Below are 72,089 nucleotides of genomic sequence, written 5' to 3'. Positions count from 1 at the left end.
GTCGTGTCGAAACATTACCAATGAGGGCCTGCATCTGTATCCTCACAAACTTACTGTTTTGCCTGCGTTAGAGAGTCCAGAAGACCTGCCGGTGGTTTCACAGTGAAGTGGAATCAAGACTTTTGGTTCCTCAGGCTTTCATTTCTTCAGATACATCCATGCAACTCACACACCACACGTAACACTATCCACCACCACAATAACACGCAGTTACCTACACATAGCAGATGCTGCCCACCTTCATAGTAGGGTCTACCTTACAAGGGCTGCATCCGGCTAGAAATAGCCACACGAAATTATTATTATTATTATTATTATTATTATTATTATTATTATTATTATTATTATTATTATTATTATTATTATTTTAGATGAGGCAATTTCCAGCATATTCTGTGATGTTCAATAACAAAGATCAATCCCGCGTCAGTCCTATTAAAATATTTTTCCGACTAGTTTCATTTTGCCATCCCGGTAATATTTCGTTATCCGACTTCACTCACTAAGCTTAAGAGGAACGTTTTACTTTTCCTAAGCATCAGCTGCAAAAGGGTTGAGCTCGGACATTACTGCTTTTTAATATTATGTAACTATTTACAATGTGTTACTAATATTATTACTTCTATTACTATTTTATTCTAGCAGACAATGATTATTTGGCCTAATATTGTTTTCAAATGCACAAATGTGTGAAGTGCGCATTCTAGAGATGTTGTGTGTTGTGAATGTGTTGTATTGGTGATTGGGGACAACGCAGTTACCCAGTTCCCGAGTCAAGGAATTTAACCACTGCGTTCGTAATGTACAGGTCGTAGTGTAGCTCGGATGATAACGTGCAAATAGGCGAACAGTTTCCTCCGTCCGACCCGCGTATTGCATGCACTCGATAAGACTGTGTATTATTGTTAAGAAATATTCTCAAGCATTGTATTAATATAACAGGTTAGATCATTAACACCTGTTCTTTCTTGATATCTCTTAAGTTAGGTCTATCGGCACTAGGAGAAGTAGACTTCAGATGTGATCAAAATGGTCAATGCATAACGATTGATGTAGGCCAATTCGTCAATGTACCCAACAAATCATAATAAAGTGAGCATTAATAAAAATGTGTACAAAATGAAGTACTCAATTAATAATAATATGGCTGTGTCACCATACTTCTAGATGAGCATACACAGTACAGAGCAGCTCTCGTTGGTTTCTCTTCACGGAACTCTTGGCACTGTCCTAGACGGAATTAAGTTGTATTGTTTGTAATACCGAAATATTGTTTACTAGTATTAGTTTAATTTAAATTGTTGAAAGTGTATGTATAACAATGCCAAAATAATTTTTGAAAATTTTTCTCTATTTGTTCGGGGTGTCGACCCGTGTGGATCTTTTGCTCCTACTGGCACCATATTTTATGAACCTGCGTGTAATTGGAATGGCGGCAGTGTATAATGTTGTGTGTGACGAAAGGAAGATTATGGACGTCATAAATACCCAGTCCCCAGATCAGGGATATTAATCATTACAATTAAAAACGCCTGAACCGGCCGGGAATCAAACACGGGGCTGCCGGGTGACAGGCGGACGCGTTGCCCCCTACACCGTGTGGCCGGACATCCCAAAATAATGTAATAAAAAGGTTGGGTTTTATAAACTGCATTTAGTTCTGTATTTTGAACTTCATACCGCCTTTATTGCACGTTCTCAATATTACCTAACCCAGGAAATAACATAATTATGATGATGATGATGATGATGATGATGATGATGATTGTTGTTGTTTAAAGGGGCCTAACATTTAAGGTCATCGGCTCAAACAAAAATGTAGGCTCACTTGGTTACTGATTATCTATGTACTTTACCAACACTAAAACGCACTGACATAAATCTACATAACAAAAAGTACGTCAAAAGCAGAACTCACCCTCAAGCTCGGGAAGCTCTCCTACCCTGATTCGATAGAAATGATAATATTGTTGTATATTCACTTGTATAGTAGTCCGGCTCCATGGCTAAATGGTTAGCGTGCTGGCCTTTGGCCACAGGGGCCCCGGGTTCGATTTCCGGCAGGGTCGGGAATTTTAACCATAACTGGTTAATTTCGCTGACATGGGGGCTGGGTGTATGTGTCGTCTTCATCATCATTTCATCCTCATCACGACGTGCAGGTCGCCTACGGGAGTCAAATCAAAAGACCTGCACCTGGCGAGCCGAACTTGTCCTTGGACACTCCCGTCACTAAAAGCCATACGCCATTTCCTACTTGTATAGTTGGATGTTCGTCGTGATGTGCACAACTTTCTGGCAATGTAGCAGTTTATTTAAATTATTAACATAAAATTTCCATAAAATATGCGATGCGGTAACAATTCAACGAAAAAATTTCACGAGAGCAGTTTATGTAAATCCTGATGTGATAAATTTAGAGTGCAGGCATGCATTGTACTTAAAACTAAATGTCTCTCTTTCTATAATCACAATTATCCAAATAATGCTCTCAATTATTATGTTTTATTATTCACAAGCAGGCCTACCATTCACAACATTCATGTAGGCCACCCTAATCGATCAGTTGATCGGCTTGGCACGCTTCCTACAGTACGGCCTGTACATCACTAAGGCAGTAGATTTAACCGTTTAAGATTAAACATTGGCTTGTTTTGTACACGTTGAAGTTATACTTTGATTTAGTTTATGATAGCTATGACAACGGCAGAGTACACGTATACAGCTATACGGCTGTTTATAACGCACTCCATGTACCACTTCTTACCAAGCAGGTCCTCCGAAAAAGATGACTGTTTTAAATTATAAATTTCATGTGGCTACTGCTTGCCTGGTGTAGCTCTTTGTCAGGCAGACCATCCGACGAGATTGAGTGCCATCTGCTTTGTATGGAAAACAGCGTGTTGTTCCGTGTTCTGAATATGTTGCAGGGAAGTTGAGATAGCAAAAATACCCATTCTCTGAGCCAAGGGATTCAACCATTTTATAAAATCCCAGAACCATCGAGGAATCGAACCAGGGGCCCTCTGAAACCAAAGCCACTACCCTGATCATTCATCCAAGAAGTCGGTCTCTTATACGGTAAAATTTAAAAAACTAAGTAAGAAAAAAGGAAAGGAAAGACGAAAATGATGTACCCAGTACATGCAAGTGAAAAAAAAGTACCAGACTAGCTTCGTTTGCCACTCCACGATCCCAATTCAGTTTTTACCGTAATCCGTTTCACTGTTGAATAAAATGGTCTGTATATAATAAATATGATATTCATAGGTCATATATTATAACAGCTTGGAGTGTAATTACAGAATTAAGTGAAATTTGAAGGGACGGGAAATCAAACATAACGGGACAAAGTTAAATATCATGACTCTCTAATTTTATAGTCGATATTTCCTTGGTTGGACAGAGTTTGGTTTCCAGAAGTTGTTTTTTCTATGGTAGAACTTTGAGTGCAGTGGAGAGAGTCTGAAATTTGCAGACATCAATTTCCGCCACTCAGCTATACACTTCACACCTTAAATAATTGAATTGGCCTATACATATACATTCTGCCAATACGAAGTTAGCGTAACGTCCAGTCTACATTGCTGTTCGACCAACCATTGTCCAACTATGAATTTTATTAATCTCGAGAGAATAGATTGGAATCCATTCGTTATCTGTGATTGTATTTTCCGTCTAAGGTATTATTGTGATTGATTAAACACAGCCATCAACATTTTAAGTCTAAAAGTCAGGTTGTGAGTTTCACAAATGGGAAAAGTCGTCTGAGTTTTAATTACTGCGTTCATGGGGTGAAAGTTCCCTTTCAGGATCATTGTAAATACGTAGGTATTAATATAAGGAAAGATCTTCATTGCGGTAATCACATAAATATGATTGTAAATAAAGGTTACAGATAAGGGTGTTTAGGGGTTGTAGTAAGAATATAAAGGAGAGGGCATATACGTCTCTGGTAAGACCCCAACTAGAGTATGGTTCCAGTGTATGGGACCCTAACCAGGATTATTTGATTCAAGAATCGGGAAAAATAATCCAAAGAAAAGCAGCTCGATTTGTTATAGGCGATTTCCAACAAAAGAGTAGCGTTACAAAAATGTTGCAAAGTTTGGGCTGGGAAGACTCGGGAGAAAGGAGACGAGCTGCTCGACTAAGTGGTATGTTCCGAGCTGTCAGTGGAGAGATGGCGTGGGAGGACATCGGTAGAAGAATAAGTTTGAGTGGTGTCTTTAAAAGTAGGAAAGACTGAGCTCGATAGCTGTAGTCGCTTAAGTGCGGCCAGTATCCAGTATTCGGGAGATAGTAGGTTCGAATCCCACTGCCGGCAGCCCTGAAGATGGTTTACGGTGATTTCCCATTTTCACACCAGGCAAATGCTGGGGCTGTACCTTAATAAGGCCACGGACTCTTCCTTCCCACTCCTAGCTCTTTCCTGTCCATCGTCGCCGTAAGACCTATCTGTATTGGTGCGACGTAAAGCAACTTGCAATAAAAAAGTAGGAAAGATCACAATATGAAGATAAAGTTAGAATTCAAGAGGACAAATTTGGGCAAATATTCGTTTATAGGAAGATGAGTTAGGGATTGGAATAACTTACCAAGTGAGATGTTCAATAAATTTCCAATTTCTTTGCAATCATGAAAAAGTCGTCGTTGGAACTCACAAATCCCTGCAGACTAGAGTCGAGTGAGGAAAGCCGGAGGGGCCGGACCATGGGAATCCATGATATTCCATGAGAGGCCAACCCATATTCATGCTATTTACTCTCACGTACTTCGATGTTTGAGCTTATAGCTTCCTATGCTTTTGTATGTGACCCAACTCCACCCTCACTCCTATTTAAGCTCCCATTTAGGGGAGTGATCCACACTGACTCATACTATCTAGCTCCCGTTTGTGGGGTGGGTTAACCGTTGGCTGATATATCACCATTGCGGCACAGCAGCAACTAAACGAACTCTCAAACTGCAATAAGTACTAACATTTTGCAAAAGAAGTAATTAATGTTAATTTTCATGATATTTTTTGGGGAACAATTTGTTAGTTTTATGAGCAATGAGCTATGGAGTTTGAATAAATGGAATTTGATTAGTTTTTAATGTGGGTATTACCGTAATATTGATTTACCATGTCCTATATCTGGAAGTTACACTAAACAAGCAATATTGAAGCAAAGGAGGCCACATGTATTTCAGCAATCATGCAAGATTTACTTGAATTCCTTTTGTCAACTAAAAGCTACGCGATACTTTATTACATAATATAACGAAATAATGTATGTGACCGTCCTTCAAAAACGAAATGAATCTCTTTATATTCATAAATTAAACTGAAAATCTCCTACAGTCCTATTGAAATATCTTTACAGAAAAGAAAATCTTCCTCTTAGCGTAAAAGTGAGAAAGAACTCAAAACATTCACTTCCCTTGCAGGCATGGTAATAGTAGCGCGACCTCATAAAGAAGAAAAATAACAGCAAAAATAAACTTCAAAGTTGCAGCTACAGAGCCAAGTGTGAGGCAAAGAGGACATCATCATACAAGGAGAATCCTCATCTCGTCTGTACCACAAAGGAATATATTTGTCACGACCAAATTCAATATCAACTGATGAAATATGTATTAAGTTTTTAAACCCAACTCGGTGAGTGAATATTACATAAGTATCTCCAGTATATTTGACTCAAACCGCAAGATAAAATACAGATGTTTCTTGCACTGAGATTACATCTCCGTGCTCTGGACACTTGAGATAGAAATATATCTCAGGAATAGAACGTTCTACCTAATACTTCCCAAAAAATGTTGACCTTAACGTAGAAAATAGCCAATTCATAGTTTTTTTCTTTACTTCAGATCATAAAACTGATTAGAAATGACCTCGACATAAACAGGCATTGGAAAACTCCCTGTATAAAGTGATTTAGAGGATAGATAACATTAAGCCCAACCTACTAAGATAAAAATGTATTTCCGTGACGTCTGCTGTTAGTATGAATAAGAATGTCTGCCTTGATCCGATTCTGTGAACTCATTATCATTGACATCACAGGCATTCACTCGCTGGTGAGTACACAATTTTTACTCCAAGTATACCAATGCTGCCAATTGTGAATTCTTGGACTATTAAAGAAACCAATGAAGTGATGGAGGGCTTACCTTGGAAGAACACAGGATTTTAACCATGCAAGACCTGAGGCTGTTGTGTATAGAGAGAACTTGGACCTGACGGTTTGAATTTTGAATACATTTCTTGTATATTGATGTGTTCTTTTGATCCATACGCTAAACGATTATGGCAGTGAATTAAATGTAATATGTTTGCTACCGCACAGACAGGCTAAACATTTTCATTATTGTTCACTTTACCGTATTTAACCTCACATTTCAACTGAAAATGTAACGAGCCTGAAAACAGACCGAGATTATTTTTTTTAAACAGGACATTTGTCATATTTTTCCCAAAATGTATATTTTGGAATGTAATATATCCATGTTACAATATCCTACATTAAGGAAAGTAATATGAGATTCTGTAGAGATGCAAATATTTGTTTATTAACACATCAGCCTTGTTCGTCGCATTGTTCTTATTATAAGGGACTTTGGTCTACAGACAATTTTTCCGCAGCTCTCTATCCCTCATTATCCTGTTCTGACCATCTTATCGGGCTATGGAAACTTTCATCTTCACGCCCTTTGTAGCCCTTGTCCTTTCTGGTCGATATATTCATTTTTCGAAGTGTCAGGCCCCTTCCATTTTTTCTTTCTGAATAGGTGTTATATAGAGAAGGGTTGCCTAGTTTTACCCCTGCTTAAAACAATAATCACCACCTCCAACACCTAACAATCTCATCTCCACGGAACTTTCTATAATTTCTTATATTAATGTTTTGAACGCCTTCTAACATTCCTGCGTCCTAAACATCCTTGGGCGATGTAAAGTAGAAGACATGTATTCATACTAGCTTCTGTCTGGCTCCATGGCCAAATGGATAGCGTGCTGGCTTTTGGTCACAGGGATCCCGGGTTCGACTCCCAGCAGGGTCGGGAATTTTAACCATCATCGGTTAATTTGTCTGGCACGGGGACTGGGTGTATGTGTCGTCTTCATCATCATTTCGTCCTCATCATGACGTACAGGTCGCCTACAGGTGTCAAATCGAAAGACATGCACCTGGCGAGCCGAACATGTCCTCGAACACTCACGGCACTAAAAGCCATACGCCATTTCATTTCATACTAGCTCCTGTGTATCCATCGTTTACGTGTAAGAATTTAGCAACAGTAATACCCTTCTCCCTACCGTAATATTAACGAGCAGACAAAAGTAGCAGCCTCGCCTAACTGAGAATAATAGCCAGTCGGTTTGGTTATATTTTTGACAACCCTTCTCTTTTATCCATGAAATTACGTGGCTCCATTAAAAAATTTAATACGGCACGTTAATTGATATTTTTTCTCCGGAAGCAGGTGGCATTAATGTAAAGTTCAATGAAGTTGAACAAAATTTCCAAATGTGTTTTAAGGTACAATTTCTTGCCTAAAATTGTGCGAAATTGTCCCTGTTTCTCAGTTAAATACTTTTCATTGTCTGACTGCTGGCGTGGCACTACTACTGAAGACTCATGAAATGCATCATTGATGATACCTTCTTTATTATCCGCTCTATCGAAAAATGTAATGTGACGGTGTCCTTAATTTTGTTGTAGTACTTTCGGAAAAACAATTCCAGTCGGTTCCGACTTCGGAACTACTGACGTTACTACACAGATGCTATTGCCTCCTAGCCAAACAAACAGGAGCGAGCCAGGCGCGCTAGGCTAATCCCTCTGCCCCACCATTCTGTCATCTCGCTGAAGGCCGTCCGATGGTGCGAGAAAAAATTGGAAGGTGAACCCAGACCATTCCGAATCCAGAGGAATTTAGGGGCTTACTTTTCGGTAAGTAACTCCCGGGGCCGGCTTCCATATTTAAGGCGGGCCAGACGATCTCAAGCAGTTAAATCAAATTTTCAGGCAGAGATGAGTTTCAGTTGAGCGGTGCAGTGCTTCGTGCGCGTGTACTGGATAGAGTACTGTGTGTGAAATTACTGCCGTCGAGTTCACAGTTTACTGCCACATTCGAGTCGGGCCCACGGTCAAAATATTCCTCTACAGATTAATGCCGATCCTCGAAGGGTCGAAGTCTAGTTGCGCCCCTGTTCATTGGGATAGGTTTCTCCAGTTGTTAATGTCCAGCCGTTCGTTTTTTTTCTGAATGTCCTTCTTATTATTAACAAATATCAAAACTGCATTTAATATCAATTAAATACAGTTATTAAAATTACTATAACACCATTTAATGATTACCACAATAATGTCCCAATTTATTTATTTATTTATTTGGCGTATGATGAATAATGACAACCCATAAACTATTTACACAACCAGTGAAAGATGAGTACAAAGTAAATACAAATTATCATATCTATACAGTCAAAGAAAGCAATTTACAAAGTTTGAAAGTACAAGAAGAAAACACAATATATTTACATCGCTATCCACCTATCAACTCTGACAGTTCATATATACACACTGAGTGCGAGTGATGTACATGTCACTAAATGTGAATGTCCAAACCCGCCACCCACTTCACTGCTTCGGGTGTTGCTGTGTTGAGGTCTTCCATGGTGCCAGTGAAAGCACGGAGTGGACATTCCTGCACTACATGTTTCATTGTTTGTCGAACCTCCCCACAATCACAGTATGGAGAAACTGACCAGCCCCAGGTGTGTAAAGTAGATGCTGTTCTACCTACTCCACATCTCATGCGGTTTAGTCTACTCCAGGTGCAACGTGGCAGATCAAAGCCTGCCAGCTTTGTGGATGGGTTATTAATATCCACTATTGCCCGAGCTGGGGATAAAGACCACTCACTCTGTTAACCATTTAGAGGTGGGGTTGAATTCACTAGATGTTATCTTCACGGCTGTCTTCCAAGCAGGCTGGCGAGACTTCAGGCGTGTGCATTTCTGTCTGATATCCTCATGAACAGGTAGACGTTCATTCTTTAGCATTCTGGTCCATAGCTGAAAAAGGGCCTTCTGTCTCCTGATATGTGGAGGTAGTATATTGCTGAGAACCGGTAACCATTGGGTCGGTGTAGCACGAAGTGTACCAGTTATGATTCGCATGGTTTGACGAAGTTGTGAATCTACTAGCTGTGTGTGAGCACTGTTAAGCCAAACACCAGAGCAGTATTCTGCTGAAGAATAGACTAAGGCCAGAGATGTTGTCCTTAATGTGTTTCCATCCGCTCCCCAGGAAGTTCCAGCCAATCGTTGGAGAATGTTATTACGACTTTTTAGTTTGTTGGCGGTTTTCTGCAGATGATTTTTGTACGTAAGAGACCTGTCCAATGTTACTCCTAAGTAACTGGGATTGGCACAATATTGTAGTTCATGTCCTTTGAAGAATACCCTTGGATGGTGGTTTGCTTCTGCGTTGTTCAGATGGAATGTAGATGTCACTGTTTTCTGTGGATTGGGATGAAGGTACCATCTTTGAAAGTAGTCATCCAACAGTTCAAGGTCTCGGTTAAGAACTATTTCAGCTTCTGCGAAGTTGGGTCGTTGAATTGTAAGGCAAATATCGTCCGCATATATGAACTTTCGGGACACTGTTTCAGGCAGGTCGTGGATGTATAAGTTGAAGAGAGTAGGAGATAGAACCGACCCTTGAGGCAGACCATTGTTGACTTTGTGGAATTTGCTTCTGTTGTGTTCTGAATGAACTTGAAATAGTCGGTTGCTTAACATTCTGTCAATTAGTTTAGTAATTTTTAAGCAAGGAACAGCTTTAATCAGTTTAAGCATAAGACCTTCCCTCCAGACTGTGTCATATGCAGCTGTAAGATCTAAGAAGACAGAGACGCTTTTCAATTTCTTCTCAAAACCAACCTCCAGATATGTGGTCAAGGACAGTACTTGGTCACTGCAGTCACGGCTGGGTCGAAATCCTGCTTGTTCAACTGGAAGGAATGCTTCGATGGCAGGTGCTATTCGGTTTAGTATCAGTCTTTCTAATAACTTGTAGGTGACGCAGAGTAGAGCTATAGGTCGATAGCTTTGTGGGAGAGTTGGATCCTTTCCTGGTTTCAGAAGGGCAATAATTTTTGACTTCTTGAAGATTGGGGGAAGTCTTCCTGACTGAAGTATGGAGCTGAAGAATGCAGCAAGCCATCTTCTTGTAGCTGGACCACAGTTTTTTAGTAGTTTTGGGTAGATTCCATCTAGTCCTGCAGCTTTGCCATTTCGGAGTGATTTTAATCCCTCATCGACCTCTTGTGATGTGAAAGGTTGTGAATAGGTTGCGTTCGGTTGTGTTTCTCGTTTTGCCCGTTTAAGCTCAGTTTTAACCCATTTCGTGGTCAGTTTATTCCTTGTTGTTTTAGAGGTGGAAACGAGGTGATTTGCTATTGCTTCTACCTTGATTGGGGAATGTTGCTTTGGTGGTATGGATGTGAAATCTAATTTCCGAATAAGTGACCATGCTTTTCTGCTGGAATGGGTGAAATTCATGTCTTTTACAGTCTTCACCCACTTCTCTTTTCTAGCAAGATCAAGTGATTGTAGTAAATCTGTTGCTTTCTCGTGACTGCTATTTTCTTCGAATTCCTTACTCAGTCTGCTGGACTCTTCACTCCATCCCGGTATATAGTCTTTACGGAATCCTCTAGGAATATAGGTTTTTGCTGCTGATTTTATTAAGCCAACAAACCTCATGTAGTTCTCTGGGATAGGTTTAATCCATCTGATGTTGGCATCAGTAGACTTGGCATAAGCAACCCAGTCTGCTTTCTGAAAGTTCCAGCGAGGTCTGGGTGTAGATTGTATAACTGGGATCTGAATTCCTATTTGGTAGATTATGGGTCTGTGCTGGCTGTGCGGGAAGTTATTGAGCACTTGTCTCCTAACACGGCAAGATGGTAACATAAAACTGTGCGAGACAAAGAAAAGGTCTGGTGTGTAGTCACATTTCCAACGGCCAGAGTGAAACGTTCCCTTATCTTTGGGGTCATATATCAGTGCAAGGTTGTTTACTTCTGCCCATTATGAGACCTTAGTTCCATTTTCATCATCTCGCTTATAGCCCCAAGATGTATGGTGGCTGTTGAAATCTCCAAGGATGATGTTATTATGAGAGGGTATTATGGGAATGGGATCAGGCCATATTTCATTGGGTGGCTTGTAAATATTCGTTACCATGATGTCTTCTATTTGTACTGAGGTGGAGAAATAGGTTGGATGATCGCTTACTGGTAGGGTACTGTAGTTGCAAATGTTATTTCTAATGTAAGTAGCAATTCCGTACTTAGCATGGTCGTGAGCTGCTATCATTTTAAATCCTGGTATCTTTCCCCTTGCCAATAACTGTTCAGTGTTCTCTGTATGTGTTTCCTGTAGTACAACAATGTCAACTGAGTGCTTCTGTAAAATGCTTGATAAATACTCACTCTTGGCTCTACTAATGCCTTCGATGTTAAACTGGCAGATGTTGATCTGTGGGCCGATCTTCCGTGTTTGAAATTCATAGTCCTTAGAAGGACTGTTCGACGAATATAGGTTATCATGACCGAGAGGTCGTTTATGACAGTTCGGTCTCATCTTGATCGTAGTTGCTCGCTTAGCACCACCCGGGGGACACGTGCAGGGTAATGGTAGGTAATACCTGCGGACGTGAGCAACAGTGGACCCCCATGTCCCAATTAAAGCGTCTTTCTAACAAACATTAAAGAGGTCTAACATTAGGAACAATTTCATTTATAATTGAATCATTTTTTAATCACTAAACCTAACCTAACCTAGTTTTGAGTACGGACTCCACACCATATTCAAACTTACAGTATTTTATCTGTATATTTTAACTGATACCCCAAACTTATTTCAACGGTCTAATTTAACTGATTTCCGAAAGTTATGACTACAAGGGCCAGTTCCATGGAGTTAATTAGACCCTCACTCCGAGATGACCATCTCAACATCTCCCACAGTTCACAGATTTTGGAGAGTTGAGATTCAGTCAGTGCACAAAGTCACTAGAGTGCGAGGGTGAAGTCAGAGTTCCCTTCTTGAAATTGTATCTCTGTTCTGTCTGTCGTCGAAGAGTTGAGTAACTCTTGTGTCCAGCTACTGTGAGTAAATGTAATGTCTCTCTGGTGCAGCGTGGGAGAGTTCGACATGGAAACGGCAAGGGACAGTGAACGGAGATTTTTGTTAATGTACGGACAGCGTACAACTTAGAGAACTGTGATATGGTGGTGGTGATTACTGTTTTCAGTGGAAGTACAACTAGGCAACCATCCTCTATATAACACTAATCAGAGAGGAAAAAATGGAAGGGATCCACACTTCAAAAAATGAAGGTATCAGCAAAAGAAAGACAAGAGCGACGAAAGGCGTAAAAATGGAATAATACTTGGCCATTGGAATATGATAGCGTCGTGGTGGGAAAAGACAAGTGTTAGGAAAGGGAGGTTGGATAGTATAGATGAAAGTGAGGAGATCGGCACAAGTAAATGGAACCAATGCCAGGACTAAGCTAAATGGCACCGTGGGTGCCAACCCACGCTCCCAAGTTGAGATCTCCTGAAGCCCCTTTTAGTCGCCTTTTACGACAGTCTGGGATACCGTAGATCTTATTCTACCGCCACCACCCACAGGGGGACACAGAATTGTGAGACTTTGTTGTGCGCAAGCTGTGTACTGCGTGGCAATATTAATGTTCAGCGACTATAATTATTGTGAAACTCTATCAGGGTATAAGTTACAATAGTGGAATAATGCTGAAAGTGTACTATGTAGCTAGTGCGATTGTGTTGTTCTGAAGGCCTAACTGATAGAGTTAAAGGCCGGCGTGACTGAGTTAGCGCGAGTAGGAAGAGCACAAACTGGTGTAAATTAATTGTGTACCTGTGTAGTGTGTAAGAATTAACAGTAATTAATAACACATAGCCGCAGAAATAAAACGTACCAGTTGTTTGCTCATTTCTTACCCGCCATCATGTTACAGTAAAATTACTGGTTTTTTATTCCTGTGAATCTACCTTAAAGTGACCCTGAACTTAAACGTACTGATTATCCCAGATGAGTCCGACTCGTTGGCTGAACGGTCAGCGTACTGGCCTTCGGTTCAGAGAGTCCCGGGTTCGATTCCCGGTCCGGCCGGGGATTTTAACCTTAATTGGTTGATTCCAATGGCCCGAAAGCTGGGTGTATGTGTTGTCTTCATCATCATTTTATCTTCATCACGAGCGCAGGTCGCCTACAGGAGTCAAATAGAAAGACCTGCACCTGGCGAGCCGAACCCGTCCTGGGATATCCCGGCACTAATAGCCATACGACATTTCATCTTTTCATCCCAGGAGACATCGACTGAATTCAAATCTTCGCAAATATATCAGTTACTATCCTCCACACGATAGACATGTGAGTTAATAGTACAGTAGAATTTCGTTTTCTACAAAGTCCAATAAATATAATTTTTCGGCTAGACGGGAAATTCAGAAACAAATATTTTGATATTTATTATAAACCCTTACTCGATGGGATGACCTTAACGTCATTGATTACACAATCCCGAATGAGGAGACACCAGATACTGAGTTTGGTTGAAATATGTCCAATCATTTTCCAGTTAAAGGAACACAGACAGACGAACACCAAAGATAAAAATTTCAGCTAATCAGGATTGTCACAAAATGTTGCTGAAATAATAAATTACAGATACGTGACCATTAAAGGGATTGTAGGCCTATTGTAATAACAAAATCTACAGATATGTTCCGAAACATCCAAGCCTTGATGATCGTGTTCTTGTTTGGCTTGCCCATACAGCAGTTCGATTCTGTTATAATAATAAATATTAATGTTATTTGTTTTACATCCCACTAACTACTTATACGGTTTTCGGAGACGTTAAGGTGTCGGAAATTTGTCCCGCAGGAGTTCTTTTACGTGCCAGTAAATCTACCGACACGAGGGTGACTATTCCAGAACGGAATTCATGAAATGAGGCTGATGATCTGGAATTAACAGCAAGTTTCGCACTTGAAGGTGTATTTCCACCAACTGAATTGTATGTACCTCGTATGTAACTTCCACTCGAGGAAGTATCTCTGTAGAAAAGTGCAGGTTTATGAGGTTTACTCGCTAATGCAAGGAAAATGAAGAAATGGGTCTTCACATTCGAATTAGTGTCAGGTTGGTTTTCTTTCGCCCTGAGCAGTGGATGTATCTGACAGCTGGGTTGAAAAACACATTTCCAAGTACCTGACATCGCAAGGATTTCAAAGTTAGTTGATTATTTTGTGGAGAGATTCATGGAAAACAATGATGTCCCAGTCCAGCCTTAGAGCTATTACAAGCGGAGCCATAGAACTACTAACGCTGTTCAGTCTTTGCTGAGCTGAGCTAGTGAACAGACGTGCGTGGTAACGGTGCGGAAGTGCAGGAAAAGCAATATGGGCGTAACAGTGCAGCAGTATAGGAGTGTGATAGGGCGATGGTACAACCGGGTCAAGTGGATCAAGACGGAGTGTATATTAGGATTTAGTAAAGAAATAGGACTGACAGAACTGTTGATGGCGGCAGCTATAGTGGCTACTCTATTAGTCATCGGAGGCGTCGAGATGAACCCAGGCCCATTGACATGGGAGGACATTGAGAAAATCAAGGAAGTTCTCCGCGATGCTTCTCAGACTGACCAGACCAAAGAAATGCTCGAAGTACAGTTCCAACAAATCAACGATATGAAGGACAGCATAACCAAAGATCTAACAGAATAAAGGCGAAGATAAGAGAAGGCAAGGAAGAAAGAGCTATAATAAATCAGAGGATACAGGCGCTAGAAGAACAAGTACAGGTACTTCAATGGCGAGATAGCAGAAGAACGGAGGAGGAGAAGAGAAGAAATATTATTATGTACGGTCTGGATGAAACGGAAGGAGAATCTAAGATGGAATTGATGAGCTCAGTCTTTAAGCTAATGAGAGAGAAATTAGGCATTGATTGTACCGAAAGGGAGATAGGTGATGTGTATAGGATGGGAAAGAATAGGGGAAGAAGACCTGTTAGAATTAAGTTTGTTTCCTCATTAATGGCAAGCCGAATTTTGAATAGTGCGAGGAACTTGAAGGACAGCAGAATTTGGATAAAAAGGGATATGGACAGAAAAAGCCTCCAAGAGCAAAGAGTTCTACACTTCCATTTACGAAACAATCGAATCTACTGGCTATTATAAGAGGAAACCGCGTGCATGTGATGGGAGATACCTGGACGAGAACGTGGATGGTCAGTGATCTGGGTGATATGTTTAAGGAACGAAGTAAACAGTTTGGGTCATCAGCGGAAGTGCATGGTGAAGGAGTGATGACACAAGAGATTCCAGAGTATACGTGCGGTGCTGGGGTTGTTAACCCCGGACAGGTGATTCAACAGTCTACGCCAGATCTTCCAGCGGAGTTAACAGTGGGAGGAACGACGAGGCGAGCCGGATGTCAACAGCGGCGCCGCGTGGAGGAGCTGAGGATACTTCCAGGCGTAGGTCAGTGAGTCTAAAAGACTTTTTTCAGAAGAAGGGGATGGGCTCAGGTAGTAGATTAAAAATCACAGAAGAACTATCTGAGAAGGACGTTATTTGCTCTCCGGAGGGAAGTATAATGGAAGTGGAAAGATCTAGGATGACTAGAAGTATGTCAGGGAGTTTAGAACATACAAGTAAAAAATAACTAGAGTTAAAGGTATCATGTGTTAACATTGAAGGAGTATGGAGCAAAATAGGTAACGAAGACTTTAAATAGCTACTGGAAGAAATAGACATCCTTGGGCTTGTAGAAACTTGGGCTGATTACAAGAAAGACTTAAAGATAGAAGGGTGTATCGTATGGAGTCAATATGGATCAAGGAGATCCAATAGAGGAAGGATATCGGGCGGAATTTCAGTGGTTATCAAAAACAACTTAAAAGATAGAATACACCTCTTAGAATCTGAGTTTAAGGAATTAATCTGGATAAGAATATTAGATAGGGTCAATTGGAGGAATAAAATATGTATAGCTTTTATATAATCCACCTTTGAGCTCCCCATTTGCGCAGAATGATTTTTTTGAGAATTTAGCGACAGAAATTAGACGAACGAGAAGTACGTATGATCAGGCAAGCATTATTATTATGGGCGATCTTAACGCGAGGATAGGGGACAAGAAACCAGTTTACAGTCAACTTGAGGACGGGGTATTACTAATTAATAGAAATAGCCAGGATAAAGAATGTAACAGAAATGGAGAAAAAATACTAGAATTATGCGCGGTAGAGGAGCTTTATATATTGAATGGGTGGTGGTTTGGAGATGAGAGTGGAAAACTAACCTATATACTAGAAAATGGGGACAGTACAATTGACCTAGTTGTATGCTGTAGGGATAGTTTGCAAATTATCAAAGAGATAAGCATTAAGGATTGGGCAGAGGCAAATCATATGCCAGTATCTATAAAATTAATGATTCAATAGATAAGAGCGCAAGAGATCGTTTACGATAGCGTACAGGAGAGGAAAATACCTAGGTATCGTTGGAGAGAAGAATTAGGAAATGAATTCAGAGAGTACTTCAATGGAGAAAATTCTGAGATTTGGAAAATAGGTATTGTAAAATTGATAGAAGAGAATAGAGTGGAGGAAGCCCTAACCAGGATAGAAAATTCAATAGGAATGGCAGGAAAAGGTATGAGGCAAAATCTAAGTAAAACGCAGATAAAAGGTGCATGGTATAATACATAATGTGCAAAGAAAAAGTCACAAGTTATGAAGGCACTTAGAAGATACAGGGTGGATGGTGGGCAAGTAGCTAGAAACGAATTTTGTAAAAAAAAAAAAAAAAAAGAAAGAATACAGAGAATTGTTAAGAAAGACGAAGTCGGAACGGCAACAAAAGATGGCTGCAGACATAAATAAAAAGTGCAAGGACAATGACAGTAATAAAGTATGGGATAAAATAAATCAAATAACGAAGAAGAAGTCGGGCTCCAGTAAGAAAGTATGGGATAAAATAAATCAAATAACGAAGAAGAAGTCGGGCTCTGTGGGGGACCAATATAAGTCATAGTACATGGGTCCAGTATTTCGAGAAATTATTGAATAAAGAAGACAAATGGAGAGCTCAGCATGAGGGGATTACTGTTTCGAGGGGTTTCAGTGTCACTCTGCCTGAATTAGATGAGGCTATTTCGACTCATGAAATAAGGAACCTGTTACAACGAGCCAGAAAGGGAAAATCAGGAGGTATTTCAGGTATCACATATGAATTTTGGAAAGAGATGGGAGAACGAAGCGGCATGTTGGAAATTTTGACAAAGATATTCAATAAAATCTTCGAGAAAGAGATATTTCCAGAAGCTTGGAAAGAGGGGATAATATGCCCTATATACAAAAATAAAGGGGATAGATTAAATCCAGGAAACTATACGGGAATTGCCTTATTAGATACATTGGGGAAAGTATATACGGGTATACTAGCAAATAGACTAAGGAACTGGGCAGAGAGACATTCAATCCTGTCGAAATTTCAAAGTGGTTTCAGAAGAGGGAGAACAACACCAGATAATGTTTTTATTGTGAGAACTCTTATTGACAAATATGTAAAGAAAAAAAGTGGAAAGCTCTATATTACACCAATAGATTTAGAAAAAGCATTCGATACTGTGAACGGGGGGGCAGTGGTTACTAGATTGAGACAAGTAGGAGTGTCATGTAAAATGATAAGGGCTATAGAAGAGATATATGCTGAAGTAAAATGTACTGTGAGAGTCAAAGAAGGAGTAGTAGTAGGAGAGATTATTTCTAAAACGGGTTTGAAACAGGGATATGAATTGTCACCGATTTTATTTCTATTGTTCATTAACGATATACTAGATTTTGAAGTCGAGGAAAGATTAGAACTGCCATGTTTAGAAAATCAGGCTATTCCTGGTCTTGTCTTTGCTGACGACATACTCCTGTTCACACTAACGCCAGTTGCAATGCAAAAAAGTATTGATGGTATCGAGAAGTACTGTAAAGAGTGGAATATGAAAATTAATGCACAGAAAACTAGAGTAATGGTGTGCAAAAACGGGAAAAATTAGCAAAAAAGGAAAAATGGTATCTTGAAGGAGTAAATCTGGAAGTAGTTAACAAGTTAGAATATTTAGGAATTATCATATCAGGAAATGGAAATTGGTCTGAACACGTCAAGAGGGCAAAACTGATTGGTGCAGCAGCCCTAGCTAGTATAAGAATATTAGATAACAGGATGCCTAATATTGATTTTAGGGTACAAAGAAATGTATTCAACGCTGTGATTAAATCTATAATGATATACAGTTCAGAAGTATGGGGCACAGAAAAGGAAATAGTAATGCTCGATTCAGTCACTAGTAGATTTATTAAAATAATTACAGGCTTACCAATATGTACAGCGAATAGTGGAGCAAGATTAATGTGTAATGACATTAATATAAAAGTGGATATAATTAAGAGATTAATAAAATATTGGTTTAGGTTAAAAAGGGGAGGAGGGGGAGAAATTCTAGGTATAGCTTACCGACACCAAATGAAGTATCAGGATGGGTACTGGGCGGGCAACTTAAAGAAAATACTAGAAGGAATTGGGATGGGGAACTATTGGGACAACGATTTAGAAGAAAGAAAAGTCTGTGGGAGAGTGGCACAGAGGGTAGCAGATATAGAAATACAAAGGCTAAGAGCTGAGGGTAATAATAGGAGAACCCTGGAGGAATTCATGAATATATACCCAGGTATGAAAATAATACATGATAAATTAACCAAAAGAGAATACAGGTTCATGATATGGTGGTTGATGGGAGTTTATAAAAATAAGGCATTTACAGAAGTTGCAAATACATGTTTATTGTGTGAAAAGGAGTTAGGAAATGCACATTTCTTGAGACAGTGTGAAAGTACAAGAGCATTACGAGTTAAATACTTGGAAGCGGAAGAGATAAATAAAATGGAAAGAGAGTCTGAGTATTATACTCTTGTCAAATGAATAAACAGGGAACGGAGAAGGCCAGGGAAACTATCAAAATTATTCACAATTATAAAAAGGTTCTGGGAGAAAAAAATGAAATTGGTGAATGAGGGAAGGGGCACATGCTGCTGAAAAAAAAATGAAACAGCGAAATCAGCACGAGTACACATGGTTAAAAGGATGTTATGGGACACTTAAACTACACATACAGGAATGCATGCTGGTATTTCAGGATGAACCAAGTCTCGGCTCTCCTACCTCGGACGACCGAAGTTGTAAGAGGGAGACTCCAAATCGATCAGTTACCCATACACTGAATAAGAAGTTTAAAATTGATTATAGTCAGTAGAAGAAAACATACGGAAAGTAGTTATCTCTGAAGTATCATCTCTGTATCCTCCTGAGACCCGGGACTTGGATTTTTGCAAGATTTGACTTAAACTAGGTTCTGGGGTTAAGGAAAGATTTAAAGCATATTCTGATTTTTTCTGCACTGATAGTTCTCACTAGTTCCCACAGATGTCACCATGTGCTAGAAATGCAGCAAGTGACAATACAAGAGGCCACATCATGCCTCAAACCTAAGGTATAGTATATTATACCGGGGATCTCAGGAGAGTGTGGGTTAATAATAACGAAGTTTTGTAACCATGTATGTACATAAAACAACTTTGATTCACAAATATGGAACATTATAGAGTTTAACTCACTAATAAGTAAGGGCGACAAAAATTATAAGTTTAGTATTATTTTCGTTTTTGTATCTGTTCAATTTTGTTCCCTTGTTCCTTAGATTTTGTATGTTTCTAATTAGTAGATTCAGTTCATTGATATGTGAGCCGTACTGTATTACTTTTAATGAGGTTGTTTGTCTGCCTGTTTTATTTTACTTTGGTTTTGTTAGTTAGTTTGTTTTGGCTGCTGACGCACAGTAGAGCTCGAAGAGGTGGAGATAGGCCTGACCTATCTCAAGCTAAAGTGTTGATTCTGTACGTCTGCACGTGTAGAGTAGAGTAAGGTAGTGAATAGTCTTAGGTTAGAGGAAGTAAGTTGTCAATGAGACAGTGAAAGATGAGCCGAGTTATGGATTCCGTCTTGGCAGTGGAATACAGGCGTGACAGCCTACATGTAGAGCTAGGCAATCCGCACACATGTGCGCTGTTACATGAAGGAGTGGTGAGGAAATAACATTGACAGCTTAAGGGGTCTATGAGGTATCGGTTTCCGAGCCTCATGAGACATGTCTGGTCGTGACATCCCAGGGAAGGGTGGTAGGAGTTCCTCACCAGGGGTGATGTCGCGGCCAGACAGATTTAGGATAGAGTTAGTATATATTTAATGTAGTAAAGTAGTTAGTTTAGTTATAAGTAGAGGTGGTGTGTTGCATGTGGAGCTGGCGATCCGCCCATGTGCAAGATGCTACATAGTAGGGCATAGCCCTAGTGTAGGCACTCCACTCACTCCGCTTGCTGTACACGGAAGCTCCGCGGCCGGTGATGCTCTTTTATTTTTAGTTCACAGGATTGCCGATAGAAACGTCCTGTACGATCTGTCAGCGATCTCCGAATTGTTGCCAACTGTTAAGGAAATGTCCAGCGGACTGTTGCAAAATTCGTTTTAGGTTACAACCACTAAATTATTTTTTTTCTTGCCGTGCGGGCAGTATGAGCCGCGGCGATAGTTAAGAGCCTCTCGAAGGGAGTGTGGCCCCCGAAGGGGGCCACTGTTCTCATGACAGAGCTTGGCCTGGATTTGGAAAGATAGGTTACAGCTGCTAAATTACATTTTTTTCTTGGTGTGTTTCTTGCTGCGTTTTTATTCTGCACGGGTTGGTAACGGAACCAGCGTGTTACGAATTATGGGATGACGTCATATCGGCCAATGGCCGTGCTCGTAGCTGGCCGGCTAATGGTGCATAGCGCGTGAAAACTTTCGTTCTGTTATAAAAGTAAACATACATTTTGGGGAGGGTTGGTGGGTCCCTGGCACTGGTAATGAACACATCTCTCCTCTAAAAGGATTTTAAAGTACAATTCATATATATTTCTTCGCGAAGCTGTGTGTTATATACTGGAGTGCCTAGGGTAGGGCGCTACCCATAGTAGATTGAGAGGTAGTTAAGTAGTAAGTAGTTAGTGCTTAGCTATAAATAGTCTGTAAGTGTTTATTTTGAATTGCATATTGGAACACTGTAACTTGGCGAAAGCCTGTTATGTTCAGTTCAATAAATACAATACAATACTAACGCTGTTGAAGCAAAGTGCATCAAAACTAACAAAGTCCTTGGAAAGTCGAACCTAAAATTGAGGACCTCGTCGAATCTACGAATACTGAAAAACATGCAGCGTGTGCACTTATGAGGGCAGAATAGAATATAGAAGGGAAACGAAGGAAAACAGACTAAATGAAATTGAAAGACTGAAAAAAAAAAGCATGAGAGGCTGCTTGAAAACCATCTCCTACTATCAAAAGGTTGAATAATTAAAGCAAGGAGTAGTTGATGATTTGAGGCTAAGCGGGCTAACGGAACAAAATGTCCTAGACAGACGCATATTCAAAGAAAACGAATCCATAAATAGAATGAAAAATCTGGTTCTATACACGTGATTTTAGATCTCCGGCCGTGAAAGTCATATTGAACAAAAAATCCAGGATTGGAGGGTACCTGAATATGAGGTCAAACCAGCGAAATAACTTCCCTGGTTGGAGGACAGAAGAAACGACCATATCCTCCTCTGTGGTGTAGTGGTTAGTGTGATCAGCTGTCACCACCGGAGGCCCTGGTTCGATTTCCGGCTCTGCCAAGAAATTTGAAAAATGTGGTGCGAGGGCTGGAACGGGGTCCATTCAGCCTCAAGGGGTCAAATGAGTAGAGGATAGTTCGATTCACACCTCAGCCATCCTGGAAGTGGTTTTCCGTGCTTTCCCACTTCTCCTCCAGGCAAAATGACGGGATGCTACCAAACTTAAGGCCACGGCCAATTCCTTCCTCTTCCTTGCCTTTCCTTTCAAATCTTCCATTCCCCACAAGGCCCCTGTTCAGCATAGCAGGTGAGGCCGCCTGGGTGAGGTACTGATCATCCTCCCCAGTTGTACCCACGACCCAGAGTCTTAAGCTCCAGCACACTGCCCTTGAGGCGGTAGAGGTGGGATTCCTCACTGAGTCCGAGAGAAAAACCAACCCTGGAAGGTAAGCAGATAAAGAAGAAACAAACGACCATGTTAAATGAATGATAGACATGTGGGCAGGATAAGTAAACATGGTTGGAAACCTAAATAAACGTGGCCCAAAGACGGTGTAAAGATGTTAAGAAAAATAAAACAAATGTAAAGAAAGTCGTCCGCCTCTGTGGTGTAGTGGTTAATGTGATTAGTTGCCACAACCGGAGGCCCACGTTCGATTCCCGAATCTGCCACGAAGTTTGAAAAGTGGTACGATGGCTGGAACTGGTCCACGTAACCTCGCGAGGTTAACTGAGTAGATGGGATTCAACTCATACCTCAGCCATTCTCGAAGTGGTTTTCCGCTGTTGCCCACTTCTGCTCCTAGCAAATACTGGGATGGTACATAACATAATGCCATGGACTCTTCATTCCTCTTCCTAGTCTATACCTTCAAATCTTCCCATCCCCCTACGAGGTTCCTGATCAGCGTAAAAGATGAGGCTGTCTGGGCGAGGTGCTGGTGACATTTCAAAGTTGTATCCCCCGATCCAATGTCACACGCTCCAGCACACTGCCCCTGAGGCGGTAAAGGTGGGATCCCTCGCTGAGTCCGAGGGATAAACCTACCCTGGAGGGTAAAAATTAAGAAGAAAAAAGAAGAAATAAAGAAGTCAAGAAAGTTAAAATTTAATATTAATGCAAACAGAAATATATAATAATGTAAATAGCAGCTCTTAAGAATTCCTCAAAGCTCGAAAATTGGTGACGATGCTTAAACGTTGATTTTAAACACTTCCAAGTGATAAAGTGTGTTGGGAATCAGATTCAAACATTTTGAAATTTGAAACATACACAGGAATGCGTTAGACTGACAGATGTGTGGTAGGTATACTGAGCCTAATGGACGCCGTTCACTGCACATCCATCCCCTTAGGACAAGTATTGTCTTATGATTTAACGTGTTGCTTGCGAGATTATCAAGAGAATAAACCTGCACTCGAACTTGGACCGCGTCCGCCTCTGTGGTGTAGTGGTTCGTGTGATTAGCTGCCACCCCCGGAGGCCCGGGTGCGATTTCCGGCTCTACCAGGGAATTTGAAAAGTGGTACGACGGCTGGAACGGGGTCCACTCAGCCTCTGGTGGTCAACTGAGTAGAGGTGGATTCGATTCGCACCTCAGCCATCCTGGAAGTGGTTTTCTGTGGTTTTTCCTTCAGGCAAATGCCCGGATGGTACCTAACTTAAGGCCGCTTCCTTTCCTCTTCCTTGTATGTCCCTTCCACTCTTCCCTTCCCCCCGCAAAGCCACAGTTCATCTTAGCAGATGAGGCTGCCAGGGCGAGGAGCTGATGAGATTTCAAAGTTGTATCCCCCGATCCAATGTCACACGTTCCAGCACACTGCCCCTGAGGCGGTAGAGGTGGGTTCCCTCGCGGAGTCCGAGGGAAAAACCGACTCTGGAAGGTATTCAGATAAAGAAAGAGGAAGAAGAACTTGGACCTCCCCACCCAGTTTTTTCTTAACTGGAGCAAATTCCTTGTGACCTTGTTTCTCATTCGCTATCCTCACGGTTGGAGAGATACAAGTCACTGCATACTGCTGAATTGTCCTTTCTGTAGACGAGAGAGCTACGGTCTGATGGTGCAACGGTTAGCAATCTACACTTTGAATACAACGATCCGAGTTCGAATCTCGGTGGGATCTGGTGGCAGGTGTTAATCTCTTACGTTAAAGTATGAGATGAATACGATTATGGTGTTGATCACATTCTTTAAGGCCTGATTGCTCCTTTTACGCCACGAAGCCATATTTATGTCCGTTAATCGGTATTTTCTTATTCAACAGGAATACATGATTGTTTCCAGAATAAAGATCAACCTACCGTGCGCTACAACACCCCTTTGAATGGTTTCAAAGCATTTCAACGAACTATTTAGTACATACAAATTCATGTCACCCTCGAACCAGCAAGCGTCAATGTTTCGACGGTCGGTAGTAGTTTTGGACATCTGGGACGTTACCACCGACCTGCCTACCATTCCGATAGCACGATTGGTATGGTTACAAAAAACACCACTTGCGTAGCAAAACAGCTCCGGGGATATTTTGCTAGTAAATACACAAAGCCCGCCTCTGTGGTCCAGTGGTTAGCATGCATAGCTGCCACCCCCGGAGGCCCGGATTCGATGCCCGGCACTGCCACGAAATTTGAACAGTGGGACGAGGGCTTTAACGAGGTCTACTCACCCTTCGGAGTTCAAATGAGTAGAGCGGTGTTAGATTCATACCTCAGCCATCCTCGAAGTGGTTATCAGTGGTCTACCACGTCCCACTCAGGCAAATGCGGGAATTGTAACGAACATAAAGCCAAAGCCACTTCCTTCCCTCTTCCTTGTCTATCCCTTCCAATCTTCCCACCCCACCACAAGGCCCCTGTTTAGCACAGCAGTTAAGGCCGCCTCGACGAGGCACAATTCCTTCGTTCCAGTTTCATCACCCCACCCACTCAAAGTCTTACGCTCTTGAACACCGCTCTTAAGAGGGTAAAGGTGGGAACCTCGCTGGGTGGGTAAACGGAGCAAGGAAGTAAGAAAAAATGCACAAGCTCTGAGCAATGTTCAATAAACAACAACTGGTCACAGCGTCAAGATTGCTTCCAACTTACGTTTGACTTATAATATTTTCAACTACGGTGCACAGTTCAGGAAGGGGAAATAAATTCGGACACCTTTCTTGGTGAATTTCAGTATACCATTACGCATACCAATATATGTTAATGTATTAAATTTAAAATTCCAGGTCCCAACGAAATTTTTACTCGGATCGCTGGATTCAGAGTACAGAGTGCTAACCATTACACCATGGGACCTTACTGGAACGTCACCTCAAGCATTGACGTTACCTACTTGCTCATTGCGGTTATTTCGTATTCAGAGAGTAGCCTAGGAACTTCATTCGCGTTACATCTGATATTTTTAGGTGAAAATCCAAACATCTATTCCTTGCGAGTGTGACATCTGAAACCAATAGTTTCTTCATTCGCGTACGTCATTTAAAATACCCATTATGTTTCTTCCTTGCTTGTATCTTTTAGCCATTAAAATTATTCATGTCCGCCTCAGTGGTGTAGTGGTTGGTGTGAATAGCCACCAACCGCGGAGGCAGGCGTTCGATTTTAGGTTCTGCCAAAATAGTGAAGAATAGCACGAGGGCTCGAACGGGGTTATCGGAGTGCAGGGTCGGAGGGTTCGATTCCCACCTCAGCTATTCTCGATGTGGTTTTCTGTGACTTCCCACTTTCCATCCAGGCAAATGCCGGAATAGCATGGTCACGGGAAATTACCCCGACTGTTGTAATAATAACTGGCAGTTAGTACTGACCCAGTTGTAATACCGTGATGAACGGATTGTTATAGTCAAGATCCGAACTGGTAGTAGCAGGAAGACAACGAGAACGTATTTTGTACGCCAGGATGGAGAACCAAGAAGTGAACGAGTTTCAGTTTGAAGGCATCACACACAGTATGGCTGGTTAGAAGGATTGGGATCAGGTTGACCACACGCGGGAGGCCGAATCAAAAAATGATGGGCATTAGATTTGCAATGTAATCATTTATTTGTGCACGTATTTTAATGCAGCCAATTGGATTGGTACGTTTCTTTTACTATTTTAATTCAGTAGCTTTAGTTGTGGTGCAATGGTCAGTGTGATTAGCTGCCACCCGCAGAGGCCCGAAATTGATTCTCACCTCTGCCTTCCTGGAAGTGGTTTTCCGTGGTTTCCCACGTCTCCTCCAGGCAAATGCCGGGATGGTACCAAACTTAAGGCCACGGCCGCTTACCTACCACTTCCTGATCTATGCCTTCCAATTATCCATCCCCCACAAAGCCCCTGTTCAGCATAGCAGGTGAGGTCGCCTGGGCGATGTACTAGTCATCCTCCCCTGTTGTATCCCCCGACCGAGAGTCTTAAGCTCCAGGACACTGCCCTTGAGGCGGTAGAGTTGGGATTCCATACTGGGTCCGAGGGAAACACCAATCCAGGAGGGTAAGCAGATTAAGAAAAAAGAAATAAACCAACATATTAAATGAATGAAGGACATGTGGACAAGGATATGTAAACATGGTTGGAAACCTAAATAAACGTGGCCCAGTGAGGGCTTAACGATGTAAAGAAAAATAAAACAAATGTAAAGAAAGTCGTCTGCCTCTTAGGCGTACTGATTATTGTGATCATTTGGTACCGCCGGAGGCCCGGGTTCGATTCCCGACTCTGTCACGATATCTGGAAAGTGGTACCATAGCTGGAAGTGGTACACGTAACCTCGCGAGGTTAACTGAGTAGATAGGATTCAGCTCCTCCCTCTGCCATTCTCGAAGTGGTTTTCCGTTGTTTCCCACGTTTGCTCCAACAAATGCCGGGATGGTACATAACTTAAGGACGTGGACTCTTCCTTCACCTTCCTAGTCCATCCCTTCCAACCTTCCCATCCACCTACGAGCTTCCTGTTCAGCGTAGCAGATGAGGCTGCCTGGGCGTGGTGCTGATGACCTTTCCAAGTTGTATCCCCCGATCCAATGCCACATGCTCCCAGACACTGCCCTTGAGGTGGTAGAGGTAGGAGCCCTCGCTGAGTCCGAGGGATAAACCTACCCTGGAAGGTAAAAATTTAAAAAAAAGAAGAAATATAGAAGTCAAGAATAATATGAATTCAAACAGAAATATAAAATAATTTAAAGAGTAGCTTTTAAGAATAACTCAAAGTCGAAAACTGTTGACGATGCTTATACGTTGACTTTTAACCCTTCTAAGTGATAAAGTGTGTTGGGAATCAGATTCAATCATTTTGAAATTTGAAGCTAACACAGCAATCCGTTAGGACAGATGTATGGTAGATATACTGACCATAAAGGGACGCCATTCACTGCATATCCATCGCTTTATTTCAAGTATTGTGTTATGATTTAACGTGTTGCTTGCGATATTAGCGAAAGAATAAACCTGCTCTTGAACTGGACTTCGTCAGCCTCTATTTTGTAGTGGTTCGTGTGATTAGCTGCCACCCACGGAGGCCCCAACGCGATCCCCGGCTCTGCCTAAATTTGAAAAGTGGTGCGACGTCTGGAAGGGGGTCCACTCAGCCTCTGAGGGTCAACTGAGTAGAGGTGGATTCGATTCGCACCTCAGCCATCCTAGAAAAGGTTTTCTGTGGTTTCCCACTTCTCCTCCCGGCAAATACCGCGATGGTACTTAATTTAATGCCAAGGCAGCTTCCTTTCCTCATCCTTGTCTGTCCCTTCCTAATTTTCCATTCCCTGACAGGCCCCTGTTCAGCTTAGCAGGGGAGGGCGCCTGGTCGAGGTACTGGTCTTCCTCCCCAGTTGTATCCCCCTTCCCTGAATCTGAAGCTCCTGGACACTGCACTTGTGGCGGTAGAGCCTGAATCCTGGCTGAGTCCGAGGGAAAAACCGACCCTGGAATTTAATCAGATATAGAAGAAGAAGAATTTGGACCTCTCCACCCAGTTTATTCTTAACTGGAACCAGTTTCCTTGTGCCCTTGTTCCCCATTCATTAACGTCACGGCTGGAAAAATGCACGTCACAGATACTCCTAAATTGTAATTTCTGTAGAGGAGTGAATTACGGTCTGATGGTTTAACGGTTAGCAATCTGTTCTTTGAACGCAGCGAACCGAATTCGAATTCGGTTGGGATCTGGTAGCAGCTGTTTATCTCTCAAGTTAAATAATGAGGTGAATACAATTACGGTCTTGAGCACATTCTTAAGGCCTGATTGCTTCTTTTACGCCATAAAGCCACATTTATGCGCATTAATCGGTGTTTTCTTATTCAACAGGAATGCATGCTTGTTTCCAGAAAAAATAACGCACCGTGTTCTACAATACCCCCTTGAATGGTTTCCAAGCATTGCAAGGAACTATTCAGTATATATACTTGTCACCCTAGAAGCGGCAAGCGTCAATGTTTCGACGGTCGGTATTAGTTTTGGACGTCTGGGACGATCCCACCGACCTTCCTACCAACCCGATAGCACGAATGGGATGGTTACAAAAAACACCACTTGTGTAGAAAAACAGCTCCCGGGATATTTTGCTACTAAATAAATAAACCAAGCCTCTGCGGTCTAGTGGTTAGCATGATTAGCTGCTACCCCCTGATGCCCGGGTTTGATTCCCGGCGACGCCAAGCAATTTGAACATTGGGACGAGGGCTGTAACGAGGTGCACTCTCAGTCGGGGGTTCAACTGAGTAGAACGGTGTTCGATTCAAACCTCAGCCATCCTCGAAGTGGTTTTCCGTGGTATACCACTTTAAACCCAGGCAAATACCGGGATTGTACCTAACTTAAAGCCACAGCCACTTACTTCCCTCTTTTTTGTCTATCATTTCTAAGCTTCCCACGCCACCACAATTCCTCTGTTTAGCATAGCTGTTGAGGCCTCGTCGGCGAGGCACAAGTCCTCTTCTCCAGTTTCATCACACCACCCACCCAAAGTCTCACGCTCCTGGACACTGCTCCTAGAGGGTAAAGGTGGGAACCTCGCTGAGACTGAAGGAAAAACCAACCCTAGAGGGTAAAGGGAGTAAGGAAGTAACAAAAATTCACAAATCTCTGAGCAATGTTCAATAAAAAACAACTGGTCACAGAGTCAAGCTTGGTTCGAACTTACGTTTGACTGATATAATTTTCAACTACCACGGTGCTCAGTTCACGAAAGGGAAGTACATTCCGACTCCTATTCTAGGTATATTAGAGTATACCGTTTCGCATTCCATTAAATTCAATTTAAAATTCCAGGTCCCACCGAGATTTGAACTCGGATCGCTGGATTCAGAGTCCAGAGTGCTAACCATTACACCATAGGACTTTACGTGACTTTCACGTCAAGCATTAACTTCACGCACTTACTCAATGCTGTTCTTTCGCATTCGGATTATAGCCTAGGAACTTCGTTCGCGTTTCATCTGCCATTTTTAGGTGAAAATTATAAACAAACATGCCTTGCGAGTGTGACAGCTGAAACAAGTAATTTCTTCTTTCGCGTACGTCATTTAAAATATTAACGTTTCTTCTTTGCTTGTGTCTTTTAGGCATTAAGTATATTCAAGTCCGCCTCAGTGGTGTAACGGTTAGTGTGAACAGCCACCAACCGCGGAGGCACGGGTTCTATTTTTGGTTCTGCCTAAAATGTGAAAAATAACACGTGGCCTTGAACGGGGTCAGCTGAGTAGAGGGTCCGGGAGTTCGATTCCCACCCCAGCTATTCTCGATGTGGTTCTCGATGATTTGCCACTTCCCCTCCAGGCAAATCCCGGAATAGCGCGGTCACGGGAAGTTACCCCGACTGTTGTAATAGTAACTGGCAGTTAGTACTGACCCAGTTGTAATGCCACGAATGAAGGGAATGTTATAATCAAGATCAGAACTGGCAGTAGCAGGAAGACAACGAGAACACGTTTTCTAAGCCAGGATGGAGAACCGGGGACTGAGCGAGTTCCAATTTGTAGGCATCACACTCAATATGGCTGGTTAGAAGGATTAGGAGGGGGTTGACCGCACGCGGGAGGTCGAATCAGCAAAAGATGGGTTTTGGGTTCCCAATGTAATCATTTATTTGTGCACGTTTTTTAATTTAGCCAAGGGGATAGGAACGTTTCTTTTATTATTTAATTCCAGTAGCTTTAGTTGTTGTGGTGTAGTGGTTAGTGTGGTTAGCTGCCAACACAGGTGGCCCGGGTCGGTTTCCGGCTCTGCCACGAAATTTGAAAAGCGTTAAGAGGGCTGGAACAGTGTCCACTCAGCCTCAGGAGGTCACGTGAGTAGTGGTGGGTTCGACTCCATCTTCTGCCATCCTGGAAGTTGTTTTTCCGTGGTTCCCACTTCTCCTCCAGGCGAATGCCGGGATGGTGCCTAACTCAAGGACACGGCCGCTGCCCTACCACTTCCTGCTCTATCCCTTCCAATCTTCCATCCCCAACAAGGCCCCTGTGCAGCATAGCAGATGAGGCCGGCCGGGCGAGGTAGTGCTTACCCTCCTCAGTTGTATCCCCCGACCCACGGACTTAAGCTCCAGATCACTGCCCTTGAGGCTGTAGAGGTGGGATTCCTCATTGAGTCCGAGGGAAAAACCAACCCTGGAGGGTAAACATAAAAAGAAAGAAGAAAGGAACCCCCACATTCAAACAGAAATATAAAATAATTTAAAGAGTAGCTTTTAAGAATAACTCAAAGTCGAAAACTGTTGACGATGCTTATACGTTGACTTTTAACCCTTCTGAGTGATAAAGTGTGTTGGGAATCAGATTCAATCATTTTGAAATTTGAAGCTAACACAGCAATCCGTTAGAAGGACAGATGTATGGTAGATATACTGACCATAAAGGGACGCCATTCACTGCACATCCATCGCTTTATTTCATGTATTGTGTCATGATTTAACGTGTTGCTTGCGATATTAGCGAAAGAATAAACCTGCTCTTGAACTGGACTTCGTCCGCCTCGATGATGTAGTGGTTCGTGTGATTAGCTGCCACCCACGGAGGCCCGAATGAGATCCCCGGCTCTGCCTAAATTTGAAAAGTGGTGCGACGTCTGGAAGAGAGTCCACTCAGCCTCTGAGGGTCAACTGAGTAGAGGTGGATTCGATTCGCACCTCAGCTATCCTAGAAGTGGTTTTCTGTGGTTTCCCACTTCTCCTCCGAGCAAATACCGCGATGGTACTTGATTTAATGCCAAGGCAGCTTCCTTTCCTTATCCTTGTCTGTCCCTTCCTAATTTTCCATTCCCCGGCAAGGCCCCTGTTCAGCGTAGCAGGTGAGGGCGCCTGGTCGAGGTACTGTTCTTCCTCCCCAGTTGTATCCCCCTTTCCCGAATCTGAAGCTCCTGGACACTGCACTTGTGGCGGTAGAGCCTGAATCCTGGCTGAGTCCGAGGGAAAACCGACCCTGGAGTGTAATCCGGTATAGAAGAAGAAGAATTTGGACCTCTCCACCCAGTTTATACTTAACTGGAACCAGTTTCCTTGTGTCATTGTTACCCATTCATTTACGTCACGTCTGGAAAAATACACGTACCTGATACTCCAAAATTGTTCTTTCTGTAGAGGAGTGAATTACGGTCTGATGTAACCGTTAGCAATCTGTTTTTTGAACGCAGCGAACCGAATTCGAATTTGGTTGGGATCTGGTAGCAGCTGTTTATCTCTCAAGTTAAATTATGAGGTGAATACAATTACGGTCTTGAGCACAGGCCTGATTGCTTCCTTTACGCCACAAAGCCACATTTATGCGCATTAATCGGTGTTTTCTTATTCAATAGGAATACATGCTTGTTTCCAGAGAAAAAACCTACCGTGTTCTACAATACCCCTTTGAATGGTTTCAAAGCATCGCAAGGAACTATTCAGTATATATACTTGTCACCCTCGAAGCGGCAAGCGTCAATGTTTCGAAGGTCGGTATTAGTTTTGGATGTCTCGGACGATCCCACCGAACTTCCTACCAATCGGATAGCACGAATTGGATGGTTACAAAAACACCACTTGTGTAGAAAAACAGCTCCCGGGATATTTTGCTAGTAAGTACATAAAGCAAGCCTCTGCTGTCTAGTGGTTAGCATGATTAGCTGCCACCCCCTGACGCCCGGGTTTGATTCCCGGCACTGCTAAGAAATTTCAACATTGGGACGACGGCTGTAACGAGGTGCACTCACCGTCGGGGGTTAAACTGAGTAGAACGGTGTTCGATTCAAACCTCAGCCATCCTCGAAGTGGTTTTCCGTGCTCTACCACTTTCTACCCGGGCAAATACCGGGATTGTACCTAACATAAAGCCACAGGTCCGCCTCTGTGGTGTAGTGGTTAGCGTGATTAACTGCAACCCCCGGAGGCCCGGGTTCGATTCCCGGCTCTGCCATCCTGGAAGTGGTTTTCCGTGGTTTCCCACTTCTCCTCCAGGCGAATGCCGGGATGGTACCTAACTTAAGGCCACGGCCGCTTCCTTCCCTCTTCCTTGCCTATCCCTTCCAATCTTCCCATCCCTCCACAAGGCCCCTGTTCAGCTTAGCAGCTAAGGCCGCCTGGGCGAGGTACTGGTCATACTCCCCAGTTGTATCCCCCGACCAAGAGTCTGAAGCTCCAGGACACTGCCCTTGAGGCGGTAGAATTGGGATCCCTCGCTAAGTGCGAGGGAAAAACCGAACCTGGAGGGTAAACAGATGATGATGATAATGATAAAGCCACAGCCACTTACTTCCCTCTTCCTTGTCTATCATTTCCAGTCTTCCCACTGCACCACAATTCCTCTGTTTAGCATAGCTGTTGAGGCCTCATGGGCGAGGCACAAGTCCCCTCCTCTAGTTTCATCACACCACCCACCAATAGTCTCACGCTCCTGGACACTGCTCCTAAGAGGGTAAAGGTGGGAACCTCGCTGAATCTGAAGGAAAAACCAACCCTAGAGGGTAAACGGAGTAAGGAAGTAACAAAAATTCACAAAGCTCTGAATAATGTTCAATAAAAAACAACTGGTACAGAGTCAAGCTTGGTTCGAACTTATGTTTGACTTATATAATTTTCAACTACGACTTTGCTCAGTTCACGAAAGGGAAGTACATTCCGACTCCTATTCTAGGTATCTTTGTGTATACCGTTACGCATTCCAATAATTTCAATTTAAAATTCCAGGTCCCACCGAGATTTGAACTCGGATCGCTGGATTCAGAGTCCAGAGTGCTAACCATTACACCATAGGACCTTACGTGACATTCACGTCAAGCATTGACTTCACGCACTTACTCAATGCTGTTATTTCGCATTCGGATTATAGCCTAGGAACTTCGTTCGCGTTTCATCTGACATTTTTAGGCGAAAATTATTAACAACAATTCCCTGCGAGTGTGATAGCTGAAACACATATTTTATATGTCGCGTACGTCATTTAAAGTATTAAGGTTTCTTCTTTGTTTGTATATTTTAGGCATTAAGTATATTCACGGTCCGCCTCTGTGGTGTAGTGGTTAGCGTGATTAGCTGCCACCCCCGGAGGCCCGGGTTCGATTCCCGGCTCTGCCATCCTGGAAGTGGTTTTCCGTGGTCTCCCACTTCTCCTACAGGCGAATGCCGGGATGGTACCTAACTTAAGGCCACGGCCGCTTCCTTCCCTCTCCCTTGCCTATCCCTTCCAATCTTCCCATCCCTCACCAAGGCACCTGTTCAGTATAGCAGGTGAGGCCGCCTGGGCGAGGTACTGATCATTCTCCCCAGTTGTATCCCCCGGTCCGATGTCTGAAGATCCAGGACACTGCCCTCGAGGCGGTAGTGGTGGGATCCCTCGCTAAGTCCGAGGGAAAAGCCAACACTGGACAATAAACAGATTAAGAGAGAAGAAAGAAGATGTATATTCACGGCCGTCTCAGTGGTGTAGTGGTTATTGTGAAGAGCCACCAACCGCGGAGGCACGGGCTCGATTTTTGGTTCTGCCATAAATGCGAAGAATGACACGAGGCCATGAACGCGGTCAGCTGAGTAGAGGATCCTGGGGTTCGATTCCCACGTCAGCTATTCTCGATGTGGTTCTCGGTGATTTCCCACTTCTCCTCAAGGCAAATGCCGGAATAGCGCGGTCACGGAAAATTACCCAGACTGTTGTCATAATAACTGGCAGTTAGTACTGACACAGTTGTAATGACGCGAATGAATGGAATGTCATAGTCAAGATCCGAACTGGCAGTAGCAGGAAGACAACGACAACGCGTTTTCTACGCCAGGATGGAGAACGGGGACTGAGCGACTTCCAATTTGTAGGCATCACACTCAATATCGCTGGTTAGAAGGATTAGGAGCGGGTTGATCGCACGCGGGAGGTTGAATCAGCAAAAGATGGGTTTTAAATTATCAATGTAATCATTTGTTTGTGCACGTGTTTAAATTTAGCCAACGGGATAGGAACGTTTCTTTTATTATTTAATTCCAGTAGCTTTAGTTGTTGTGGTGTAGTGGTTAGTGTGATTAGCTGCCAACACATTGTGGCCCGGGTCGGTTTCCGGCTCTGCCACGAAATTTGAAAAGAGTTACGAGGGCTGGAAGAGTGTCCACTCAACCTCGGGAGGTCACATGAGTAGAGGTGGGTTCGATTCCAACTTCTGCCATCCTGGAAGTGGTATTTCCGTGGTTCCCACTTCTCCTCCAGGCGAATGCCGGGATGGTGCCTAACTCAAGGGCACGGCCGCTGCCCTACCACTTCCTGCTCTATCCCTTCCAATCTTCCATCCCCAACAAGGCCCCTGTGCAGCATAGCAGATGAGGCCGGCCGGGCGAGGTAGTGGTTACTCTCCTCAGTTGTATCCCTCGACCCAGGGTCTTAAGCTCCAGAACACAGCCCTTGAGGCTGTAGAGGTGGGATTCCTCACTGAGTCCGAGGGAAAAACCAACCCTGGAGGGTAAACAGATAAAGAAAGAAGAAAGGAACCCCCACATTAAACGAATGAAAGATATGCGGGCAAGGATATGTAAACATGGTTGGAAACCTAAATAAACGTGGCCCAATGAGGGAGTAACGATGTAAAGAAAAATAAAACAAATGTAAAGAAAGTCGTCCGCCTCTTAGGCGTACTGATTAACGTGATCAGTTGGTACCGCCGGAGGCCCGGTTTCTATTCCCGACTCTGTCACGTAATCTGGAAAGTTGAATTGGTCCACGTAACCTCGCGAGATTAACTAAGTAGATGGGATTCAACTGCTCCCTCAGCCATTCTCGAAGTGGTTTTCCGTTGTTTCCCACGTTTGCTCCAAGCAAATGCCGGGATAGTACATAATTTTAGGCCATGGACTCTTCCTTCAACTTCCTAGTCTATCCCTTCCAATTTTCCCATCCCCCTACGAGGTTCCTGTTCAGCGTAGCAGATGAGGCTGCCTGGTCCTGGTGCTGATGACCTTTCCAAGTTGTATCCCCCGATCCAATGTCACACACTCCCGGACACTGCCCTTGAGGCGGTAGAGGTGGCAGCCCTCGCTGAGTTCGGGGGATAAACCTACCCTGGAGGTTAAAGTTAAAAAAAGAAACAATATAAAAGTCAAGAAAGTTGTAATATGAATTCAAACAGATATATAAAATAATTTAAATAGTAGCTTTTAAGAATGACTCAAAGGTCGAAAACTGTTGACGATGCTTATACGTTTATTTTTAACTCTTCTAAGTGATAAAGTATCTTGGGAATCAGATTCAATCATTTTGAAATTTGAAGTACACACAGGAATCCGTTAGATTGACAGATGTATGGTAGATATTCTTCTTCTTCTTAATCTGTTTACCCTCCAGGGTCGGTTCTTCCCTCGGACTCAGCGAGAGATCCCACCTCTACCGCTTCAAGGGCAGTGTCCTGGAATTTCAGACTTTGGGTCGGGGGATACAACTGGGAAGAATGACCAGTACATCGCACAGGCGGCCTCACCTGCGATACTGAACAGGGGCCTTGTGGAGGGATGGGAAGTTAGGATGGGACAGGCAAGGAAGAGGGAAGGAAGCGGCCGTGGCCTTAAGTTAGGGACCATCCCGCCACTTGCCTGGAGGAGAAGTGGGAAACCACGGAAAACCACCTCCAGGATGGCGTAGGTGGGAATCAAACCCACCTCTACTCCGTTGACCTCCCGAGGCTAAGTGGACCCCGTTCCAGGCCTGGTACCACTTTTCAAATTTCGTGGCAGAGCCATGAATCGAACCCGGACCTCCGGGGGTGGCAGCTAATCACGCTAACCACTACACCACAGAGGCGGACTGTATGGTAGATACACTGACCATAAAGGGACGCCATTCACTGCACATCCATCGCTTTATTTCAAGTATTGTGTTATGATTTAACGTGTTGCTTGCGATATTAGCGAAAGAATAAACCTGCTCTTGAATTGGACTTCGTCCGCCTCTATGGTGTAGTGGTTCGTGTGATTAGCTGCCACCCCCGGAGGCCCCAACGCGATCCCCGGCTCTGCCTAAATTTGAAAAGTGGTGCGACGTCTGGAAGGGGATCCACTCAGCCTCTGAAGGTCAACTGAGTAGAGGTGGATTCGATTCGCACCTCAGCCATCCTAGAAAAGGTTTTCTGTGGTTTCCCACTTCTCCTCCAGGCAAATACCGCGATGGTACTTAATTTAATGCCAAGGCAGCTTCCTTTCCTCATCCTTGTCTGTCCCTTCCTAATTTTCCATTCCCTGGCCGGCCCCTGTTGAGCTTAGCAGGTGAGGGCGCCTGGTCGAGGTACTGGTCTTCCTCCCCAGTTGTATCCCCCTTCCCTGAATCTGAAGCTCCTGGACACTGCACTTGTGGCGGTAGAGCCTGAATCCTGGCTAAGTCCGAGGGAAAAACCGACCCTGGAATTTAATCAGATATAGAAGAAGAAGAATTTGGACTTCACCCAGTTTATTCTTAACTGGAACCAGTTTCCTTGTGCCCTTGTTCCCCATTCATTAACGTCACGGCTGGAAAAATGTACGTCACAGATACTCCTAAATTGTAATTTCTGTAGAGGAGTGAATTACGGTCTGATGGTGTAACGGTTAGCAATCTGTTCTTTGAACGCAGCGAACCGAATTCGAATTCGGTTGGGATCTGGTAGCAATTGTTTATCTCTCAAGTTAAATAATGAGGTGAATACAATTACGGTCTTGAGCACATTCTTAAGGCCTGATTGCTTCTTTTACGCCATAAAGCCACATTTATGCGCATTAATCGGTGTTTTCTTATTCAACAGGAATACATGCTTGTTTCCAGAAAAAATAACGCACCGTGTTCTACAATACCCCCTTGAATGTTTTCAAAGCATTGCAAGGAACTATTCAGTATATATACTTGTCACCCTCGAAGCGGCAAGCGTCAATGTTTCGACGGTCGGTATTAGTTTTGGACGTCTGGGACGATCCCACCGACCTTCCTACCAACCCGATAGCACGAATGGGATGGTTACAAAAAACACCACTTGTGTAGAAAAACAACTCCCGGGATATTTTGCTACTAAATAAATAAACCAAGCCTCTGCGGTCTAGTGGTTAGCATGATTAGCTGCCACCCCCTGATGCCCGGGTTTGATTCCCGGCTCTGCCAAGCAATTTGAACATTGGGACGAGGGCTGTAACGAGGTGCACTCACCGTCGGGGGTTCAACTGAGTAGAACGGTGTTCGATTCAAACCTCAGCCATCATCGAAGTGGTTTTCCGTGCTCTACCACTTTCTACCCGTGCTGATACCGGGATTGTACCTAAGATAAATCCACAGCCACTTACGTCCCTCTTCCTTGTCTATCATTTCCAATCTTCCCACGCCACCACAATTCCTCTGTTTAGCATAGCTGTTGAGGCCTCGTCGGCGAGGCACAAGTCCTCTTCTCCAGTTTCATCTCACCACCCACCCAAAGTCTCACGCTCCTGGACACTGCTCCTAAGAGGGTAAAGGTGGGAACCTCACTGAGACTGAAGGAAAAACCACCCTAGAGGGTAAGGAGAGTAAGGAAGTAACAAAAATTCACAAAGCTCTGAATAATGTTCAATAAAAAACAACTGGTCACAGAGTCAAGCTTGGTTCGAACTTACGTTTGACTGATATAATTTTCAACTACCACGGTGCTCAGTTCACGAAAGGGATTTCGACTCCTATTCTAGGTATCTTTCAGTAACCGTTACGCATTCCAATAATTTCAATTTAAAATTCCAGGTCCCACCGAGATTTGAACTTGGATCGCTGGATTCAGAGTCCAGAGTGCTAACCATTACACCATAGGACCTTACGGAAATGCTACCTCAAGCATGGACATTTCTTCTTTGTTTGTATATTTTAGGCATCAATTATATTCACGGCCGCCTCAGTGGTGTAGTGATTAGTGTGAACAGCCACCAACCGCGGAGGCACGGGTTCGATTTTTGGTTCTGCCCAAAATGTGAAGAATAACACGAGGCCATGAACGGGGTCAGCTGAGTAGAGGATGCTAGGGTTCGATTCCCACCTCAGCTATTCTCGATGTGGTTCTCGGTGATTTGCCACTTCCCCTCCAGGCAAATGCCGGAATAGCGCTGTCACGGGATATTACCCCGACTGTTGTAATAATAACTGGCAGTTAGTACTGACCCAGTTGTAATACCGCGAATGAATGGAATGTCATAGTCAAGATCCGAACTGGCAGTAGCAGGAAGACAACGACAACGCGTTTTCTACGCCAGGATGGAGAACGGGGACTGAGCGAGTTCCAATTTGTAGGCATCACACTCAATATCGCTGGTTAGAAGGATTAGGGTCGGGTTGACCTCACGCGGGAGGTCGAATCAGCAAAAGATGGGTTTTAGATTACCAATGTAATCATTTATTTGTGCACGTGTTTAAATTTAGCCAAGGGGATAGGAACGTTTCTTTTATTATTTAATTTCATTAGCTTTAGTTGTTGTGGTGTAGTGGTTAGTGTGATTAGCAGCCAACACCGGAGGCCTTGGTCGGTTTCCGGCTCTGCCACGAAATTTGAAAAGAGTTACGAGGGCTGGAAGAGTGTCCACTCAACCTCGGGAGGTCACGTGAGTAGACTTGTGTTCGACTCCATCTTCTGCCATCCTGGAAGTGGTATTTCCGTGGTTCCCACTTCTCCTCCAGGCGAATGCCGGGATGGTGCCTAACTCAAGGCCACGGCCGCTGCCCTACCACTTCCTGCTCTATCCCTTCCAATCTTCCATCCCCAACAAGGCCCCTGTGCAGCATAGCAGATGAGGCCGGCCGGGCGAGGTAGTGGTTACCCTCCTCAGTTGTATCCCCCGACCCACGGCCTTAAGCTACAGATCACTGCCCTTGAGGCTGTAGAGGTCGGATTCCTCACTGAGTCCGAGGGAAAACCAACCGTGGAAGGTAAGCAGATTAAGAAAGAAGAAAGGAAACCCCACATTAAACGAATGAAAGACATGCGGGCAAGGATATGTAAACATGGTTGGAAACCTAAATAAACGTGGCCCAATGAGGGCGTAACGATGTAAAGAAAAATAAAACAAATGTAAAGAAAGTCGTCCGCCTCTTAGGCGTACTGATTAACGTGATCAGTTGGTACCGCCGGAGGCCCGGTTTCTATTCCCGACTCTGTCACGTAATCTGGAAAGTGGAAGTGGTCCACCTAACCTCGCGAGATTAACTGAGTAGATGGGTTTCAACTGCTCCCTCAGCCATTCTCGAAGTGGTTTTCCGTTGTTTGCCACGTTTGCTCCAAGCAAATGCCGGCATAGTACATAATTTTAGGCCATGGACTCGTCCTTCACCTTCCTAGTCTATCCCTTCCAATTTTCCCATCCCCCTACGAGGTTCCTGTTCAGCGTAGCAGATGAGGCTGCCTGGGCCTGGTGCTGATGACCTTTCCAAGTTGTATCCCCCGATCCAATGTCACACGCTCCCGGTCACTGCCGTTGAGGCGGTAGAGGTGGGAGCCCTCGCTGAGTTCGTGGGATAAACCTACCCTGGAGGTTAAAGTTAAAAATAAGAAACAATATAAAAGTCAAGTTCTTCTTCTCCTTAACCTGTTTACCCTCCAGGGTCGGTTCTTTCCTCGGACTCAGCGAGAGATCCCACCTCTACCGCTTCAAGGGCAGTGTCCTGGAGTTTCAGACTTTGGGTCGGGGGATACAACTGGGGAGAATGACCAGTACCTCGGCCAGGCGGCCTCACCTGCGATACTGAACAGTGGCCTTGTGGAGGGATGGGAAGTTAGGATGGGACAGGCAAGGAAGGGGGAAGGAAGCGGCCGTGGCCTTACGTTAGGTATCATCCCGGCATTTGCCTGGAGGAGAAGTGGGAAACCACGGAAAACCACTTCAAGGATGGCTGAGGTGAGAATCAAACCCACCTCTACTCAGTTGACCTCCCGAGGCTAAGTGCACCCCGTTCCAGCCCTCGTACCACTTTTCAAATTTCGTGGCAGAGCCGGGAATCGAACCCGGACCTCCGGGGATGGCAGCTAATCACGCTAACCACTACACCACAGAGGCGGACTGTATGGTAGATACACTGACCATAAAGGGACGCCATTCACTGCACATCCATAGCTTTATTTCAAGTATTGTGTTATGATTTAACGTGTTGCTTGCGATATTAGCGAAAGAATAAACCTGCTCTTGAATTGGACTTCGTCCGCCTCTATGGTGTAGTGGTTCGAGTGATTAGCTGCCACCCCCGGAGGCCCCAACGCGATCCCCGGCTCTGCATAAATTTGAAAAGTGGTGCGACGTCTGGAAGGGGGTCCACTCAGCCACTGAAGGTCAACTGAGTAGAGGTGGATTCGATTCGCACCTCAGCCATCCTAGAAAATGTTTTCTGTGGTTTCCCACTTCTCCTACAGGCAAATACCGCGATGGTACTTAATTTAATGCCAAGGCAGCTTCCTATCCTTATCCCTGTCTGTCCCTTCCTAATTTTCCATTCCCTGGCAGGCCCCTGTTCAGCTTAGCAGGTGAGGGCGCCTGGTCGAGGTACTGGTCTTCCTCCCCAGTTGTATCCCCCATCCCCGAATCTGAAGCTCCTGGACACTGCACTTGTGGCGGTAGAGGTTGGATCCTGGCTGAGTCCGAGGGAAAAACCGACCCTGGAAGGTAATCAGATATAGAAGAAGAAGAATTTGGACCTCTCCACCTAGTTTATTCTTAACTATAACCAGTTTCCTTGTGCCCTTGTTTCCCATTCATTAACGTCACGGCTGGAAAAATACACGTCACAGATACTCCTAAATTGTCCTTTCAGTAGAGGAGTGAATTACGGTCTGATGGTGTAACGGTTAGCAATCTGTTCCTTGAACGCAGCGAACCGCATTCGAATTTCGTTGGGATCTGGTAGCAGCTGTTTATCTGTCAAGTTAAATTATGAGGTAAATACAATTATGGTCTTGAGCACATTCTTAAGGCCTGATTGCTTCTTTAACGCCATAAAGCCACATTTATGCGCATTAATCGTTGTTTTCTTATTCAATAGGAATACATGCTTGTTTCCAGAAAAAATACCGTACCGTGTTCTACAATACCCCCTTGAATGGTTTCAAAGCATTGCAAGGAACTATTCAGTATATATACTTGTCATCCTCGAAGCGGCAAGAGTCAATGTTTCGACGGTCGGTATTAGTTTTGGACGTCTGGGACGATCCCACCGACCTTCCTACCAATCGGATAGCACGAATGGGATGGTTACAAAAAACACCACTTGTGTAGAAAAACAGCTCCCGGGATATTTTGCTAGTAAATAAATAAACAAGCCTCTGCGTTCTAGTGGTTAGCATGATTAGCTGCCACCCCCTGAGACCCGGGTTTGATTCCCGGCTCTGCCAAGCAATTTGAACATTGGGACTAGGGCTGTAACGAGGTGCACTCACCGTCGGGGGTTCAACTGAGTAGAACGGTGTTCGATTCAAACCTCAGCCATCCTCGAAGTGGTTTTCCGTGCTCTACCACTTTCTACCCGTGCTGATACCGGGATTGTACCTAAGATAAATCCACAGCCACTTACGTCCCTCTTCCTTGTCTATCAATTCCAATCTTCCCACGCCACCACAATTCCTCTGTTTAGCATAGCTGTTGAGGCCTCGTCGGCGAGGCACAAGTCCTCTTCTCCAGTTTTTTCACACCACTCACCCAAAGTCTCACGCTCCTGGACACTGCTCCTAAGAGGGTAAAGGTGGGAACCTCACTGAGACTGAAGGAAAAACCATCCTAGAGGGTAAGGAGAGTAAGGAAGTAACAAAAATTCACAAAGCTCTGAATAATGTTCAATAAAAAACAACTGGTCACAGAGTCAAGCTTGGTTCGAACTTACGTTTGACTGATATAATTTTCAACTACCACGGTGCTCAGTTCACGAAAGGGATTTCGACTCCTATTCTAGGTATCTTTCAGTAACCGTTACGCATTCCAATAATTTCTATTTAAAATTCCAGGTCCCACCGAGATTTGAACTCGGATCGCTGGATTCAGAGTCCAGAGTGCTAACCATTACACCATAGGACCTTACGGAAATGCTACCTCAAGCATGGACATTTCTTCTTTGTTTGTATATTTTAGGCATCAATTATATTCACGGCCGCCTCAGTGGTGTAGTGATTAGTGTGAACAGCCACCAACCGCGGAGGCACGGGTTCGATTTTTGGTTCTGCCAAAAATGTGAAAGATAACACGAGGCCTTGAACGCGGTCAGCTGAGTAGAGGGCCCGGGAGTTCGATTCCCAACTCGGCTATTCTCGATGTGGTTCTCGGTGATTTCCCACTTCCCCTCAAGGCAAATGCCGGAATAGCGCGGTCACGCGAAATTATCCCGACTATTGAAATAATAACTGGCAGTTAGTACTGACCCAGATGTAATACCGCGAATGAATGGAATGTCATAGTCAAGATCAGAACTGGCAGTAGCAGGAAGACAACGAGAACACGTTTTCTAAGCCAGGATGGAGAACCGGGGACTGAGCGAGTTCCAATTTGTAGGCATCACACTCAATATCGCTGGTTAGAAGGATTAGGGGGTGGGGGTTGACCGCACGCGGGAAGTCGAGTCAGCAAAAGATGGGTTTTAAATTACCAATGTAATCATTTATTTGTGCACGTGTTTAAATTTAGCCAAGGGGATAGGAACGTTTCTTTTATTATTTAATTTCATTAGCTTTAGTTGTTGTGGTGTAGTGGTTAGTGTGATTAGCAGCCAACACCGGAGGCCCGGGTCGGTTTCCGGCTCTGCCACGAAATTTGAAAAGGGTTACGAGGGCTGGAGCAGTGTCCACTCAGCCTCGGGAGGTCACATGAGTAGAGGTGGGTTCGATTCCAACTTCTGCCATCCTGGAAGTGGTATTTCCGTGGTTCCCACTTCTCCTCCAGGCGAATGCCGGGATGGTGCCTAACTCAAGGGCACGGCCGCTGCCCTACCACTTCCTGCTCTATCCCTTCCAATCTTCCTTCCCCAACAAGGCCCCTGTGCAGTATAGCAGATGAGGCCGGCCGGGCGAGGTAGTGGTTACCCTCCTCAGTTGTATCCCCCGACCCAGGGTCTTAAGCTCCAGAACACAGCACTTGAGGCTGTAGAGGCGGGATTCCTCACTGAGTCCGAGGGAAAAACCAACCCTGGAGGGTAAACAGATAAAGAAAGAAGAAAGGAACCCCCACATTAAACGAATGAAAGACATGCGGGCAAGGATATGTAAACGTGGTTGGAAACCTAAATAAACGTGGCCCAATGAGGGCGTAGCGATTTTAAGAATAATAAAGCAAATGTAAATAAAATCGTTCGCCTGTGTGGAGTAGTGGTTAATCTGATCAGTTGCCTTCGCCGGAGTCCCGGGTTCGATTCGCGACATTTTATCACGAAATTTGGAATGTGGTAGTATAGCTGGCAGTGGTCCACGTAGCCTCGCGTCGTTAACTGAGTAGATCAGATTCAATTCCTACCTCAACCATTCTCGAAGTGGTTTTCCGTTGATTCCCAATTCTGCTCCATGCAAATGCCTGGATGGTACATAACTTAAGGCCATGGTCTCTCCGTCCCCTTTCTAGTCTATTCTTTCCAATCTTCCCATCCGCCTACGATGTTTCTGTTCAGCATAGCTGATTAGGCTGCCTAGGCGAGGTCCTGGTGACCTTTAAAGTTGTATCCCCCGATCCAATGTCACACGCTCCTGGACACTGCCCTTGTGGCGGTAGAGGTGGGATCCATCACTGAGTCCGGGGGATAAACCTACCCTGGAAGGTAAAAAAGTTAAGAAAAAAAGAATTAAATAAGTCAAGAAAGTTGCCGCCTCTGTGGTGTAGTGGTTAGCGTGATTAGCTGCCACCCCCGGAGGTCCGGGTTGGATTCCCGGCTCTGCCACGAAAATTAAAAAGTGGTACGAGGGCTGGAACGGGGTCCACTCAGCCTTGGGAGGTGAACTGAGTAGAGGTGGGTTCGATTCCCACCTCAGCCATCCTCGAAGTGGTTTTCCGTGGTTTCCCACTTCTCCTCCAGGCGAATGCAGGGATGGTACCTAACTGAAGGCCACGGCCACTTCCTTCCCTCTTCCTTGTCTATCCCTTCCAATCTCCCCATCCCTCCACAAGGCCCCTGTTCAGTATAGCAGGTTAGGCCGCCTGGGCGAGGTACTGGTCATTCTCCCCAGTTGTATCCCCCGACCAATAGACTGAAGCTCCAGGACTCTGCCCTTGAGGCGGTAGAGGTGGGTTCCCTCGCTGAGTCCGAGGGAAAAGCCGACTCTGGAGGGTAAACCGATGATGATGATGATGATGAAGAAAGTTAATTTAATATGAATGAAAACAGAAATATATAATAACTCAAAGATCGAAAACTGTTGGAGACGCTTATACGTTGATTTTTAACTCTTCTAAGTGATGAAGTGTGTTGGGAATCAGATACAAACATTTTGAAATTTGAAACATACACAGGAATGCGTTAGACTGAGAGATGTGTGGAAGGTATATTGACCCCAATGGATGCCATTCACTACACATCCATCGCCTTAGGTCAAATATTGTGTTAAGATTTAACGTGTTGGGAGATTAGCAAGAGAATAAACCTACTCTTGAACTTGGACATCGTTCGCCAAGGCCAAGGCCGCTTCCTTGTCTGTCCCTTCCAAACTTCCTATGCCCCCGCAAGTCCCTTCTTCAGCACAGCAGTTGAGGCCGCCCGGGCGAGGTACTGCTCAATCTCAACAGTTGTATCACCCTACCCAGAGTCTGAGTCCCTTGGACCCCACCGTTGAGATGGTAAAGGTGGGATTCCTAGCAGTGTCCGAGGAAAAAAACCGACCCTGGAGATTAATCACGAAGAAGAAGAAGAGGAAGAAATTGGACCTCCCCACCCAGTTTATTCTTAAGTGGAATCAGTATCCTTGTAACCTTGTTTCCCATTCCTTAAGGTTACGGTTGGAAAAAATACAAGTCACTGACACTGCTGAATTGTCCTTTCTGTAGACGTTTGAATTACGGTCTGATGGTGTAGCGGTTACCACTCTGAACTTTGAATGCAGCGATCCGAGTTCGAATCACTGTAGGATCTGGTGGCAGCTGTTAGTGCTTTAAGGTACAGTATGAGGTGAATACAATTTCGGTGTTAATCACATTCTTAAGTCCGAGTGCTTCTTTTACGCCAGAAAGCCACATTTATGTGCATTTATCGGTATTTTCTTATTCAACAGGAATACATGGTTGTTACCAGAATCTAACCACTGTGTGCTACAACAGCCCTTTGAATGGTTTCAAAGCATTGCAATGAACTATTCAGTACATATAGATTCTTGTCACCCTCGAACCGGCAAGTGTCAATGTTCCGACGGTCGGTATTAGTTTTGGACGTCTGGGACGATATCACAGACCACCACACCATTCCGGATTGGGATGGTAAAGAAAAAAACACTTTTGTAGAAAAAGAGCTTCCGGGATATTTTGCTAGTAAATACATACAGCCCGCCTCTGTGGTCTAGTGGTTAGCATGATTAGCTGCTACCCCCTGAGGCCCGGGTTTGATTCCCGGCACTGCCAAGATATTTGAACACGGGGACGAGGGCTGTAACGAGGTCCACTCACCGTCGGAGGTTCAACTGAGTAGAACGGTGTTCGATTCATACCTCAGCCATCCTCGAAGTGGTTTTCCGTGGTCTACCACTTTCCACCCAGGCAAATACCGGAATTGTACCTAACTTAAAGCCACAGCCACTTACTTTCCTCTTCCTTGTCTATCATTTCCAATTTTCCCAACCCACCACAAGGCCCCTGTTTAGCATAGCTGTTGAGGCCACATGGGCGAGCCACAAGTCCTCCTCTCCAGTTATATCACCCCACACACCCAAAGTCTCACGCTCGTGGACACTTCTCCCAAGAGAGTAAAGGTGGGACCCTCGCTGAGTCTGAAGGAAAAAACCAACCCTAGAGTGTAAACGGAGTAAGAAAGTAAGAAAAAATGCGCAAAGATCTGAGCAATGTTCAATAAAAAATAATTGGTCACAGCGTAAAGCTTAGTTCGAACTTACGTTTGACGTATATTACTATCAAATACCAGGTGCTCAGTTCACGAAGGGGAAGTACATTCGGACTCCTATGCCTTTACGCATTAACATACTTATTAACGTATTCAATTTAAAATTCCAGGTCCCACCGAGATTTGAACTCGGATCGCTGGATTCAGAGTCCAGAGTGCTAACCATTACACCATAGGACCTTACGGGAAAGTCACCTCAAGCATTGACTTCACGTACTTACTCATTGGTGTTATTTCGCATTCGGATTATAGCCTAGGAACTTCATTCGCATTTCATCTGAAATTTTTAGGTGAAAATTATAAACATAAATTCCTTGTGAGTGTGACAGCTGAAACAAATATTTTATACTAGCAAATGTACCCGTGCTTCGCTACGGTATTCTACATTGTATACGGATATCGACGTAAATACTGTGCGTGCAGCAAATGAGATTGTTTTAAAATTGCATGTCTCTTAGCCTTATCCGAGAAATAGCATGGGGAGGTCCACATACGTTGTTTCCAATGTAAAGTGAGGGTTGCGGAGTTGTGATGATAACGCCAGGCTCACTTGCCTACTGCCATTCACAATCGAGTTGGCAAGTTTACATTATAATTGCAGGCCCCAATGCCTACTGCGCGGTCACAATCGATTTGGATGTTTTAGTTACAATGGCAGACCCATTTCCTACTTTCAGACAGGTTACAGTTGAGGAGTTTTTATTATAATACCAGGCAACTTCCCCACCACCAGTCAAAATTGAGTTGTGCAGTTATCATTATAATGACAGTCCCTTTTTACTGCTGCTAGCCAGCTTACTGCCAGTCACACGGAATTAGTGAGCTTCCATGAAAATAGCAGGCCACTATGCCTAATGCTAGTCAAATTTTAGATTGGAACATTTGTTTATAATGGCGGGCACCCTGGCCTAGAGCCAAACACAATAGAGTAGGGGACTTTCGAACAAAACTGCATGATCCCTTGCCTTCTGCAAGACAAATCGAAAAGTGAATTATTCATTAAAATGGTAGGCCCTCCTTACTAATGCCAGTTACACAGGAGTTGGAGAAGGACCCCATTCCTACTACCAGCAGTCAAAGTCGGTGTAGGGAGTACTGATTACAATAGCAGACACATCCTTTCTCGATCGCTACAAATCGACATCAATGAATATATACAGATGGACATACGAAAGTATATGAATGTTTACAATATTGCAGACCTTCATTTACAGATTAACTGCTGCTAAACGGTACGTCATATCGACAAAGGATTGTACCGTAAGGCGCAGTATTTAGCGATCTAAATGGCTGGTCCTATGATATTTTCTCGCATCTAATCTATTCATGGGTCAGATTGAATCAGAAACGTTGAATAGGTTGAAATTTGTGTAAGATTATCTTACATTGCATTACTTTTCGGATAATTATGTGACATAGCATTTGGCTCACATATGGGTACTGGGTGGGCCAATGTTCGTGTAGAGTTTGATCATACTATCTTTCCTGTAAGTGATTGAAATGATGCACATGAGAAGAAAAGGTTTAGAAATTAATTTCCATTAAGGCAGGTAGATTTCCATTAAGTTTGGTTGTGTGTATTTTGAGGGAGTGCAAAATCACGGTTTCGGTTTCGTATAAACCCCCAATTAGTTCAGGGATTTAGAAACAATATTTGCCCTAAAACCTCCCCAAAGGATAGGTGGATTCTAAATATGAAGTTTGGTGGAAATATATCCAGTAGTTTTCAAGTTAGAGAAAGACAAACAGACCAAACAAACAAACAAACAAACAAACAAACAAAGAAACAAACAAACAAACTAACTAACTAACAGACACCAAGGAAACCTACCCTTGGACAGATGGATGCTATATATAAAATTTGGTTCAAATATCTTGTTAGTTTTCAAGTTGTAAGAAGTACGCTTTACACGCACCCGCTCTTGCGTTAAGTCCGCTGGGATTTGTACCGAAAAACGGTCCGTTAATGATATCTCCCTTACTAAATCCTGTTATCGAAATGATGCACATGAGAAAAAAAGGTTTAAAAATTAATTTTCATTAAGGCAGGTTGATTTCCATTAAGTTCGGTTGTGTATACTTTGAGGGAGTGCAAAATCACGGTTTCGGTTTCGTAAAAATCCCCACTCAGTTCAGGGATTTAGAAACGATACTTGCGCTAAAACCTACCCAAGGAGAGGTGGATTCTAAATATGAAGTTTGGTGGAAATATATATTTAGTAGTTTTCAAGCTGTAGAAGGACAGACAAACAGACAAACAGACAAAGAGACTAACAGACAAACAAACAGACAAACAGACACCAAAGCTAAAAATGATGCAGATGGTCATTATTACACCTGAAACGGATAACTGTACGGAAATTTCGCCAAAATAATCAGTGTACAGACACACAGTTTGCGCTAAAACCTACCCAAGGACAGGTGGATGCTAAATATGAAATTTGGTGGAAATATATCCACTAGTTTTCAAGTTATAGAAGGACAGACAAACAGACAAACAGACAAACAAACAGACAAACAGACACCAAAGCTAAAAATGATGCAGATGGTAATTATTACACCTGAAACGGATAACTGTACCGAAATTTCGCCAAAATAATCAATGTACAGACACACGGTCGTTACGATTTTATTTATATAGATGACGGATAAGCATGAGCACGTTGAAAAGTGCAGACTTCCACTTCGAGATTCATATCTCCTAAACGGTGTATAATATTAAGAAACGGTTTGCGCCATCAGACGCCTCATTTATCGCTCTACATGTTTGTTTCTAAACCGTTTCCTCGTATCTCCCATATTAAGGGGGTAAATTGAGTTCAAATTTTGAATAGGGTGAAATTTGGGTGCATTTTTAACATTTTACATTACATTTTGCCTACTTATGTATAAGCTAGAATCATGAAATTTGGTACACATATGTCCCTTAATCGTGTCAATGTGCGCACACAACGTGATGATCCTGTCATTCTTATAAGTGTGTCAAACAATAAAATATACTTGTAAAAATCACCAAATTTACGAACAATCCAGAAATACGGCCAAATTTAACGTATAAGGGAGAGAGATACGACAAAATGTCACAGGAGCAAAGTTGTAGATCACTCCGAATTGAAGGGACATTGTGCCATCCGTTTTGTGATACGACTTACCGTTTAGCCAAAAAATAGCTCAAAAGGAATGTCTGCAGAGTCATTAAAATTGCCTACATATTTCGATATCCTTGGGGGTAAAAAGTGAAAAATTTGAACATCTTGGAATTTTCCCGTCGGTTAGAGACCAAAAGCTATAATTTCACCAAATTTCAATTGTCTACCTCGTCTCGCAGGTTGTGCCGCCATCTTGATTTGGGGGGATGGGGGATAAAAATGAGGAAATTCCCGACAATTTTTAAGCCCACGAAACCTATAGGTTATCGTTTTGGATATACTATACGACTGTGTTCTTATACTGAGCCCAAAATTTGAGCCCCCCAGCGTGCCCCCTTCAGGGAATTTTGAGAATTTCCGATTTTTCTAGGGATCCTGGGGTCATCAGTTTCCCTCGTACCAAGTTTCAAATTTCTGAGATTTATGGAAGTGCCTCATTAATTCACGTCTTTTTTCATTTTTAAATATTTATATATACATCGCTCCAGCCCGACTTGCTTTTATATATATAGATAGATGACGGATAAGCATGAGCACGTTGAAAAGTGCAGACTTCCACTTCGAGATTCATATCTCCTAAACGGTGTATGATATTAAGAAACGGTTTGCGCCATCAGACGCCTCATTTATCGCTCTACATGTTTGTTTCTAAACCATTTCCTCGTATCTCCCATATTAAGGGGGTACATTGAGTTCAAATTTTGAATAGGGTGAAATTTGGGTGCATTTTTAACATTTTACATTACATTTTGCCTACTTATGTATAAGCCAGAATCATGAAATTTGGTACACATATGTCCCTTAATCGTGCCAATGTGCGCACACAACGTGATGATCCTATCATTCTTATAAGTGTGTCAAACAATAAAATATACTTGTAAAAATCACCAAATTTACGAACAATCCAGAAATACGGCCAAATTTAACGTATAAGGGAGAGAGATACGACAAAATGTCACAGGAGCAAAGTTGTAGATCACTCCGAATTGAAGGGACATTGTGCCATCCGTTTTGTGATACGACTTACCGTTTAGCCAAAAAATAGCTCAAAAGGAATGTCTGCACAGTCATTAAAATTGCCTACATATTTGATATCCTTGGGGGTAAAAAGTGAAAAATTTGAACATCTTGGAATTTTCCCGTCGGTTAGAGACCAAAAGCTATAATTTCACCAAATTTCAATTGTCTACCTCGTCTCGCAGGTTGTGCCGCCATCTTGATTTGGGGGGATGGGGGATAAAAATGAGGAAATTCCCGACAATTTTTAAGCCCACGAAACCTATAGGTTATCGTTTTGGATATACTATACGACTGTGTTCTTATACTGAGCCCAAAATTTGAGCCCCCCCAGCGTGCCCCCTTCAGGGAATTTTGAGAATTTCCGATTTTTCTAGGGATCCTGGGGTCATCAGTTTCCCTCGTACCAAGTTTCAAATTTCTGAGATTTCTGGAAGTGCCTCATTAATTCACGTTTTTTTTCATTTTTAAATATTTATATATACATCGCTCCAGCCCGACTTGCTTTTATATATATAGATAGATGACGGATAAGCATGAGCACGTTGAAAAGTGCAGACTTCCACTTCGAGATTCATATCTCCTAAACGGTGTATGATATTAAGAAACGGTTTGCGCCATCAGACGCCTCATTTATCGCTCTACATGTTTGTTTCTAAACCATTTCCTCGTATCTCCCATATTAAGGGGGTAAATTGAGTTCAAATTTTGAATAGGGTGAAATTTGGGTGCATTTTTAACATTTTACATTACATTTTGCCTACTTATGTATAAGCTAGAATCATGAAATTTGGTACACATATGTCCCTTAATCGTGCCAATGTGCGCACATAACGTGATGATCCTATCATTCTTATAAGTGTGTCAAACAATAAAATATACTTGTAAAAATCACCAAATTTACGAACAATCCAGAAATACGGCCAAATTTAACGTATAAGGGAGAGAGATACGACAAAATGTCACAGGAGCAAAGTTGTAGATCACTCCGAATTGAAGGGACATTGTGCCATCCGTTTTGTGATACGACTTACCGTTTAGCCAAAAAATAGCTCAAAAGGAATGTCTGCAGAGTCATTAAAATTGCCTACATATTTCGATATCCTTGGGGGTAAAAAGTGAAAAATTTGAACATCTTGGAATTTTCCCGTCGGTTAGAGACCAAAAGCTATAATTTCACCAAATTTCAATTGTCTACCTCGTCTCGCAGGTTGTGCCGCCATCTTGATTTGGGGGGATGGGGGATAAAAATGAGGAAATTCCCGACAATTTTTAAGCCCACGAAACCTATAGGTTATCGTTTTGGATATACTATACGACTGTGTTCTTATACTGAGCCCAAAATTTGAGCCCCCCCAGCGTGCCCCCTTCAGGGAATTTTGAGAATTTCCGATTTTTCTAGGGATCCTGGGGTCATCAGTTTCCCTCGTACCAAGTTTCAAATTTCTGAGATTTCTGGAAGTGCCTCATTAATTCACGTCTTTATTCATTTTTAAATATTTATATATACATCGCTCCAGCCCGACTTGCTTTTATATATATAGATAGATGACGGATAAGCATGAGCACGTTGAAAAGTGCAGACTTCCACTTCGAGATTCATATCTCCTAAACGGTGTATGATATTAAGAAACGGTTTGCGCCATCAGACGCCTCATTTATCGCTCTACATGTTTGTTTCTAAACCATTTCCTCGTATCTCCCATATTAAGGGGGTACATTGAGTTCAAATTTTGAATAGGGTGAAATTTGGGTGCATTTTTAACATTTTACATTACATTTTGCCTACTTATGTATAAGCTAGAATCATGAAATTTGGTACACATATGTCCCTTAATCGTGCCAATGTGCGCACATAACGTGATGATCCTATCATTCTTATAAGTGTGTCAAACAATAAAATATACTTGTAAAAATCACCAAATTTACGAACAATCCAGAAATACGGCCAAATTTAACGTATAAGGGAGAGAGATACGACAAAATGTCACAGGAGCAAAGTTGTAGATCACTCCGAATTGAAGGGACATTGTGCCATCCGTTTTGTGATACGACTTACCGTTTAGCCAAAAAATAGCTCAAAAGGAATGTCTGCAGAGTCATTAAAATTGCCTACATATTTCGATATCCTTGGGGGTAAAAAGTGAAAAATTTGAACATCTTGGAATTTTCCCGTCGGTTAGAGACCAAAAGCTATAATTTCACCAAATTTCAATTGTCTACCTCGTCTCGCAGGTTGTGCCGCCATCTTGATTTGGGGGGATGGGGGATAAAAATGAGGAAATTCCCGACAGTTTTTAAGCCCACGAAACCTATAGGTTATCGTTTTGGATATACTATACGACTGTGTTCTTATACTGAGCCCAAAATTTGAGCCCCCCCAGCGTGCCCCCTTCAGGGAATTTTGAGAATTTCCGATTTTTCTAGGGATCCTGGGGTCATCAGTTTCCCTCGTACCAAGTTTCAAATTTCTGAGATTTCTGGAAGTGCCTCATTAATTCACGTCTTTTTTCATTTTTAAATATTTATATATACATCGCTCCAGCCCGACTTGCTTTTATATATATAGATGACGGATAAGCATGAGCACGTTGAAAAGTGCAGACTTCCACTTCGAGATTCATATCTCCTAAACGGTGTATGATATTAAGAAACGGTTTGCGCCATCAGACGCCTCATTTATCGCTCTACATGTTTGTTTCTAAACCATTTCCTCGTATCTCCCATATTAAGGGGGTAAATTGAGTTCAAATTTTGAATAGGGTGAAATTTGGGTGCATTTTTAACATTTTACATTACATTTTGCCTACTTATGTATAAGCTAGAATCATGAAATTTGGTACACATATGTCCCTTAATCGTGCCAATATGCGCACACAACGTGATGATCCTATCATTCTTATAAGTGTGTCAAACAATAAAATATACTTGTAAAAATCACCAAATTTACGAACAATCCAGAAATACGGCCAAATTTAACGTATAAGGGAGAGAGATACGACAAAATGTCACAGGAGCAAAGTTGTAGATCACTCCGAATTGAAGGGACATTGTGCCATCCGTTTTGTGATACGACTTACCGTTTAGCCAAAAAAATAGCTCAAAAGGAATGTCTGCAGAGTCATTAAAATTGCCTACATATTTCGATATCCTTAGGGGTAAAAAGTGAAAAATTTGAACATCTTGGAATTTTCCCGTCGGTTAGAGACCAAAAGCTATAATTTCACCAAATTTCAATTGTCTACCTCGTCTCGCAGGTTGTGCCGCCATCTTGATTTGGGGGGATGGGGGATAAAAATGAGGAAATTCCCGACAATTTTTAAGCCCACGAAACCTATAGGTTATCGTTTTGGATATACTATACGACTGTGTTCTTATACTGAGCCCAAAATTTGAGCCCCCCCAGCGTGCCCCCTTCAGGGAATTTTGAGAATTTCCGATTTTTCTAGGGATCCTGGGGTCATCAGTTTCCCTCGTACCAAGTTTCAAATTTCTGAGATTTCTGGAAGTGCCTCATTAATTCACGTCTTTATTCATTTTTAAATATTTATATATACATCGCTCCAGCCCGACTTGCTTTTATATATATAGATAGATGACGGATAAGCATGAGCACGTTGAAAAGTGCAGACTTCCACTTCGAGATTCATATCTCCTAAACGGTGTATGATATTAAGAAACGGTTTGCGCCATCAGACGCCTCATTTATCGCTCTACATGTTTGTTTCTAAACCATTTCCTCGTATCTCCCATATTAAGGGGGTACATTGAGTTCAAATTTTGAATAGGGTGAAATTTGTGTGCATTTTTAACATTTTACATTACATTTTGCCTACTTATGTATAAGCTAGAATCATGAAATTTGGTACACATATGTCCCTTAATCGTGCCAATGTGCGCACATAACGTGATGATCCTATCATTCTTATAAGTGTGTCAAACAATAAAATATACTTGTAAAAATCACCAAATTTACGAACAATCCAGAAATACGGCCAAATTTAACGTATAAGGGAGAGAGATACGACAAAATGTCACAGGAGCAAAGTTGTAGATCACTCCGAATTGAAGGGACATTGTGCCATCCGTTTTGTGATACGACTTACCGTTTAGCCAAAAAATAGCTCAAAAGGAGTGTCTGCAGAGTCATTAAAATTGCCTACATATTTCGATATCCTTGGGGGTAAAAAGTGAAAAATTTGAACATCTTGGAATTTTCCCGTCGGTTAGAGACCAAAACCTATAATTTCACCAAATTTCAATTGTCTACCTCGTCTCGCAGGTTGTGCCGCCATCTTGATTTGGGGGGATGGGGGATAAAAATGAGGAAATTCCCGACAATTTTTAAGCCCACGAAACCTATAGGTTATCGTTTTGGATATACTATACGACTGTGTTCTTATACTGAGCCCAAAATTTGAGCCCCCCCAGCGTGCCCCCTTCAGGGAATTTTGAGAATTTCCGATTTTTCTAGGGATCCTGGGGTCATCAGTTTCCCTCGTACCAAGTTTCAAATTTCTGAGATTTATGGAAGTGCCTCATTAATTCACGTCTTTTTTCATTTTTAAATATTTATATATACATCGCTCCAGCCCGACTTGCTTTTATATATATAGATGACGGATAAGCATGAGCACGTTGAAAAGTGCAGACTTCCACTTCGAGATTCATATCTCCTAAACGGTGTATGATATTAAGAAACGGTTTGCGCCATCAGACGCCTCATTTATCGCTCTACATGTTTGTTTCTAAACCATTTCCTCGTATCTCCCATATTAAGGGGGTAAATTGAGTTCAAATTTTGAATAGGGTGAAATTTGGGTGCATTTTTAACATTTTACATTACATTTTGCCTACTTATGTATAAGCTAGAATCATGAAATTTGGTACACATATGTCCCTTAATCGTGCCAATATGCGCACACAACGTGATGATCCTATCATTCTTATAAGTGTGTCAAACAATAAAATATACTTGTAAAAATCACCAAATTTACGAACAATCCAGAAATACGGCCAAATTTAACGTATAAGGGAGAGAGATACGACAAAATGTCACAGGAGCAAAGTTGTAGATCACTCCGAATTGGAGGGACATTGTGCCATCCGTTTTGTGATACGACTTACCGTTTAGCCAAAAAATAGCTCAAAAGGAATGTCTGCAGAGTCATTAAAATTGCCTACATATTTCGATATCCTTGGGGGTAAAAAGTGAAAAATTTGAACATCTTGGAATTTTCCCGTCGGTTAGAGACCAAAAGCTATAATTTCACCAAATTTCAATTGTCTACCTCGTCTCGCAGGTTGTGCCGCCATCTTGATTTGGGGGGATGGGGGATAAAAATGAGGAAATTCCCGACAATTTTTAAGCCCACGAAACCTATAGGTTATCGTTTTGGATATACTATACGACTGTGTTCTTATACTGAGCCCAAAATTTGAGCCCCCCCAGCGTGCCCCCTTCAGGGAATTTTGAGAATTTCCGATTTTTCTAGGGATCCTGGGGTCATCAGTTTCCCTCGTACCAAGTTTCAAATTTCTGAGATTTCTGGAAGTGCCTCATTAATTCACGTCTTTTTTCATTTTTAAATATTTATATATACATCGCTCCAGCCCGACTTGCTTTTATATATATAGATAGATGACGGATAAGCATGAGCACGTTGAAAAGTGCAGACTTCCACTTCGAGATTCATATCTCCTAAACGGTGTATGATATTAAGAAACGGTTTGCGCCATCAGACGCCTCATTTATCGCTCTACATGTTTGTTTCTAAACCATTTCCTCGTATCTCCCATATTAAGGGGGTAAATTGAGTTCAAATTTTGAATAGGGTGAAATTTGGGTGCATTTTTAACATTTTACATTACATTTTGCCTACTTATGTATAAGCTAGAATCATGAAATTTGGTACACATATGTCCCTTAATCGTGCCAATGTGCGCACATAACGTGATGATCCTATCATTCTTATAAGTGTGTCAAACAATAAAATATACTTGTAAAAATCACCAAATTTACGAACAATCCAGAAATACGGCCAAATTTAACGTATAAGGGAGAGAGATACGACAAAATGTCACAGGAGCAAAGTTGTAGATCACTCCGAATTGAAGGGACATTGTGCCATCCGTTTTGTGATACGACTTACCGTTTAGCCAAAAAATAGCTCAAAAGGAATGTCTGCAGAGTCATTAAAATTGCCTACATATTTCGATATCCTTGGGGGTAAAAAGTGAAAAATTTGAACATCTTGGAATTTTCCCGTCGGTTAGAGACCAAAAGCTATAATTTCACCAAATTTCAATTGTCTACCTCGTCTCGCAGGTTGTGCCGCCATCTTGATTTGGGGGGATGGGGGATAAAAATGAGGAAATTCCCGACAGTTTTTAAGCCCACGAAACCTATAGGTTATCGTTTTGGATATACTATACGACTGTGTTCTTATACTGAGCCCAAAATTTGAGCCCCCCCAGCGTGCCCCCTTCAGGGAATTTTGAGAATTTCCGATTTTTCTAGGGATCCTGGGGTCATCAGTTTCCCTCGTACCAAGTTTCAAATTTCTGAGATTTCTGGAAGTGCCTCATTAATTCACGTCTTTTTTCATTTTTAAATATTTATATATACATCGCTCCAGCCCGACTTGCTTTTATATATATAGATAGATGACGGATAAGCATGAGCACGTTGAAAAGTGCAGACTTCCACTTCGAGATTCATATCTCCTAAACGGTGTATGATATTAAGAAACGGTTTGCGCCATCAGACGCCTCATTTATCGCTCTACATGTTTGTTTCTAAACCATTTCCTCGTATCTCCCATATTAAGGGGGTAAATTGAGTTCAAATTTTGAATAGGGTGAAATTTGGGTGCATTTTTAACATTTTACATTACATTTTGCCTACTTATGTATAAGCTAGAATCATGAAATTTGGTACACATATGTCCCTTAATCGTGCCAATGTGCGCACATAACGTGATGATCCTATCATTCTTATAAGTGTGTCAAACAATAAAATATACTTGTAAAAATCACCAAATTTACGAACAATCCAGAAATACGGCCAAATTTAACGTATAAGGGAGAGAGATACGACAAAATGTCACAGGAGCAAAGTTGTAGATCACTCCGAATTGAAGGGACATTGTGCCATCCGTTTTGTGATACGACTTACCGTTTAGCCAAAAAATAGCTCAAAAGGAATGTCTGCAGAGTCATTAAAATTGCCTACATATTTCGATATCCTTGGGGGTAAAAAGTGAAAAATTTGAACATCTTGGAATTTTCCCGTCGGTTAGAGACCAAAAGCTATAATTTCACCAAATTTCAATTGTCTACCTCGTCTCGCAGGTTGTGCCGCCATCTTGATTTGGGGGGATGGGGGATAAAAATGAGGAAATTCCCGACAGTTTTTAAGCCCACGAAACCTATAGGTTATCGTTTTGGATATACTATACGACTGTGTTCTTATACTGAGCCCAAAATTTGAGCCCCCCCAGCGTGCCCCCTTCAGGGAATTTTGAGAATTTCCGATTTTTCTAGGGATCCTGGGGTCATCAGTTTCCCTCGTACCAAGTTTCAAATTTCTGAGATTTCTGGAAGTGCCTCATTAATTCACGTCTTTTTTCATTTTTAAATATTTATATATACATCGCTCCAGCCCGACTTGCTTTTATATATATAGATAGATGACGGATAAGCATGAGCACGTTGAAAAGTGCAGACTTCCACTTCGAGATTCATATCTCCTAAACGGTGTATGATATTAAGAAACGGTTTGCGCCATCAGACGCCTCATTTATCGCTCTACATGTTTGTTTCTAAACCATTTCCTCGTATCTCCCATATTAAGGGGGTAAATTGAGTTCAAATTTTGAATAGGGTGAAATTTGGGTGCATTTTTAACATTTTACATTACATTTTGCCTACTTATGTATAAGCTAGAATCATGAAATTTGGTACACATATGTCCCTTAATCGTGCCAATGTGCGCACATAACGTGATGATCCTATCATTCTTATAAGTGTGTCAAACAATAAAATATACTTGTAAAAATCACCAAATTTACGAACAATCCAGAAATACGGCCAAATTTAACGTATAAGGGAGAGAGATACGACAAAATGTCACAGGAGCAAAGTTGTAGATCACTCCGAATTGAAGGGACATTGTGCCATCCGTTTTGTGATACGACTTACCGTTTAGCCAAAAAATAGCTCAAAAGGAATGTCTGCAGAGTCATTAAAATTGCCTACATATTTCGATATCCTTGGGGGTAAAAAGTGAAAAATTTGAACATCTTGGAATTTTCCCGTCGGTTAGAGACCAAAACCTATAATTTCACCAAATTTCAATTGTCTACCTCGTCTCGCAGGTTGTGCCGCCATCTTGATTTGGGGGGATGGGGGATAAAAATGAGGAAATTCCCGACAATTTTTAAGCCCACGAAACCTATAGGTTATCGTTTTGGATATACTATACGACTGTGTTCTTATACTGAGCCCAAAATTTGAGCCCCCCCAGCGTGCCCCCTTCAGGGAATTTTGAGAATTTCCGATTTTTCTAGGGATCCTGGGGTCATCAGTTTCCCTCGTACCAAGTTTCAAATTTCTGAGATTTATGGAAGTGCCTCATTAATTCACGTCTTTTTTCATTTTTAAATATTTATATATACATCGCTCCAGCCCGACTTGCTTTTATATATATAGATATCGCGTACGTCATTTAAAATATTAACGTTTCTTCTTTGCTTGTATATTTTAGGCATTAAGTATGTTCACGACCGCCTCAGTGGTGTAATGGTTAGTGTGAATAGCCACCAACTGCGGAGGCACGGGTTCGAATTTTGGTTCTGTCAAAAATGTGAGAAATAACAGGAGGGCTTGAACGGGGTCAGCTGAGTAGAGGGTCGTTGTTCGATTCCCACATCAGCTCTTCTCGATGTGGTTTTCCGTGTCTTCCCACTTCCCATCCAGGCAAATGCCGGAATAGCACGGTCACGGAAATTACCCCGACTGTTCTAATAGTAACTGGCAATATGTACTGACCCAGTTGTAATACTGTGATGAACGGATTCTTATAGTCAAGATCCGAACCGGCAGTAGCAGGAAGACAACGAGAACACGTTTTCTACGCCAGCATGGAGAACCACGGAGCGAACGAGTTTCAATTTGAAGGCATCACATACAATATGGCTGGTTAGAAGGATTGGGATCGGGTTGACGGCACGCGGGAGGCCGAATCAAAAAATGATAAGCATTAGATTTGCAATGTAATCATTTATTTGTGCACGTGTTTTAATGTAGCGAAGAGGATAGGTACTCTTCTTTTATTATTTAATTTCAGTAGATTTAGTTGTGGTGTAGTGGTTAGTGTGATTAGCTGCCACCCACGGAGGCCCGGGTTGGGTTTCCGCCTCTGCCACGAAATTTGAAATGTGGTACGAGGGCTGGAGCCGGGTCACCGCAGCCTCGGGAGGTCACGTGAGTAGAGGTGGGTTCGATTCCCACCTCTGCCTTCCTGGAAGTGGTTTTCCGTGGTTTACCACTTCTCCTCCAGGCAAATGCCAGGTTGGTACCTAACTTAAGGCAATGGCCGCTTCCCTACCACTTCCTGGTCTATGCCTTCCAATCATCCATCCTCCACAAAGCGCCTGTTCAGCATAGCATGTGAGGCTGCCTGGGCGAGGTAAAAGTCATCCTCCCCTGTTGTATCCCTCGACCCAGTGTCTTAAGCTCCCGGACACTGCCCTTATGGCGGTAGAGTTGGATTCCAAACTGACAAGGGGGCATTCCCTACTCGTCACCACCGATTTCGCTCAAATTTTAAGAACATGCAGGGGTTGGCCAGAAATGAAAGTACCAGATGGCCAAGCGTATAGAAAATAAAAATGAAAATAATAATATTGACGCAGTTCTCGCAGCGTATAACCCACTTACGTTACTGCGCACGCCGAAGGGTAGTTGCCGTAGTGGTAAGAGCTTGGACTGGTAATTCGATGGTCGTGAGCTCGACTGCGCATGTGGAGGATATTTGTTCACTTTCTATATTATTTTTTTAAATTTTAATTTATTTTATTTATTTTTATGGAAAAGGCATGTAGGACGCTAGTTATTAATGAGCGCATAATTGTAGAAAATTTGGAGTTGCGAACTTCCCCGACGTGTTCAAGCAGAATTCTTCTTTCTTCTCCTTTACTGTCTATCTCCCCTCGTTGGGAAATGTGCCATAAACGTGAATAGTCGTTTCGCTGTAAGATTCGTTTTCACCTGACAAGTGAATGTTGGAACTGGCGGCTGTATACAAACAATAGATTCTTGGCGCAGGTAGAAAAATTCTGACAATTAAATCCCCATTTTTTTTACCTTTTCTATGTCTTTTGCGTATGAACAAATAAATAAATAAATAAATAAATAAATAAATAAATAAATAAATAAATAAATAAATAAATAAATAAATAAATAAATAAATAAATTTAATTAATTAATTAATTAATTAATTAATCAATTGAACTATTTACCGCCGCCTCTGTGGTGTAGTGTTTAGCGTGATTAGCTGCCACCCCCGGAGGTCCGGGTTCGATTCCCGGCTCTGCCACGAAATTTGAAAAGTGGTACGAGGGCTGGAACGAGGTCCACTCAGCCTTGGGAGGTCAACTGAGTAGAGGTGGGTTCGATTCCCACCTCAGCCATCCTCGAAGTGGTTTTCCGTGGTTTCCCACTTCTCCTCCAGGCGAATGCCGGGATGGTACCTAACTTAAGGCCACTGCCGCTTCCTTCCCTCGTCCTTGCCTATCCCTTCCAATCTTCCCATCTCTCCACAAGGCCCCTGTTCAGCATAGCAGGTGAGGCCGCCTGGGCGCGGTACTGGTCATACTCCCCACTTGTATCCCCGACCAAGAGTCTGAAGCTCCAGGACACTGCCCTTGAGGCGGTAGAGGTGGGATCCCTCGCTAAGTCCGAGGGAAAAACCGAACCTGGAGGGTAAACAGATGATGATGATGATGATGATGAATTATTTACCTCTTTGCTTAATTGGAAGATGAATAATATAAAAGTTGACAGAAAGAAACAGTCCGCACACGGGGCGTTGAATCCACGACCATCGAAATAACAGTCCGAGCTCTTACCGCTACGCCAACAACTGCTCGGCGTATGCACTAACGTAAGTGGCTTATATGGTGCGAGAGCAGCGTCAACATTATTATTTTTATTTTCATTTTCTATACGCTTAGCCATCTGGAGTTCCTATTTCGGGTACTTTCATTTCTAGCCAAGCCATGCACGTTCGATAAATTTGAGCGAAATCGGTGGTGACGAGAAGGGAATTACCCCTTGTGAGTCCGAGAAAGGAAAAGGAAAGAAACCACCATACTAAGAGAATGAAGGACATGTGGGCAAGGGTACGTAAACATGGTTGGAAAACTAAATAAACGTGGCCCAGTGAGGGCGTAACGATGTTAAGAAAAATAAAACAAATGAAAGAAAGCCGTCCGCCTGTGTGGTGTAGTGATTAATGCGATCAGTTGCTACCGCCAGAGGCCCGGTTTCGATTCCCGACTCTGTCACGATATTTGGAAAAATGGCACCATAGCTCGAAGTGGTTCACGTATCCTCGCGTGGTTAACTGAGTAGGTAGGATTCAATTCCTACCTCAGCCATTCTCGAAGTGGTTTTCCGTTGTTTCCCACGTCTGCTCCAAGCAAATGCCGTGATGGTACATAACATAAGGCCATGGACTCTTCCTTCCTCTTCCTAGTCTATCCATTCCCATCTTCCCATCCCCCTACGAGGTTCCTGTTCAGCGTAGCAGATGAAGCTACCTGGGCGTGGTGCTGATGACCTTTCCAAGTTTTATCTCCCGATCCAATGTCACACGCTCCCGGACACTGCCCTTGAGGCGGTAGAGGTGGGAGCCCTCGCTGAGTCCGAGGGGTAAACCTATCCTGGAGTGCAAAAATTCAAGGAAGTTAAAATTGAATATGAATTCAAACAGAAATGTAAAATAATTTAAATAGTAGCTTTTAAGAATAACTCAAATTTCGAAAACTGTTGACGATGCTTATGCGTTGATTTTTAACTCTTCTAAGTGATAAACTGCGTTGCGAATCAGATTCAATCATATTTACATTTGAAACATACACCGGAAGTCTGCCTCTGTGGTTTAGTGGTTAGCCTGATTAGCTGCCACCCCCGGAGGTCCGGGTTCGATTCCCGGCTCTGCCACGAAATTTGAAAAGTGGTACGAGTACTGAAACGGGGTCCACTCAGCCTCGGGAGGTCAACTGAGTAGAGGTGGGTTCGATTTCCGTGGTTTCCCACTTCTCCTCCAGGAAAATACCGGCCACGGCCGCTTCCTTCCCTCTTCATTGCCTGTCCCATCCAATCTTCCCATCCACCCACAAGGCCCCTGTTCAGCATAGCAGGCGAGGTCATTCTCCCCAGTTGCATACCTGACCCAGAGTCTGAATTGCCAGGACACTGCCCTTGAGGTGGTAGAGGTGGGATCCCTCGCTGAGTCCGAAACCGACCCTGGAGGGTAAACAGATTACGAACGAACGAACATACACCGGAATCCGTTAGATTGACAGATGTGTGGTAGATATACTGACCCCAATGGACGCCATTCACTGCACATCCATCGGCTTATTTCAAGTATTGTGTTATGATTTAATGTGTTGCTTGCAAGATTAGCAAAAGAATAACCTGCTCTTGAATTGGACATCGTGGTACTGCCAAGAAATTTGAACAGTGGGACGTGGGCTGAAACGAGGTCAACTCACCCTCGGGAGTTCAACTGAGTAGAACAGGGTTCGATTCATTCCTCAGCCTTCCTCAAAATGGTCTACCTCTTCCCGCGCAGGCAAATGCCCAGATTGTACCTAACTTAAAGCCACAGCCACTTACTTTCCTCTTCCTTGTCTATCATTTCCAATTTTCCCACGCCACCACAAGGCCCCTGTTTAGCATAGCTGTTGAGGCCACATGGGCGGGGCACAAGTCCTCCTCTCCAGTTATATCACCCCACACACCCAAAGTCTCACGCTCGTGGACACTTCTCCTAAGAGAGTAAAGGTGGAACCCTCGCTGAGTCTGAAGGAAAAAACCAACCCTAGAGTGTAAACGGAGTAAGTAAGTAAGAAAAAATGCGCAAAGATCTGAGCAATGTTCAATAAAAAGCAATTGGTCACAGCGTAAAGCTTAGTTCGAACTTACGTTTGACGTATATTACTATCAAATACCAGGTGCTCAGTTCACGAAGGGGAAGTACATTCGGACTCCTATTCTAGGTATATTAGAGTATGCCTTTACGCATTAACATACTTATTAACGTATTCAATTTAAAATTCCAGGTCCCACCGAGATTCGAACTCGGATCGCTGGATTCAGAGTCCAGAGTGCTAACCATTACACCATAGGACCTTACATGAAAGTCACCTCAAGCATTGACTTCACGTACTTACTCATTGGTGTTATTTCGCATTCGGATTATAGCCTAGGAACTTCATTCGCATTTCATCTGAAATTTTTAGGTGAAAATTATAAACATAAATTCCTTGTGAGTGTGACAGCTGAAACAAATAGTTTATATATCGCGTACGTCATTTAAAATATTAACGTTTCTTCTTTGCTTGTATATTTTAGGCATTAAGAACGTCCACGACCGCCTCAGTGGTGTAGTGGGTAGTGTGAATAGCCACCAACTGCGGAGGCACGGGTTCGAATTTTGGTTCTGCCAAAAATGTGAGAAATAACAGGAGGGCTTGAACGGGGTTAGCTGAGTAGAGGGTCGTTGTTCGATTCCCACATCAGCTCTTCTCGATGTGGTTTTCCGTCTCTTCCCACTTCCCATCCAGGCAAATGCCGGAATAGCACGGTCACGGGAAATTACCCCGACTGTTCTAAGAGTAACTGGCAATTTGTACTGACCCAATTGTAATACCGTGATGAACGGATTGTTATAGTCAAGATCCGAACCGGCAGTAGCAGGAAGACAACAAGAACACGTTTTCTACGCCAGCATGGAGAACCACGCAGTGAACGAGTTTCAATTTGAAGGCATCACACACAATATGGCTGGTTAGAAGGATTGGGATCGGGTTGACGGCACGCGGGAGGCCGAATCAAAAAATGATAAGCATTAGATTTGCAATGTAATCATTTATTTGTGCACGTGTTTTAATGTAGCGAAGAGGATAGGTACTCTTCTTTTATTATTTAATTTCAGTAGATTTAGTTGTGGTGTAGTGGTTAGTGTGATTAGCTGCCACCCACGGAGGCCCGGGTTGGGTTCCCGGCTCTGCCACGAAATTTGAAATGTGGTACGAGGGCTGGAGCCGGGTCACCGCAGCCTCGGGAGGTCACGTGAGTAGAGGTGGGTTCGTTTCCCACCTCTGCCTTCCTGGAAGTGGTTTTCCGTGGTTTACCACTTCTCCTGCAGGCAAATGCCGGGTTGGTACCTAACTTAAGGCAAAGGCCGCTTCCCTACCACTTCCTGGTCTATTCCTTCCAATCTTCCATCCCCCACAAAGCGCCTGTTCAGCATAGCATCTGAGGCTGCCTGGGCGAGGTAAAAGTCATCCTCCCCTGTTGTATCCCCCGACCCAGTGTCTTAAGCTCCCGGACACTGCCCTCATGGCGGTAGAGTTGGATTCCAAACTGACAAGGGGGCATTCCCTACTCGTCACCACCGACTTCGCTCAAATTTTAAGAACATGCAGGGGTTGGCCAGAAATGAAAGTACCCAAGTGGGAACTCCAGATGGCCAAGCGTATAGAAAATAAAAATGAAAATAATAATATTGACGCGGCTCTCGCAGCGTATAACCCACTTACATTATTGCGCACACCGAAGGGTAGTTGCCGTAGTGGTAAGAGCTTGGACTGGTAATTCGATGGCGTGAGCTCGACTCCGCATTTGGAGGATATTTGTTCACTTTCTATATTATTTTTTTAAAATTTTAATTTATTTTATTTATTTTTATGCAAAAGGCATGTAGGACGCTAGTTTTTAATGAGCGCATAATTGTAGAAAATTTGGAGTTGCGAATTTCCCCGACGTGTTCAAGCAGAAATTCTTCTTTTTTCTCCTTTATTGGGTATCTCCCATCGTTGGGAAATGTGCCATAAACGTGAATAGTCGTTTCGCTGTAAGATTCGTTTTCACCTGACAAGTGAAGGTTGGAACTGGCGGCTGTATACAAACAATAGATTCTTGGCGCAGGTAGAAAAATTCTGACAATTAAATCCCCATTTTTTTTTTACCTTTTCTATGTCTTTTGCGCATAAATAAATAAATAAATCAATCAAATGAATTATTTACCTCTTTGCTTAATTGGAAGATGAATAATATAAAAGTTGACAGAAAGAAACAGTCCGCACACGGGGCGTTGAATCCACGACCATCGAAATTACAGTCCGAGCTCTTACCGCTACGCCAACAACTGCTCGGCATACGCACTAACGTAAGTGGCTTATATGGTGCGAGAGCAGAGTCAACATTATTATTTTTATTTTTATTTTCTATACGCTTAGCCATCTGGAGTTCCTATTTCGGGTACTTTCATTTCTAGCCAAGCCATGCACGTTCAATAAATTTGAGCGAAATCGGAATTATTCCTTGTGAGTCCGAGAAAGGAAAAGGAAAGAAACCACCATACTAAGAGAATGAAGGACATGTGGGCAAGGGTATGTAAACATGGTTGGAAGACTAAATGAACGTGGCCCAATGAGGGCGTAACGATGTTAAGAAAAATAAAACAAATGTAAAATGTCGTCCGCCTGTGTGGTGTAGTGATTAATGCGATCAGGTGCTACCGCCAGAGGCCCGGGTTCGATTCCCGACTCTGTCACGATATTTGGAAAAATGGTACCATAGCTGGAAGTGGTCCACGTAGCCTCGCACGGTTAACTGAGTAGATAGGATTCAACTCCTACCTCAGCCATTCTCGAAGTGGTTTTCCGTTGTTTCCCACGTCTGCTCCAAGCAAAAGCTGGGATGGTACATAACTTAAGGCTATGGACTCTTCCTTCCTCTTCTTAGTCTATCCATTCCCATCTTCCCATCCCCCTACGAGGTTCCTGTTCAGTGTAGCAGATGAGGCTACCTGGGCGTGGTGCTGGTGCCCTTTCCAAGATTTATCCCCCGATCCAATGTCACACGCTCCCGAACACCGCCCTTGAGGCGGTAGAAGTGGGAGCCCTCGCTGAGTCCGAGGGGTAAACCTATCCAGGAGGGTAAAAGGTCAGGGAAGTTAAAATTTAATATGAATTCAAACAGAAATGTAAAATAATTTAAATATTAGCTTTTAAGAATAACTCGAAGTTCGAAAACTGTTGACGATGCTTATACGTTGATTTTTAACTCTTCTAAGTGATGAACTGCGTTGCGATTCAGATTCAATCATATTTAAGTTTGAAACATACACCGGAGTCCGCCTCTGTGGTGTAGTGGTTGGCGTGATTAGCTGCCACCCCCGGAGGCCCGGGTTCGATTCCCGGCTCTGCCACGAAATTTGAAAAGTGGTACTAGGGCTGGAACGGGGTCCACTCAGCTCGGGAGGTCAACTGAGTAGAGGTGGGTTCGATTCCCACCTCAGCCCTCCTGTAAGTGGTTTTCCGTTGTTTCCCACTTCTCCGCCAGGCGAATGCCGGTATGGTACCTAACTTAAGGCCACGGCCGCTTCCTTCCCCCTTCCTCGCCTATCCCTTCCGATCTTCCCATCCCTCCACAATGCCCCTGTTCAGCATAGCAGGTGAGGCCGCTTGGGCGAGGTACTGGTCATACTCCCCATTTGTATCCCCCGACCAAGTGTCTGAAGCTCCAGGACACTGCCCTTGAGGCGGTAGAGGTGGGATCCCTCGCTATGTCCGAGGGAAAAACCGAACCTGGAGGGTAAACAGATGATGATGATGATGATGATGATGATGATGACATGCACCGGAATCCGTTAGATTGACAGATGTGTGGTAGATATACTGACCCCAATGGACGCCATTCACTGCACATCCATCGGCTTATTTCAAGTATTGAGTTATGATTTAACGGGTTGCTTGCAAGATTAGCTAAAGAATAACCTGCTCTTGAATTGGACATCGTCCGCCTCTGTGGGGTAGTGGTTCGTGTGATTAGCTGCCACCCCCGGAGGCCCGGGTGCGATTCCCCGCACTGCCAAGAAATTTGAACAGTGGGACGAGGACTGAAACGAGGTCAAGTCACCCTCGGTAGTTCAACTGAGTAGAACAGTGTTCGATTCATTCCTCAGCATTCTCGAAGTGGTTTTCCGTGGTCTACCTCTTCCCGCGCAGGCAAATTCCGAGATTGTACCTAACTTAAAGCCACAACCACTTCCTTCCCTCTTACTTGTCTATCATTTGTAAACTTCCCACCCCACCACCAGGCCCCTGTTTAGCATAGCTGCTGAGGCCGCATGGGCGAGGCACAAGTCCTCCTCTCCAGTTTCTCTCTTCTCTGCTAGGAGCTTTACGTCGCACCGACACAGATAGGTCTTATGGCGACGATGGGATAGAAACGGCCTAGGAGTTGGAAGGAAGCGGCCGTGGCCTTAATTAAGGTACAGCCCCAGCATTTGCCTGGTGTGAAAATGGGAAACCACGGAAAAAGTCTTCAGGGCTGCCGATAGTGGGATTCGGACCTACTATCTCCCGGATGCAAGCTCACTGCCGCGCGCCTCTACGCGCACGGCCCTCTCCAGTTGCATCACGCCACCCACCCAAAGTCTCACGCTCCTGGACACTGCCCTTAAGAGGGTAAAGGTGGGACCCTCGCTGAGTCTGAAGGAGAAACCAACCCTAGCGGGTAAACGGAGTAAGGAAGTAAGAAAAGAATGCACAAAGCTCTGAGCAATGTTCAATAAACAACAACTGGTCACAGCATCAAGCTTTGTTCGAACTTACGTTTGACTTATATTATTTTCAACTACCACGGTGCTTAGTTCCCGAAAGGGAAGTACATTCGCAATCCTATTATTGGTATCTTTGAGTATACCACGACGCATTTCGTTATGTGTTAATGTATTCAATTAAAAATCTAGGTCCCACCGAGATTTGAACTCGGATCGCTGGATTCAGAGTCCAGTGTGCTAACCATTACACCATGGGACCTTACAAGAAGGTCTCCTCAAGCATTCGGAAAATAGCCTAGGTAATTCATTCGCATTTCATCTGACATCTTTTGGTGAAATGTATAAACATTTATTCCTTGCGAATATGACAGCTGAATCAAAAGGTTTCTTCCTTCGCGTACGTCATTAAAAATTTTTACGTTTCTTCTTTGCTTGTATGTTTTATGCATTAAGTTCTGTTTTCTTTTTTTTTTGCTAGGGGCTTTACGTCGCACCGACACAGATAGGTCTTATGGCGACGATGGGATAGGAAAGGCCTAGGAGTTGGAAGGAAGCGGCCGTGGCCTTAATTAAGGTACAGCCCCAGCATTTGCCTGGTGTGAAAAAGGGAAACCGCGGAAAACCATCTTCAGGGCTGCCGATTGTGGGATTCGAACCTACTATCTCCCGGATGCAAGCTCACAGCCACCAACCGCGGAGGCACGGGTTCGATTTTGGTTCTGCCAAAAATGTGAAACATAGCACGAGGGCTTGAACGGGGTCAGCTGAGTAGAGGGTCGTGTGGTTCGATTCCCACTTCCCCTCGAGGCAAATGCCGGAAAAGCGCGGTCACGGGAAATTACACTGACTGTTGTAATAATAACTTGCAGTTAGTACTGACCCAGTTGTAATACCGCGAATGAACGGAATGTTATAGTCAAGATCCGAGCGGCAGTAGCAGGAAGATAACGAGAACACGTTTTCTACGCCAGGATGGAGAAACACAGACTGAACGAGTTCCAATTTGTAGGCATCACACACAATATGGCTGGTTAGAAGGATTAGGAGGGGGTTGACCGCACGCGGGAGGTCGAATCAACAAAGGATGGGTTTTAGATTTCCAATGTAATCATTTATTTGTACATGTGTTTTAATGTAGCCAAGGGGATAGGAACGTTTCTTTTATTATTTAATTTCAGTAGCTTTAGTTGTTGTGGAATAGTGGTTAGTGTGATTAGCTGCTACCCCCGGAGGCTGGGTCCGTTCCCGGCTCTGCCACGAAATTTGAAAAGAGGTACGAGGGCTGGAACGGGGTCCACTCAGCCTCGGGAGGTCACGTGAGTGGAGATGTGTTCGATTCCAACTTCTGCCATTCTGGAAGTGGTTTTCCGTGGTTCCTACTTCTCCTCCAGGCAAATGCCTGAATGGTACCTAACTTAAAGCCACGGCCGCTTCCCTACTACTTCCTGCTCTATCCCTTCCAATCTTCCAACCCCAACAAGGCCACTATTCAACATAGCAGGTGAGGACGCCTGGGTGAGGCAAAAGTCCTCCTCTCGAGTTCCATGACGCCACCCACCCAAAGCCTCACGCTCCTGGACACTGCTCTTAAGAGTGTTCAGGTGGGACCCTCACTGAGTCTGAAGGAAAAACCAACCCTGGAGGGTAAGGAGTAAGGAAGTAAGAAAAATATGCACAAAGCTCTGAGTAATATGCAATAAACAACTGGTCATAGCGGCAAGCTTGGTTCGAACTTACGTTTGACTTACGTTACTTTAACTAAAACTCTGCTCAGTTCACGAAAGGGTAGTACATTCGCACTCCTATTCTTGGTAAATTTGAGTATAACTTTACGCATTCTAATATGCCTTCATGTACTAAATTTAAAATTCCAGGTCCCACCGAGATTTGAACTCGGATCGCTGGATTCAGAGTCCAGAGTGCTAACCATTACACCATGGGACCCTACAGGAACGTCACCTCAAACATTGACTTCACGTACTTACTCATTGCGGTAATTTCGCACTCGGATTATAGCCTAGGAAGCTCATTCGCGTTTCATCTGACATTTTTAGGTGAAAATTTTAAACGTCGTCCACCTCTGTGGTTAGTGGTTAGCGTGATTAGCTGCCACCCCCGGAGGACCGGGTTCGATTCCCGGCTCTGCCACGAAATTTATAAATTGGTACGAGGGCTGGAACGGGGTTCACTCAGCCTCGGGAGGTCAACGGAGCAAATGTGGGTTCGATTCCCTCCTCAGCCATCCTGGAAGTGGTTTTCCATGGTTTCCCCTTCTCCTCCAGGCAAATGCCGGGATGGTACCTAACTCAAGGCCACGGCGGCTTCCTTCCCTCTTCCTTGTCTATCGTTTTCAATCGTCCCATCCTCCATCAAGGTCCCTGTTCAGCATAGCAGGTGACGCCACCTGGGTGAGGTACTGGCCATCCTCACCAGTTGTATCCCACGACCCAGAGTTTAAAGCTCCAGAACGGTTGAGGTGGGATCCCTCGCTGATTCCGAGGGAAAAGCCAACCCTGGATGGTAAGCAGATTAAGAATGAAAGGAAGTATATCGTCGTTGCCGGGACAAAACCTCCTATGTGAAATATTTTAGCTTAGAACTTTGGCCGGTAAGGTTTTGTCATCTAAGGTACAATATTGTGTGAAAATGGTCAAGGCATTCTCGCTCTTCATAATGTATGTGCTGCGGGTCAGTATGTCTACAAAAATATTATCACATAGGAGGTTTTGTCCCGGCAACGACGATATTCATGTCCCCCTCAGTGGTGTAGTCGTTAGTGTGAATAGCCACCAACCGCGGAGGCACGGGTTCGATTTTTGGTTCTGCCAAAAATGTGAAAAATAGCACAAGGGCTTGAACGGGGTCAGCTGAGTAGAGAGTCGGGAGGTTCGATACCCACCTCAGCTATTCTCGATGTGGTTTTCCGTGATTTTTCACTTCCAATCCAGGCAAATGCCGGGATAGTACGTCACGGGAAATTTCCCTGACTGTTGTAATAGTAACTGGCACTTAGTACTGACTTAGTTGTAATACCGTGAGGGAACGGAATGTTATAGTCAAGATCCGAACCCGCAGTGGCAGGAAGACAACGAGAACACGTCTTCTACGACAGGTTGGAGAACCACGGATTGAACGGGTTCCAATTTTAAGGCATCACACTCAATATGGCTGGTTAGAAGGATTGGGAGCAGGTTGACAGCACGCGGGAGACCGAATCAGCAAAAGATGGGTATTAGATTTGCAATGTAATAATTTATTTGTGCACGTGTTTTAATGTAGCCAAAGGGATAGTTTCATTTCGTTCATTATGTAATTTCATTAGGTTTAGTTGTTGTGGTGTGGTGTTTAGTGTGATTAGCTGCACCGCCGGGGGCCCGCGTTCTTTTCCCGGCTCTGCCACGAAAGTTGAAAAGTGGTACGAGGGCTGGAACGGGGTGCGCTCAGCCTCAGGAGGTCAATTGATTAGAGGTGGGTTCGATTCCCACCTCAGCCATCCTGGAAGTGGTTTTCCGTGGTTTCCCACTTCTCCTCCAGGAAAATTCCGGGATGGTACCTAGGGCCACGGCTGCTTCCTTCCCACTTCCTTGTCTATCCCTTCCAAACTCCCCATCCCCCCACAAGTCCCCTGGTCAGCATAGCCGGTGAGGCCGCCTGGGCGAGGTACTCGTCTTCCTCCCCAGTTGTTTCCCCAGGCCCAGAGTTTGAATCTCCAGGACACTGCCCTTGACGCGGTAGAGATGGGAACGCTCGCTGAGTCCGAAGGCAATACCGATCCTGGATGATAAACAGAAGAAGAAGAAGAAG

The 72,089-nt window shown here is 43.4% G+C and overlaps 8 non-coding genes across 8 annotated transcripts; all 8 read right to left on the bottom strand.

Annotated features, from left to right (window-relative positions):
- Nucleotides 1-29,047: 29,047 nt before the first annotated feature.
- On the bottom strand, nt 29,048-29,119 carry TRNAQ-CUG (transfer RNA glutamine (anticodon CUG)). Its single transcript has one exon. It is a non-coding gene; the product is annotated as a tRNA-Gln (tRNA).
- A 3,814-nt stretch (nt 29,120-32,933) lies between these two features.
- Nucleotides 32,934-33,005, bottom strand: TRNAQ-CUG (transfer RNA glutamine (anticodon CUG)). The gene has a single exon. It is a non-coding gene; the product is annotated as a tRNA-Gln (tRNA).
- A 4,942-nt stretch (nt 33,006-37,947) lies between these two features.
- On the bottom strand, nt 37,948-38,019 carry TRNAQ-CUG (transfer RNA glutamine (anticodon CUG)). Its single transcript has one exon. It is a non-coding gene; the product is annotated as a tRNA-Gln (tRNA).
- Nucleotides 38,020-42,175: 4,156 nt separating this feature from the next.
- Nucleotides 42,176-42,247, bottom strand: TRNAQ-CUG (transfer RNA glutamine (anticodon CUG)). The gene has a single exon. It is a non-coding gene; the product is annotated as a tRNA-Gln (tRNA).
- Nucleotides 42,248-46,361: 4,114 nt separating this feature from the next.
- Nucleotides 46,362-46,433, bottom strand: TRNAQ-CUG (transfer RNA glutamine (anticodon CUG)). Its single transcript has one exon. It is a non-coding gene; the product is annotated as a tRNA-Gln (tRNA).
- Nucleotides 46,434-63,772: 17,339 nt separating this feature from the next.
- Nucleotides 63,773-63,844, bottom strand: TRNAQ-CUG (transfer RNA glutamine (anticodon CUG)). The gene has a single exon. It is a non-coding gene; the product is annotated as a tRNA-Gln (tRNA).
- A 4,628-nt stretch (nt 63,845-68,472) lies between these two features.
- Nucleotides 68,473-68,544, bottom strand: TRNAQ-CUG (transfer RNA glutamine (anticodon CUG)). Its single transcript has one exon. It is a non-coding gene; the product is annotated as a tRNA-Gln (tRNA).
- A 1,613-nt stretch (nt 68,545-70,157) lies between these two features.
- Nucleotides 70,158-70,229, bottom strand: TRNAQ-CUG (transfer RNA glutamine (anticodon CUG)). The gene has a single exon. It is a non-coding gene; the product is annotated as a tRNA-Gln (tRNA).
- Between the last annotated feature and the right edge of the window lie 1,860 nt (nt 70,230-72,089).

Source organism: Anabrus simplex, chromosome 3 (genome assembly GCF_040414725.1).
Source record: "Anabrus simplex isolate iqAnaSimp1 chromosome 3, ASM4041472v1, whole genome shotgun sequence".
NCBI lineage: Eukaryota > Metazoa > Arthropoda > Insecta > Orthoptera > Tettigoniidae > Anabrus > Anabrus simplex.
Note: the sequence above shows the minus strand (reverse complement) of the source record. Positions and strands in the feature narration are given on the sequence as shown.